Genomic DNA, 69393 nt, shown 5'->3' on the forward strand with positions numbered 1-69393 from the left:
CTCCTCCTACTCCTCCTCCTCCCACCGCCTCCAGCTGTTCTGTCCTGCTGCTTCTTATTCCTCCTCTTCCTCCTCTTCCTCCTCTTCATTCTTCTCTTCATCCTGGAGTTGTCTCCTGCTGCTTCCTCATAGTTCTCCTTCTTCTCCTCATCCTCCTTCACATCCTCATCCTCCTCCGTCTCATTATTCTCTCCCTCCTTGCTCTCTCTTCCTAGTCATCTTTCTCCTAATCCCTCTCGTCATGCACTTATCTCCTGATTCCTCCTCATCCTCCTCCACCTCCTCCATCTCGTCATGCTCTTGTTTCCTACTGCCTCCTCCTCATTATCGTCCCCTTCTATTCCTCCTCTTCCTCGACATGCTGGTCTCTCCTGTCCCCTCCACATCCTTCTCTTATCTACTACTGCCTTGTCCTCCTCTGCCTACTCCTACTCCTCCTTTTACTCCTCCTCCTCCTCTTCCTTCTCCTTGTCTTCCTCCTCCTGTTCCTCCTTCTCCCCCTCCTCTCTTCTCTATTCCTCATCGTCATGCTGTTGTCTCCTGCCTCCTCCTTTTCATCCTCCGCTTCGTCATGCTCTTGTCTCCTGATGCCTCCTCCTCCTCCTTCTCCTCCTCCTCCCCATACTGCTATCTCCTGCTGCCTCCTCCTCCTCTCTTCCTCTGCCTCATGCTGCTCTCTCCTGCTACCTTTTGTTCCTCCTCTCCTCATCCTTGTATTCCTCCTCCTCCTTGTCAGAATGTTGTCTACTGGTGCCTTGTCATCCTCCTACTTTTCCTCCTCCTCCTCCTCCTCCTCCTCCTCCTCCTCCTCCTCCTCCTCCTCCTCCTCCTCCTCCTCCTCCTCCTATCTCTTTTATATCCCCTCTTCCTCCTCCTTCAACTCCTTCCTCCTCCTTATCCAACTCATTATCCTCCTCCTCCTCTTCCTTCTCCTCCTCTTCCTTGTTCTCCTCATCCTCCTCATCATCAGGATTTTGTCTCCTGCTGCCTCATCCTCCTCCTCACCCTCAACATGCTATTGCCTCTTTCTGCCACCTGCTCCTCCTCTTTGTCATGCTCGTGACTCCTTCTACCCCCACTTCATCCTTCTACTCCCCCCTCCTTCGGAAAATCTTCATGCTTTTCTCTCCTTCTTCCTCCTCTGCCTCCTCCTCCTCTTCCTCTTCTTACTCCACCTCCTCCTCCTCATCATGCTATGGTCTCCTGCCGCCTCCTCCTCACCTTCATCATCATAACGTTTTCTCCTGCTGCGTTGTACTCTTCCTCCTCCTCCTCCTCCTCCTCCTCCTCCTCCCTCCTCCTCATGCTGTTGTCTCCTGCTGCCTCCTCCACATCATCATCATCATGCTGTTGTATCCTGCTGTCACTTCCTCCTCCTCCCCTTCTCCTCCTCCACATCCTCTTCCTCTCCTCAACATAAGGTTGTGTCCTGCCACCTCATCCTACATTGCCTCCTCCTCCTCCTCTCTACCTCCTCCAACACCTCCTCTTCCTTCTCGTCATTCTGTTGTCTCCTTCTGCCTCCTCCTCTTTCTTCTTACTCCTCCTCCTTCTCCTTGCCCTCCTTGGCATGCTGTTCTTTCCTGCCTCCTCCTCCCTCCTCCTCCTTTTCCTCCTCCTCCTCCTCCCCCTTATGCTGTTGTCTCCTGCTGCCTCCTCCTCCTCCCCATCCTGTTGTCTCTTCATGCCTCCTACTCCTCCTACTCCCTCCTACTCCACTTCCTTATCCTCCGTATCGTCCTCCTCTGAGTCCCATTCTTCCTCGCTGTGCTTTGGACACCTGCTGCATTATTCTACTCCTCTTCCTCCTCCTTTCCTCCTCCTTCTCCTCCTCCTATTCCTCTTCCTCCTTCTTGTCCTGGTGTTCTCTCCTGCTGCCTGCTGCTCCTTGTCGTACTCCTCAACTGTTTCTTGCTGTTGTCTCCTGACCCGTCCTCCTCTTCTTCCTCCTCCCCCTCTTCATCCTCTGGCTTTTCCTCCTCCTCCTCCTCAACCTGATCATGCTGTTGTCTCCTGATACATGCTCCTCCTCCTCCCTTCTCCACCTCCTAATCATAATTGTGTCTCCTGCCTCTTCCTCCTCTTCCTTATAATGTTCTTTTATCATGCTACCTCCTCCTTCTCTTTCTCCTCCTCTTCCTCCTCCTTCTACTGCTCCTCCTCATCATCCCTGTCTCCTATATCCCTCTTGTCCTCCTTCTCTGCCTTATCGCCTTTTAGATCCCCCTCTACCTCCTCCTTCAACCCGTCCTCCTCCTCCTTATCCTCCTCCTTCTCCTCCTCCTCCTTTGCCTTCTCCTCCTCCTCCTCCCCCTCATCACCATGCCGTTGTAGCCTACGCCCTCAATCTCCTCCTCCTCTTCCTCCTCCTCCACTTTGTGATGCTGTTGTCTCCTGCAGCTTCCTCGATGATGTTCTCCTCCTCTGCATCATGCTTTTCTCTCCTATGCCTTCCTCCTCCTTGTGCTCCTCCTCATCATTCTCTTGTCTCCTGCTGCCTCCTTCTCCTCCTGTTTCTCCTCCTATGCCTTCTCGTCCTTGTCATGTTACTGTCTCCTGATGCCTCTTTCTCCTCCTCCCCCTCCTCGGCCTCCTTCTCCTCCTCCTGGTCCTACGCTTCGTAGTCAAGCTCTAGTCTCCTGTTCCCTCCTTCTCCTCCTCTTCTCTTAAGCTCCACTTCCTCCTAGTCCTCCTCCTTGCCCTCATCCTCATCATGCTCTTGTCTCCTGTGGCTTCGTTGTCTGCCTTCTCCTCTCCCTCATGGTGTTGTCTCCTATGGCTTCTTCCTCCTCACCCGCATCATTCACATTGTGTTCTCTCCTGCGGCCTCCCCATCCTCCTACTGTTTCTCCCCCTCCTCTGCCTTCTCTTTCTCTTCACGCAACAGTCTCCTGCTGTCTTGTCCTCCTCCTCCTCCTTCTCCTCCTTGTCATGATGTTATCTCATACTACCTTCGCCTCCTCCTCCCCATCATGTCGTTTTCTACTGCTGCCTCCTCCTCCTCCTCTTCATTCCCCTCATCCTCCTAGTCATGCTCTTCTCTCCTGCTGTCTCCTCATCCTCCTTCTCCTCCTGCTCCTCCTCACCGTGCTTTTGGCTCCTGCATCCTCAACTGTGTCATGCTCCTCCACTTCCTTAACCTCCCCCTCCTCCCGCTCCTCCTCCTGGTCATGCTGTTGTCTCCTCCTCCTCCTCCTCCTCCTCCTCCTCCCCCCTATGCTGTTGTATCCTGCTGCCACCTGTTCCTTCTCCTCCTTGTCATGCTGTTGTATACTGCTGCCTCCCCCTCTTCCTCCTCCTCCTCCTCTTCATCCTCTGCCTTCTCCTTCACTTTCATGCTATTTTCTCCTGTCTCTTCCTCCTCCTCCTCCTCCTCCTCCGCCCCGTTATGTGCTTGTCTACTGCCTCCGCCACCTCCTCCTCTTTGTCCCCCGCATCCAAATAGTCATGCTGTTGTCTCCTGCTGCCTCCTCCGCCTACCTCTCTTCCTGCTCCTCCTCGCCGTGCTTTTGCCTCCTTTAGCCTCCTCCTCCTCGTCCTTCTCCTCCTCCACTTCCTTATCCTCCTCCTCCTCCTCTGGTCACGCTATTCTCTCCAGCTGCCTCCACCTCCTTATCTTCCTCCCTCTCCTCCTCCTCTTCCTCCACATGCTGGTGTCTCCTCTCTCCTCCACATCCTTCTCTTATCTCCTGCTTCCTCCTCGTCCTCCTCCCCCCTATGCTGTTCTCTCATGCTGCCTCCTCCATCTCATGCTCTTCCTTCCTCCACCTCCAGCTCCTCATCCTTGCCATGCTATTGTCTCCTGCTGTCACCTCTTCCGTCTCTTCCTCCTCTCTCTCATGCTGTTGTATCCTGCTACCTCCTCCTTCCCTTCTTCCTCCTCCTACGCCTTCTACTCCATATCATGCTGTTGTCTCATACTGCTTCCTCCTCATTCCATTCTTCCTCCTCCTCCTCATTCTCTTCCTCCTCCCCATGCTGTTGCCTCCTGCTGCCTCCTTCTCCTCATCCTCCGCCTCCTTACCCTCCTCCTCCTCCTCCTTACAGTCCTTCTCTCCTCGTCAAGCAAGAGTCTCCTGTTGCCTCCTTCTCCACATCGTCTTTTACCACCCATTTACTCCTCCTTCTCCTCCCCCTCTTCCTCTTCCTCATCCTCCTATTGCTCATGATGCTGTCTCTTCCTGCCTGTTCCTACTTTTACTCCTCCTGCTCCTCCTCATGCTGTTCTACCCTGCTCCCACCTCTTCCTCTTTCCCCTCCTCCTTCTCCTCCTCCTGCTCATCATCCTGTTGTCTCCTGCTGCTTCCCCATCCTACTTCTCCTCCTGCTCCTCCTCCCCCACGCTTTTGCCTCCTGCATCCTCCTCCCCCTCCTCCACTTCCTCAACATCCTGGTGCCTCCTCTCTCCTCCATAACCTTCTCTGACCTCCTGCTGCCTCCTCCTCCTCCTCTGTCATGCTATTGTCTCTTAATGCTTCCTTCTCCACCTCCTCCTCCTCATACTCCTCCTCCTCTTTCTCCTTCTCGTCTTCCCCTTCCTCTGCCGCCTTCTCCTCCTCCTCTGTTTTCTAGACCTGTCACCATGGTGGTGTCTCCTGCCTCCTGCTTTTCATCCTCCTCCTCCTCATGCTGTTGATTCCTGCTGCCTCCTCCTCCTCCTCTTCCCTTATCTCCTCTTCCTCCTCGTCCTCTTCCTCCTTCTCTTCCTGATCATGATGTTGTCTCCTTCCTCCTCATCATCCTTCTCTTGTCTACTGTAGCTTCCTACTCCTCCTCCTCCCCCTCCTCCACCTCCACTTGTCATCCTGTTTTCTCCTGCGGCTCCCTCGTCCTCCTTCCCCTTCTCCTCTGCCTCATGCTGTTGTCTCTTTTGCCTTCCTCCTCCTCCTCCTCATCATCATCATCATTATCAACATCATGCTGTGGTCTCCTTCCTTTTCAACCTCTGCCTCGTTATGCTGTTGTCTCCTTCTGCCTCCTCCTCCTCCTTCTCCTCCTGTTGTCTCCTCTTTCCTCATGTTGTCTCTTCCTCCTCAACATCTTTTTGCCTCCTGTTTTCTCAGGGTTCCTGGCCTGCCGGCCAATTACTCCCTCCCTTAGCAGACTTAAGGTCCCAGGCACCCGGCCAAGCAGGTGGTGTTGATGACCCCATCACGGAACAGGGAAGCGCAACAGCACACAGAGCAGTGTCTCTAAAATCAAGCAGTCACAAGTCCTAAGTGGGGAACTTGGACCCCAACTGCTGCAGCGGGAAAGTGAGGAGGAAGCAGCAGCAGACAAAAGCACAACAAGGAGGATGAGGAAAAGGAGGAGGAGGAGGGCAGCAGGCAGAAGGACACTACACCATGATGATGAGGAGGAGACAGGAGGAAACAATAGCATGGCGAGGAGGAGGAGAAGGAGGAGGAGGTTTGGGATAGAGGGGAAGAAAGCATCATGATGAGGAAGAGGAGAAAATTGAGGAGGCAGCAGGAGACAACCGCATGAGGAGGAGGAGGAGGAGGGGGCAGAAGAAGAAAAGAGCATGGCGAGGAGGAGTTGGAGGAGGTGGCGGAAACAGCAGATGAACAGGAGGAGGAGGAGAAGTAAAAAGAGGAGGACGTAGAGTAGAGAAAATCGTGAAGAGGAAGAGGTGGAGAAGGACAGCAGGAGTAAACAGGATGATGTGGAGGAGGAGGAGGTAGAGGAGGAGGCGGCAGAGGAGGATGAGGACAATTAAGTGAGATGGCAGCAGGAGCAAAGAGCAGGGCTAGGAGAAGGAGGAGGAGGAGGCAACAAGAGAGAACGGCATGAGGAGGAGGACGAGGAGGAGAACAAGGCAGGGGAAGAAAACAGTATGAGGAGAAGGAGGAGGAGGAGCTAGAGGAGGAGGAGAAATCAGGAAACAAGAGTATGAGGAGAAGGAATAGAAAGATGAGGAATAGGAGGAAGAGGTATAAGAAGAGAACAGCACGTCGCTTAGGAGGAGGAGGAGGCAGCAGGAGATAACAACATGAAGAGGAGGAGGTAGAGGGGAGGAGGAGGAAGAGGAGGCAGGAAGAGACAAGAGCATGACGAGGAGGAAGAGGAGGAGAGGCAGGAGGAAGAGGAAGTAGGGCAGAACAGCATGAGAAGGAGGAGAAGGAGGAGAAGGAGGAGGATTAGGAGGAGCTGCAACAGATAATATAACCAGGTAGAAGGAGAAGGAGGAGGAGGAGGAAGAGGAGGAGGAAGCAGAATGCAACAGCATGACAAGGAGTTGGAGGCAGAGGAGAGGGAGGCATCAGGAGACCAAATAGGACAAGAAGAAGGAGGCAGCAAGACATGAGAGCATGAGGAGGAGGAGGAGGAGGAGGCGGGAGTAGAGAGGAGCATGACATGGAGGAGGTGGAGGCTGTACGAAAGAACAGGAGGAGGAGGAGGAGGAGGAAGGAGAAGACAGCAGGAGACAAGATCATGACAAGGAAGAGGAGGAAGATGATGATGAGGCCGAAATAGAAAACTGCATGACGAGGAGTAGGAGGAAGAAGAGGAGGAGGAGGCAGCAAGAGAGAACATCATGAGGAGGAGGAGGAAGAGAAGGAGGAGGAGGAGGAGGAGGAGAAGGGAGCAGGGGACAACAACGTTATGAGGAGGGGGTGGTGGAAGAGAAGGAGGAGGCTGGCAGCAGGAAACATCAGCATGACAAGGAGGATGTGGAGGTAGAGGAGGAGGAGGAGGAGGTGAAGGCAGCAGGGGACAACACCATGGCAAGGAGGAGGAGGAAGAGGAGGAGCAGTCATTAAGAGACAAGAGCATGATGATGAGGAGAAGGAGGAAGAGGAAGAGGAAGAGGAGGCAGCAGGAGAGAACATCATGGCGAGGAAGAGGAGGAGGAAGAGGCGGAGGCAAGAGGGGGCAAAAGCATGATGAGGTGTAGGAAGAAAAGGAGGAGGAATAGAACGAGGACAATGAGGAGGAGGAGGAGGAGGAGTATGGAGCAGGACAAAACAGCAAGATGGGGAGCAGTTTGTGGAAGAGGTGGAGGAGGAGGAAGAGAAGGCAGCAGGAGACAACAGCACGACAAGGAGGATTTCTGTTGTTCCTCCTCCTCCTTGTCCTCTACCTCCTCCTGCTCTTCCTCCTCCTTTCCTTTCTCCTCATCCTTCTGTTCCTCAGCTTCCTTCTTTTCTTCCTCTTCCTTCTGTTCCTCCTCCTCCATCTCTCCCTGCTCTTAGTCTTATTCCTTTTCTTCTGCCTGCCCTTTCTGTTCTTCCTGCTCCTCCTTTTCCTCCCGTTCTTCCTGTTCCTTCTTTTCTTCATCCTCCCCCTCTCCCTCCTCTGTTGCCTGCTCCTCCTCTTCCTCCTTACTTCCTTTCTCCTCCTCTTCCTGTCATTCCTCCTCTTCCTTCTCCTCCTCCTTTCCCGCTTTCTCCAATGGTTCCTCAAGTTCCTGCTCCTTTTAATTTCTTCATCCTCTTCTTGTTCTGCCTCTTCCTTAATCCTCCCGTTCCTCCTAGTCCTCCTTTCTTCTGCTCTTCCTCCTCATCCTCCTCGTCATGCTTTTCTTCCTTTTCTTATTTTCCTCATTATGTTCGTCCTTCTCCTCCTCCTTTTCTGGTTAATCCTCCTTCTTCGATTTCATATCATCCCCCTTGCCTTGCTCCTCCTCCTGTTCACCTAGCGCTGCCTCCTTTTCCTCCAGTTCCTCCTCCTCCTCCCCATCCTCCTCCTCCCCTTTTTCCTCCTCTTCCTCCTCCTTCTTGTCTTTCCTCCTCCTCCTCTTCTGCCTCCGGTTTTTCCCCTCCCCCTTCTCCTGTTCTTCTTCCTCATGGTCTTCTTCCTCCTTCTCCTATTCTTCCTCTAGCTCTTCATCCTCCGTCATTTATTCTTCTTCCTCCTCTTCTTCCCCCTAATCTTCTTCTTCTTCCTCCTGCTCCTCCTTCTTTTTTTGCTCCTGTTTGGTCTCCCTGTCCTCCTCCTCCTGCTTTTACTCCTCCTCTTTTTACTCCTCCTGCTCTTCCTCTTCATCCTGCTCCTCTTCCTGTGCTTAGTCCTCCTGCTCCTTCTCTTCTTCATCCTCTTCCCTCTTCCCTCTTCTTCCTCACCTTTCTCTTCCTTATTCTTATACTCCCCCTCCTTTTACCTTCTTCTTCTTCTTTTCTTCTTCTTCTTCTTCTTCTTCTTCTTCTTTCTTCTTCTTCTTCTTCTTCTTCTTCTTCTTCTTCTTCCTCCTGTTCTCCCCGCTTCCTCCTTTTCTTCCTAATGTTAGTACTCGTTCTCCTGCTCTTCCTGTCATCTCCTCCTCCTCCCCATTGTCATGCTGCTGTGTCCTGTGGCTTCCTTGTCCTCCTGCCACTTCTCCTCTTACTCATGCTCTTGCCTCCTGTGGTTTCCTTCTCCCCATCATCATCATGCTCTCGTCTCCTGCTGCCTGCTCCTCTTCCTCTTTCTCCTCCTACGCCTTCTCCTCCTCATGCTGTTGTGTCCTGATGCCTCCTTCTTCTCCTCCTCCTCCTCCTCCACCTCCTTATCCTCCTCCTTCTAGTCCTTCTCCTCCTTGTCATGCTGTTGTATACTGCTGCCTCCCCCTCTTCCTCCTCCTCCTCCTCTTCATCCTCTGCCTTCTCCTTCACTTCATGCTATTTTCTCCTGTCTCTTCCTCCTCCTCCTCCTCCTCCTCCGCCCCGTTATGTGCTTGTCTACTGCCTCCGCCACCTCCTCCTCTTTGTCCCCCGCATCCAAATAGTCATGCTGTTGTCTCCTGCTGCCTCCTCCGCCTACCTCTCTTCCTGCTCCTCCTCGCCGTGCTTTTGCCTCCTTTAGCCTCCTCCTCCTCGTCCTTCTCCTCCTCCACTTCCTTATCCTCCTCCTCCTCCTCTGGGTCACGCTATTCTCTCCAGCTGCCTCCACCTCCTTATCTTCCTCCCTCTCCTCCTCCTCTTCCTCCACATGCTGGTGTCTCCTCTCTCCTCCACATCCTTCTCTTATCTCCTGCTTCCTCCTCGTCCTCCTCCCCCCCTATGCTGTTCTCTCATGCTGCCTCCTCCATCTCATGCTCTTCCTCCTCCACCTCCAGCTCCTCATCCTTGCCATGCTATTGTCTCCTGCTGTCACCTCTTCCGTCTCTTCCTCCTCTCTCTCATGCTGTTGTATCCTGCTACCTCCTCCTTCCCTTCTTCCTCCTCCTACGCCTTCTACTCCATATCATGCTGTTGTCTCATACTGCTTCCTCCTCATTCCATTCTTCCTCCTCATTCTCTTCCTCCTCCCCATGCTGTTGCCTCCTGCTGCCTCCTTCTCCTCATCCTCCGCCTCCTTACCCTCCTCCTCCTCCTCCTCCTTACAGTCCTTCTCTTCCTCGTCAAGCAAGAGTCTCCTGTTGCCTCCTTCTCCACATCGTCTTTTACACCCATTTACTCCTCCTTCTCCTCCCCCTCTTCCTCTTCCTCATCCTCCTATTGCTCATGATGCTGTCTCTTCCTGCCTGTTCCTACTTTTACTCCTCCTGCTCCTCCTCATGCTGTTCTACCCTGCTCCCACCTCTTCCTCTTTCCCCTCCTCCTTCTCCTCCTCCTGCTCATCATCCTGTTGTCTCCTGCTGCTTCCCCATCCTACTTCTCCTCCTGCTCCTCCTCCCCACGCTTTTGCCTCCTGCATCCTCCTCCCCCTCCTCCACTTCCTCAACATCCTGGTGCCTCCTCTCTCCTCCATAACTTTCTCTGACCTCCTGCTGCCTCCTCCTCCTCCTCTGTCATGCTATTGTCTCTTAATGCTTCCTTCTCCACCTCCTCCTCCTCATACTCCTCCTCCTCTTTCTCCTTCTCGTCTTCCCCTTCCTCTGCCGCCTTCTCCTCCTCCTCTGTTTTCTAGACCTGTCACCATGGTGGTGTCTCCTGCCTCCTGCTTTTCATCCTCCTCCTCCTCATGCTGTTGATTCCTGCTGCCTCCTCCTCCTCCTCTTCCCTTATCTCCTCTTCCTCCTCGTCCTCTTCCTCCTTCTGTTCCTGATCATGATGTTGTCTCCTTCCTCCTCATCATCCTTCTCTTGTCTACTGTAGCTTCCTACTCCTCCTCCTCCCCCTCCTCCACCTCCACTTGTCATCCTGTTTTCTCCTGCGGCTCCCTCGTCCTCCTTCCCCTTCTCCTCTGCCTCATGCTGTTGTCTCTTTTGCCTTCCTCCTCCTCCTCCTCATCATCATCATCATTATCAACATCATGCTGTGGTCTCCTTCCTTTTCAACCTCTGCCTCGTTATGCTGTTGTCTCCTTCTGCCTCCTCCTCCTCCTTCTCCTCCTGTTGTCTCCTCTTTCCTCATGTTGTCTCTTCCTCCTCAACATCTTTTTGCCTCCTGTTTTCTCAGGGTTCCTGGCCTGCCGGCCAATTACTCCCTCCCTTAGCAGACTTAAGGTCCCAGGCACCCGGCCAAGCAGGTGGTGTTGATGACCCCATCACGGAACAGGAAGCGCAACAGCACACAGAGCAGTGTCTCTAAAATCAAGCAGTCACAAGTCCTAAGTGGGGAACTTGGACCCCAACTGCTGCAGCGGGAAAGTGAGGAGGAAGCAGCAGCAGACAAAAGCACAACAAGGAGGATGAGGAAAAGGAGGAGGAGGGCAGCAGCAGAAGGACACTACACCATGATGATGAGGAGGAGACAGGAGGAAACAATAGCATGGCGAGGAGGAGGAGAAGGAGGAGGAGGTTTGGGATAGAGGGGAAGAAAGCATCATGATGAGGAAGAGGAGAAAATTGAGGAGGCAGCAGGAGACAACCGCATGAGGAGGAGGAGGAGGAGGGGGCAGAAGAAGAAAAGAGCATGGCGAGGAGGAGTTGGAGGAGGTGGCGGAAACAGCAGATGAACAGGAGGAGGAGGAGAAGTAAAAAGAGGAGGACGTAGAGTAGAGAAAATCGTGAAGAGGAAGAGGTGGAGAAGGACAGCAGGAGTAAACAGGATGATGTGGAGGAGGAGGAGGTAGAGGAGGAGGCGGCAGAGGAGGATGAGGACAATTAAGTGAGATGGCAGCAGGAGCAAAGAGCAGGGCTAGGAGAAGGAGGAGGAGGAGGCAACAAGAGAGAACGGCATGAGGAGGAGGACGAGGAGGAGAACAAGGCAGGGGAAGAAAACAGTATGAGGAGAAGGAGGAGGAGGAGCTAGAGGAGGAGGAGAAATCAGGAAACAAGAGTATGAGGAGAAGGAATAGAAAGATGAGGAATAGGAGGAAGAGGTATAAGAAGAGAACAGCACGTCGCTTAGGAGGAGGAGGAGGCAGCAGGAGATAACAACATGAAGAGGAGGAGGTAGAGGGGAGGAGGAGGAAGAGGAGGCAGGAAGAGACAAGAGCATGACGAGGAGGAAGAGGAGGAGAGGCAGGAGGAAGAGGAAGTAGGGCAGAACAGCATGAGAAGGAGGAGAAGGAGGAGAAGGAGGAGGATTAGGAGGAGCTGCAACAGATAATATAACCAGGTAGAAGGAGAAGGAGGAGGAGGAGGAAGAGGAGGAGGAAGCAGAATGCAACAGCATGACAAGGAGTTGGAGGCAGAGGAGAGGGAGGCATCAGGAGACCAAATAGGACAAGAAGAAGGAGGCAGCAAGACATGAGAGCATGAGGAGGAGGAGGAGGAGGAGGCGGGAGTAGAGAGGAGCATGACATGGAGGAGGTGGAGGCTGTACGAAAGAACAGGAGGAGGAGGAGGAGGAGGAAGGAGAAGACAGCAGGAGACAAGATCATGACAAGGAAGAGGAGGAAGATGATGATGAGGCCGAAATAGAAAACTGCATGACGAGGAGTAGGAGGAAGAAGAGGAGGAGGAGGCAGCAAGAGAGAACATCATGAGGAGGAGGAGGAAGAGAAGGAGGAGGAGGAGGAGGAGGAGAAGGGAGCAGGGGACAACAACGTTATGAGGAGGGGGTGGTGGAAGAGAAGGAGGAGGCTGGCAGCAGGAAACATCAGCATGACAAGGAGGATGTGGAGGTAGAGGAGGAGGAGGAGGAGGTGAAGGCAGCAGGGGACAACACCATGGCAAGGAGGAGGAGGAAGAGGAGGAGCAGTCATTAAGAGACAAGAGCATGATGATGAGGAGAAGGAGGAAGAGGAAGAGGAAGAGGAGGCAGCAGGAGAGAACATCATGGCGAGGAAGAGGAGGAGGAAGAGGCGGAGGCAAGAGGGGGCAAAAGCATGATGAGGTGTAGGAAGAAAAGGAGGAGGAATAGAACGAGGACAATGAGGAGGAGGAGGAGGAGGAGTATGGAGCAGGACAAAACAGCAAGATGGGGAGCAGTTTGTGGAAGAGGTGGAGGAGGAGGAAGAGAAGGCAGCAGGAGACAACAGCACGACAAGGAGGATTTCTGTTGTTCCTCCTCCTCCTTGTCCTCTACCTCCTCCTGCTCTTCCTCCTCCTTTCCTTTCTCCTCATCCTTCTGTTCCTCAGCTTCCTTCTTTTCTTCCTCTTCCTTCTGTTCCTCCTCCTCCATCTCTCCCTGATCTTAGTCTTATTCCTTTTCTTCTGCCTGCCCTTTCTGTTCTTCCTGCTCCTCCTTTTCCTCCCGTTCTTCCTGTTCCTTCTTTTCTTCATCCTCCCCCTCTCCCTCCTCTGTTGCCTCCTCCTCCTCTTCCTCCTTACTTCCTTTCTCCTCCTCTTCCTGTCATTCCTCCTCTTCCTTCTCCTCCTCCTTTCCCGCTTTCTCCAATGGTTCCTCAAGTTCCTGCTCCTTTTAATTTCTTCATCCTCTTCTTGTTCTGCCTCTTCCTTAATCCTCCCGTTCCTCCTAGTCCTCCTTTCTTCTGCTCTTCCTCCTCATCCTCCTCGTCATGCTTTTCTTCCTTTTCTTATTTTCCTCATTATGTTCGTCCTTCTCCTCCTCCTTTTCTGGTTAATCCTCCTTCTTCGATTTCATATCATCCCCCTTGCCTTGCTCCTCCTCCTGTTCACCTAGCGCTGCCTCCTTTTCCTCCAGTTCCTCCTCCTCCTCCCCATCCTCCTCCTCCCCTTTTTCCTCCTCTTCCTCCTCCTTCTTGTCTTTCCTCCTCCTCCTCTTCTGCCTCCGGTTTTTCCCCTCCCCCTTCTCCTGTTCTTCTTCCTCATGGTCTTCTTCCTCCTTCTCCTATTCTTCCTCTAGCTCTTCATCCTCCGTCATTTATTCTTCTTCCTCCTCTTCTTCCCCCTAATCTTCTTCTTCTTCCTCCTGCTCCTCCTTCTTTTTTTGCTCCTGTTTGGTCTCCCTGTCCTCCTCCTCCTGCTTTTACTCCTCCTCTTTTTACTCCTCCTGCTCTTCCTCTTCATCCTGCTCCTCTTCCTGTGCTTAGTCCTCCTGCTCCTTCTCTTCTTCATCCTCTTCCCTCTTCCCTCTTCTTCCTCACCTTTCTCTTCCTTATTCTTATACTCCCCCTCCTTTTACCTACCTTCTTCTTCTTCTTCTTCTTCTTCTTCTTCTTCTTCTTCTTCTTCTTCTTCTTCTTCTTCTTCTTCTTCTTCTTCTTCTTCTTCTTCTTCTTCTTCTTCCTCCTGTTCTCCCCGCTTCCTCCTTTTCTTCCTAATGTTAGTACTCGTTCTCCTGCTCTTCCTGTCATCTCCTCCTCCTCCCCATTGTCATGCTGCTGTGTCCTGTGGCTTCCTTGTCCTCCTGCCACTTCTCCTCTTACTCATGCTCTTGCCTCCTGTGGTTTCCTTCTCCCCATCATCATCATGCTCTCGTCTCCTGCTGCCTGCTCCTCTTCCTCTTTCTCCTCCTACGCCTTCTCCTCCTCATGCTGTTGTGTCCTGATGCCTCCTTCTTCTCCTCCTCCTCCTCCTCCACCTCCTTATCCTCCTCCTTCTAGTCCTTCTCCTCCTTGTCATGCTGTTGTATACTGCTGCCTCCCCCTCTTCCTCCTCCTCCTCCTCTTCATCCTCTGCCTTCTCCTTCACTTCATGCTATTTTCTCCTGTCTCTTCCTCCTCCTCCTCCTCCTCCTCCGCCCCGTTATGTGCTTGTCTACTGCCTCCGCCACCTCCTCCTCTTTGTCCCCCGCATCCAAATAGTCATGCTGTTGTCTCCTGCTGCCTCCTCCGCCTACCTCTCTTCCTGCTCCTCCTCGCCGTGCTTTTGCCTCCTTTAGCCTCCTCCTCCTCGTCCTTCTCCTCCTCCACTTCCTTATCCTCCTCCTCCTCCTCTGGGTCACGCTATTCTCTCCAGCTGCCTCCACCTCCTTATCTTCCTCCCTCTCCTCCTCCTCTTCCTCCACATGCTGGTGTCTCCTCTCTCCTCCACATCCTTCTCTTATCTCCTGCTTCCTCCTCGTCCTCCTCCCCCCCTATGCTGTTCTCTCATGCTGCCTCCTCCATCTCATGCTCTTCCTCCTCCACCTCCAGCTCCTCATCCTTGCCATGCTATTGTCTCCTGCTGTCACCTCTTCCGTCTCTTCCTCCTCTCTCTCATGCTGTTGTATCCTGCTACCTCCTCCTTCCCTTCTTCCTCCTCCTACGCCTTCTACTCCATATCATGCTGTTGTCTCATACTGCTTCCTCCTCATTCCATTCTTCCTCCTCCTCCTCATTCTCTTCCTCCTCCCCATGCTGTTGCCTCCTGCTGCCTCCTTCTCCTCATCCTCCGCCTCCTTACCCTCCTCCTCCTCCTCCTTACAGTCCTTCTCTTCCTCGTCAAGCAAGAGTCTCCTGTTGCCTCCTTCTCCACATCGTCTTTTACACCCATTTACTCCTCCTTCTCCTCCCCCTCTTCCTCTTCCTCATCCTCCTATTGCTCATGATGCTGTCTCTTCCTGCCTGTTCCTACTTTTACTCCTCCTGCTCCTCCTCATGCTGTTCTACCCTGCTCCCACCTCTTCCTCTTTCCCCTCCTCCTTCTCCTCCTCCTGCTCATCATCCTGTTGTCTCCTGCTGCTTCCCCATCCTACTTCTCCTCCTGCTCCTCCTCCCCACGCTTTTGCCTCCTGCATCCTCCTCCCCCTCCTCCACTTCCTCAACATCCTGGTGCCTCCTCTCTCCTCCATAACCTTCTCTGACCTCCTGCTGCCTCCTCCTCCTCCTCTGTCATGCTATTGTCTCTTAATGCTTCCTTCTCCACCTCCTCCTCCTCATACTCCTCCTCCTCTTTCTCCTTCTCGTCTTCCCCTTCCTCTGCCGCCTTCTCCTCCTCCTCTGTTTTCTAGACCTGTCACCATGGTGGTGTCTCCTGCCTCCTGCTTTTCATCCTCCTCCTCCTCATGCTGTTGATTCCTGCTGCCTCCTCCTCCTCCTCTTCCCTTATCTCCTCTTCCTCCTCGTCCTCTTCCTCCTTCTGTTCCTGATCATGATGTTGTCTCCTTCCTCCTCATCATCCTTCTCTTGTCTACTGTAGCTTCCTACTCCTCCTCCTCCCCCTCCTCCACCTCCACTTGTCATCCTGTTTTCTCCTGCGGCTCCCTCGTCCTCCTTCCCCTTCTCCTCTGCCTCATGCTGTTGTCTCTTTTGCCTTCCTCCTCCTCCTCCTCATCATCATCATCATTATCAACATCATGCTGTGGTCTCCTTCCTTTTCAACCTCTGCCTCGTTATGCTGTTGTCTCCTTCTGCCTCCTCCTCCTCCTTCTCCTCCTGTTGTCTCCTCTTTCCTCATGTTGTCTCTTCCTCCTCAACATCTTTTTGCCTCCTGTTTTCTCAGGGTTCCTGGCCTGCCGGCCAATTACTCCCTCCCTTAGCAGACTTAAGGTCCCAGGCACCCGGCCAAGCAGGTGGTGTTGATGACCCCATCACGGAACAGGGAAGCGCAACAGCACACAGAGCAGTGTCTCTAAAATCAAGCAGTCACAAGTCCTAAGTGGGGAACTTGGACCCCAACTGCTGCAGCGGGAAAGTGAGGAGGAAGCAGCAGCAGACAAAAGCACAACAAGGAGGATGAGGAAAAGGAGGAGGAGGAGGGCAGCAGGCAGAAGGACACTACACCATGATGATGAGGAGGAGACAGGAGGAAACAATAGCATGGCGAGGAGGAGGAGAAGGAGGAGGAGGTTTGGGATAGAGGGGAAGAAAGCATCATGATGAGGAAGAGGAGAAAATTGAGGAGGCAGCAGGAGACAACCGCATGAGGAGGAGGAGGAGGAGGGGGCAGAAGAAGAAAAGAGCATGGCGAGGAGGAGTTGGAGGAGGTGGCGGAAACAGCAGATGAACAGGAGGAGGAGGAGAAGTAAAAAGAGGAGGACGTAGAGTAGAGAAAATCGTGAAGAGGAAGAGGTGGAGAAGGACAGCAGGAGTAAACAGGATGATGTGGAGGAGGAGGAGGTAGAGGAGGAGGCGGCAGAGGAGGATGAGGACAATTAAGTGAGATGGCAGCAGGAGCAAAGAGCAGGGCTAGGAGAAGGAGGAGGAGGAGGCAACAAGAGAGAACGGCATGAGGAGGAGGACGAGGAGGAGAACAAGGCAGGGGAAGAAAACAGTATGAGGAGAAGGAGGAGGAGGAGCTAGAGGAGGAGGAGAAATCAGGAAACAAGAGTATGAGGAGAAGGAATAGAAAGATGAGGAATAGGAGGAAGAGGTATAAGAAGAGAACAGCACGTCGCTTAGGAGGAGGAGGAGGCAGCAGGAGATAACAACATGAAGAGGAGGAGGTAGAGGGGAGGAGGAGGAAGAGGAGGCAGGAAGAGACAAGAGCATGACGAGGAGGAAGAGGAGGAGAGGCAGGAGGAAGAGGAAGTAGGGCAGAACAGCATGAGAAGGAGGAGAAGGAGGAGAAGGAGGAGGATTAGGAGGAGCTGCAACAGATAATATAACCAGGTAGAAGGAGAAGGAGGAGGAGGAGGAAGAGGAGGAGGAAGCAGAATGCAACAGCATGACAAGGAGTTGGAGGCAGAGGAGAGGGAGGCATCAGGAGACCAAATAGGACAAGAAGAAGGAGGCAGCAAGACATGAGAGCATGAGGAGGAGGAGGAGGAGGAGGCGGGAGTAGAGAGGAGCATGACATGGAGGAGGTGGAGGCTGTACGAAAGAACAGGAGGAGGAGGAGGAGGAGGAAGGAGAAGACAGCAGGAGACAAGATCATGCATCCTCCTAGGAGGAAGATGATGATGAGGCCGAAATAGAAAACTGCATGACGAGGAGTAGGAGGAAGAAGAGGAGGAGGAGGCAGCAAGAGAGAACATCATGAGGAGGAGGAGGAAGAGAAGGAGGAGGAGGAGGAGGAGGAGAAGGGAGCAGGGGACAACAACGTTATGAGGAGGGGGTGGTGGAAGAGAAGGAGGAGGCTGGCAGCAGGAAACATCAGCATGACAAGGAGGATGTGGAGGTAGAGGAGGAGGAGGAGGAGGTGAAGGCAGCAGGGGACAACACCATGGCAAGGAGGAGGAGGAAGAGGAGGAGCAGTCATTAAGAGACAAGAGCATGATGATGAGGAGAAGGAGGAAGAGGAAGAGGAAGAGGAGGCAGCAGGAGAGAACATCATGGCGAGGAAGAGGAGGAGGAAGAGGCGGAGGCAAGAGGGGGCAAAAGCATGATGAGGTGTAGGAAGAAAAGGAGGAGGAATAGAACGAGGACAATGAGGAGGAGGAGGAGGAGGAGTATGGAGCAGGACAAAACAGCAAGATGGGGAGCAGTTTGTGGAAGAGGTGGAGGAGGAGGAAGAGAAGGCAGCAGGAGACAACAGCACGACAAGGAGGATTTCTGTTGTTCCTCCTCCTCCTTGTCCTCTACCTCCTCCTGCTCTTCCTCCTCCTTTCCTTTCTCCTCATCCTTCTGTTCCTCAGCTTCCTTCTTTTCTTCCTCTTCCTTCTGTTCCTCCTCCTCCATCTCTCCCTGATCTTAGTCTTATTCCTTTTCTTCTGCCTGCCCTTTCTGTTCTTCCTGCTCCTCCTTTTCCTCCCGTTCTTCCTGTTCCTTCTTTTCTTCATCCTCCCCCTCTCCCTCCTCTGTTGCCTCCTCCTCCTCTTCCTCCTTACTTCCTTTCTCCTCCTCTTCCTGTCATTCCTCCTCTTCCTTCTCCTCCTCCTTTCCCGCTTTCTCCAATGGTTCCTCAAGTTCCTGCTCCTTTTAATTTCTTCATCCTCTTCTTGTTCTGCCTCTTCCTTAATCCTCCCGTTCCTCCTAGTCCTCCTTTCTTCTGCTCTTCCTCCTCATCCTCCTCGTCATGCTTTTCTTCCTTTTCTTATTTTCCTCATTATGTTCGTCCTTCTCCTCCTCCTTTTCTGGTTAATCCTCCTTCTTCGATTTCATATCATCCCCCTTGCCTTGCTCCTCCTCCTGTTCACCTAGCGCTGCCTCCTTTTCCTCCAGTTCCTCCTCCTCCTCCCCATCCTCCTCCTCCCCTTTTTCCTCCTCTTCCTCCTCCTTCTCGTCTTTCTCCTCCCTCCTCTTCTGCCTCCGGTTTTTCCCCTCCCCCTTCTCCTGTTCTTCTTCCTCATGGTCTTCTTCCTCCTTCTCCTATTCTTCCTCTAGCTCTTCATCCTCCGTCATTTATTCTTCTTCCTCCTCTTCTTCCCCCTAATCTTCTTCTTCTTCCTCCTGCTCCTCCTTCTTTTTTTGCTCCTGTTTGTCTCCCTGTCCTCCTCCTCCTGCTTTTACTCCTCCTCTTTTTACTCCTCCTGCTCTTCCTCTTCATCCTGCTCCTCTTCCTGTGCTTAGTCCTCCTGCTCCTTCTCTTCTTCATCCTCTTCCTCTTCCCTCTTCTTCCTCACCTTTCTCTTCCTTATTCTTATACTCCCCCTCCTTTTACCTTCTTCTTCTTCTTCTTCTTCTTCTTCTTCTTCTTCTTCTTCTTCTTCTTCTTCTTCTTCTTCTTCTTCTTTCTTCTTCTTCTTCTTCTTCTTCTTCTTCTTCTTCTTCTTCTTCTTCTTCTTCTTCTTCTTCTTCTTCTTCTTCTTCTTCTTCTTCTTCTTCTTCTTCTTCTTCTTCTTCTTCTTCCTCCTGTTCTCCCCGCTTCCTCCTTTTCTTCCTAATGTTAGTACTCGTTCTCCTGCTCTTCCTGTCATCTCCTCCTCCTCCCCATTGTCATGCTGCTGTGTCCTGTGGCTTCCTTGTCCTCCTGCCACTTCTCCTCTTACTCATGCTCTTGCCTCCTGTGGTTTCCTTCTCCCCATCATCATCATGCTCTCGTCTCCTGCTGCCTGCTCCTCTTCCTCTTTCTCCTCCTACGCCTTCTCCTCCTCATGCTGTTGTGTCCTGATGCCTCCTTCTTCTCCTCCTCCTCCTCCTCCACCTCCTTATCCTCCTCCTTCTAGTCCTTCTCTTCCTTGTCAAGCAAGAGTCTCCTGTTCCCTCCATCACCTCATCTTCCCTTACCCCAATTTACTCCTCCTTCTCCTCTCCCTCTTCCTCTTACTCATCCTCCAACTGCTCATGCTGTTGTTTCTTCCTGCCCGTTCCTACATTTACTCCTCCTGCTCCTCCTCATGCTGTTGTATCCCGCTCCCACCTCTTCCTTTTCTCCTCCTCCTCCTCCTCCTCCTCCTGCTCATCATGCTGTTGCCTTCTGCTGCATCCCCCTCCTCCTACTCTTCCTCCTCCTCCTCTGCCTTCGCCTTCTCTTCACGCTATTGTCTCTGACTGTCTCTTCCTCCTCCTCCTCCTCCTGGTCATCGTCGTCATCCTCCTCCTCCATGTTCTTCTCCTCTTCCTCCTCATCTTCCTCTTCCTCCTCCTCCTCCTGCTTCTCCTCCTCATGCTCATGTCTCCTGCCGCCACCTCATCCTCTTTCTCCTCTTTCTCCTCATACTTCCTTTTCCTTCTCTTCTTTCTCCTCCTTATACTCCTTCATTTCCTCCTCCTCCTCTTCCTTCTGCTCCTCCTCCTCTTTCTCTGCATTTACATACGGTTACCTCCTACCTCTTCTTCATCCTTCTGTTTTCTACTACTGCCTCCTCTTCATCCTCCTTCTCCTCCTTGTTCTGCTCCCCTGATATTGTCCGCTGCTGCCTCCTCCTCGTCCTCCTCCTCTTCCTCTTCCTCCTCTGCCTCCTAATCCTTTCCATGCGATTGCCTCCTGCTGCCAACTCCTCCACCTCCTCCTCCTCCTCGACATGCTGTGGTATCTTTCGTCCTCCTCCTCCGCCGACAAATCCTCCTCCTCCTCCTCCGCCTCATGCTGTTCTCTCCTGCTGCTTCTTGTTCCTCCTCTTCCTCCTCCCCCTCCTCTTACTCCTCCTCTTCATCATGGCATTGTCTCCTGCTTCTTCCTCAACGTTCTCCTCCTTCTCCTCATCCTCGTTCTCCTCCTCCTCCTCCTCTTACTCCTCCTCTTCCTAGCCATCATTCCCCTCACCCCTCTCGTCATCCTTTTATCTCCTGCCTCCTCCTCATCCTCCTCCGCCTCCTCCATCTTGTCATGCTGTTGTTCCCTGCTGCCTCCTCCTCCTTATCTTCCTCTTCTCCTCCTCCTCTTCTTCCACATGCTGGTGTCTCCTGTCTCCTCCACATACTTCTATTATCTCCTGCTGCCTCCTCCACCTCCTGCTCCCTAAGCTGTTGTTTCATGCTGCCTCCTCTTCCTTGTTTTTCGCATCCTACGCCGCCTTCTCCTTGTCATCCTGTTGTTTCCTGAAGCCAACTCCCCCTCCTCCTCCTCCTGCTCTTCCACTTTGTCATCCTGTTGTCTCCTGCGGCTTCCTTGTCCTCCTTCCCCTTCTCCTCTGCCTCATGCTATTGTCTCTTTTGGCTTTCTCCTCCTCCTCCTCCTCCTCCTCCTCCAGTTCTCTCCTTCTGCCTCCTTCTCCCCCTTTTTCTCCTCATATGCCTACTCCTCCTTGTCATGCTCGTCTCCTACTGCCTCCTCCTCCTCCTCCTCCTCTGCCGCCTCCTCCTTAAAATCCTCCTCTTCTTCCTCCTCCTCCCTATACTCCTCCTCCACCTATTCCTTCTCCTCATCTTTCTCCTCCTCTTCCTCCTTCTCCCCCTCCTCTGTTCTCTATTCCTCATCGTCATGCTATTATCACCTGCCTCCTCTTCATCCTCCGCCTAGTCATGATCTTGTTTCCTACTGCCTCCTCCTTCTCCTCCTCCTCTGTTTTCTATTCCTCATCTTCATACTGTTGCCTCTTGCTGCCTCCTCCTTCTCCTCCTCCTCGTCTCTCCTCTTGCCTCATGTTGTCTCTTCCTCCTCATAATTTCTTGCCTCCTGTTCCTGGTTTTGGTCCTGTTACCTGCTGTTGCCTCCTATTGTTTCTGCCATTTTTGCCTTCTGTTGCCAGTACCCCCTGCTTTCATCCCCGGTAATGCACTTAGCACCACTAATGCCATTTCATGATGCAAGCAGCCATTCTCTCTGATCGAGCAGGTCACGTATTTGTTCCCTTTCCCTCATTATCAGACCCTGACGGTCCTGTGCACTGAGTAGACAAACCAAACACATTCCTTCTTGCTGCCCCTACCAGCCTCAGGGTTCCTGGCCTGCAGGCCAATTACTCCCTCCCTTAGCAGACTTAAGGTCCCAGGCACCCGGCCAAGCAGGTGGTGTTGATGACCCCGTCACAGAACAGGGAAGCGCAACAGCACACAGAGCAGTGTCTCTAAAATCAAGCCGTTACAAGTCCTAAGTGGGGAACTTGGACCCCAACTGCTGCAGCGGGAAAGTGAGGAGGAAGCAGCAGCAGACAAAAGCACAACAAGGAGGATGAGGAAAAGGAGGAGGAGGAGGGCAGTAGGCAGAAGGAGACTACATGATGAGGAGACAGGAGGAAACAATAGCATGGCGAGGAGGAGGATGAGGAGGAGGAGAAGGAAGTGGAGAAGGCGGATGATGAAGAGGACAAGGCAGTAGGAGGAAAGAGCAGGGCAAGTAGGACGAGGAGGAGACAGCAAGAGAGAACAGCATGATGAGGAGGAGGGTGAGGAGGAGGTAGCAGGAGACAAGAGTGTGATGATGATGAGGATGAGGAGAATAAGTTCGAAAGAGAAACCTGCATGGTGAATAGGAGGCGGAGGAGGCAGCCGGAGACCATCAGTATGACGATGATGAGGAGCAGGAGGAGCAGGAGGAGGAGGAGGAGGTATCAAGATGAGACAGGAGGAGGAGGAGGAGGAGGAGGAAGAGGAAAGAGAGGAGGAGGAGGAGGAGGAGGACAAGGATGAGGAGGTAGCAGAAGAAATCTGCATGACGAGGAAGAAGAGGAGGAGGAGGAGGAGACAGCAGGAGACAAGTATGTGATGATGAGGAGAAAGAGGACCAGGGGAAGGATGAGGAGAAAGAGAAGACAAGAGCATGGGGAGGAGGAGGAGGAGGAGGATGGGGATAGAGGGGAAGAAAGCATCATGATGAGGAAGAGGAGAAAGATGAGGAGGCAGCAGGAGACAACCGCATGAGGAGGAGGAGGAGGAGGCTGCAGGAGAGAACAGCATGGTGGGAGGAAAATGAGGACAAGGAAGAGGAGAAGGAGGCAGAGAAGAGAGCAGTATGATGATGAGGAGGAGGCGGTGGAGGCAGGAGGAGAGAGGAGCGTAATGAGGAGGAGGAGAAGGCAGCAGGCGACCGCAGCATGATGAAGAGGAGGAGGAGGAGAATGCAGCAAGAGACAACAGCTTGTGAGGAGGAGGAGGAAGATGAGGAGGAAGAGCAGAAGGAGGAGGAGGAGGATGACGAATTGGAGGAGGCGGATAAAGAGAAGGAGAAGGCAGCAGAGGACAACACCATGACAATGACGAGAAAGAGGAGGAGGAGGAGGCTGCAGGAGAGAACAGATAATGAGGAGGACTAGGCAGCAGGGTCAAGAGCATGACGAGGAGGAGCGGGAGGAGACAGAAGGAGGAGGAGAAAAATGAGGAGTTGAAGGCTGCAGGGAACAACAGCATGGCAGGGAGGAGGAGGAAGAGGGGGAGGAGGCATGAAGAGACAACAGCTTGATGAGTAGGATTAGGAAAAGGAGGAGGAGTGAGAGGAGAAGTAGGCAGCAGGAGAATCCCGAGGAGGAGGAGGAGGAAGAGACAGAGGAGGAGAAGGCGGCTGCAGGAGTCAAGAGCGTGATGATGAGCAGAAAAGGAGGAGGGAGCAGGAGGAGGAGAAGGAGGAGGAGGTGGCGAAAGAGGAGGAGGAGGAGGAGAAGGGAGCAGGGGACAACAACATTGCGAGGAGGGGGTGGTGGAGGAGAAGAAGGAGTCTGGCAGCAGGACATAATGTCATGAGGAGGAGGAAGATGAGGAGGAGGTGAAGGCAGCAGGGAAAAACAGCATGGCAAGGAGGCGGAGGAAGAGGAGGAGTAGTCATTAAGAGATAACAGCATGATGATGATGAGAAGGAGGAAGAGGAAGAGGAGGCATCAGGAGAGAAAATCATAGCGAGGAAGAGGAGGAGGAGGAGGAGGCAGAAGAAGGGGACAAAATTATAATGAGGCATAGGAAGAAAAGGAGGAGAAACAGAAGCAGAATGAGAGGAAGAGGAGTAGGGAGCAGGAGAAAAGAGCATGATGAGGAGCAGTAGGTGGAAGAGGAGGAAGAGGAGGAGGAGACATCAGTAGACAGCAGTGCGATGAGGAGGAGGATGAAAATGAGGAGGAAGAGGCAGAATAGAGAACAGAGTGATGAAGAGGAGGAGGAGGAAGAAGAGGAGCAGGAGCAGGAGAATGAGGGCGAATAGAAGGAGGAGGAGGAGGAGGAGGAGGAGGAGGAGGAGGAGGAGGAGGAGGAGGAGGAGGAGGAGTGGAGGAGAGAGCAGGAGACAACCATCATGATGAGGAAGAGGAGGAAGATGAGGAGGGTGAAGAGGCCAAAGTAGAGAACTGCATGATGATGATGATGATGAGGAGTAGGAGGAGGCAGCAGGAGATAACAGCATGACAAGGAGGTGAAGGAAGAGAAGGAGGAAGATTAGGAGGAGGAGGAGGAGGAGGAGGAGGAGATAGCATAACCACATAGAAGGAGAAGGAGGAGTAGCAGGAAGAGAAGGAGGAAGCAGGCTGCAACAGCATGACCAGGAGGTGGAGGCAGAGGAGAGGGAGGCATCAGGAGACCACACAAGACAAGGAGAAGGAGGCAGCAAGACACAAGAGCATGATGAGGAGGAAGAGGAGAACGAGGATGAGGAGGAGAGGAGTAGGAAGAGGAGGCAGCAGGAGAAAGCAGCTGGAGACAACAGGATGGTGAAAAGGAGGCAGCAGGTGAGAAAAGTATGACGATGAGGAGGAGGACAAGGAGGAGGGGGCAGCAGGAGACAACAACAGGAGGAGGAGGAAGTGGAGAAGGAGGATGATGAAGAGGACAAGGCAGCAGGAGGAAAGAGCAGGGGAAGTAGGACGAGGAAGAGGCAGCAAGAGAGAACAGCTTGACGAGGAGGAGGATGAGGAGGAGGCAGCAGGTGACAAGAGCGTGATGTTGATGAGGATGAGGAGAATAAGTTCAAAAGAGAAACCTGCATGATGAAGAGGAGGCGGAGGAGGCAGCTGGAGACCATCAGTATGATGATGAGGAGGAGCAGGAGGAGCAGGAGAAGGAGGAGGTATCTGTATAAGAGAGGATGAGGAGAAGCAGGAAGAGGAAAAGAGGAGGAGGAGGAGGAGGAGGAGGAGGAGGTAGCAAAAGAAATCTGTGTGATGAGGAAGAAGAGGAGGAGGAGGAGACAGCAGGAGAGAACTGCATGATGATGAGGAGAAAGAGGACCAGGAGGAGGATGAGGAGAAAGAGAAGACAAGAGCATGGGGAGGCGGAGGAGGAGGAGGAGGAGGAGGGTGTGGATAGATCAGGAGAAAGCGTCATGATGAGGAAGAGGAGAAAGATGAGGATGAGGAGGCAGCAGGAGACAACGACATGACGAGGAGGAGGAGGAGGCTGCAGCAGAGAACAGCATGGTTAGGAGGAAAATGAGGACAAAGAGGAGGAGAAGGAGGCAGAGGAGAGAGCAGTATGATGAGGAGGAGAAGGAGGAGGTGGAGGCAGGAGGAGAGAGCAGTATGATGAGGAGGAGAAGGTAGCAGGCGATCGCAGCATGATGAAGAGGAGGAGGAGGAGGAGAAAGCAGCAACAGACAACATCTTGGGAGGAGTTTGAGGAAGATGAGGAGGAAGAGCAGGAGAAGGAAGAGGAGGAGGAGGAGGAGGACGAATTGGAGGAGGGGGATAAAGAGAAGGAGAAGGCAGCAGAGGACAACACCATGACGACGTTGAGAAAGAGGAGGAGGATGATGCTGCAGGAGAGAACAGATAATGCGGAGGACTAGGCAGTAGGGTCAAGACCATGATGAAGAAGAGAAGGAGGAGGCAGAAGGAGGAGGAGAAATATTAGGAGGATTTGAAGGCAGCAGGGAACAACAGGATGGCAGGGAGGAGGAGGAATAGGAGGAGCAGTCCTTAAGAGACAACAGCATGATGATGAGGAGAAGGAGGAAGAGGAAGAGGAGGCATCAGGAGAGAACATCATGGCAAGGAAGAGGAGGAGTAGGAAGCAGGAGGGGGCAAAATCATTATGAGGTGTAGGAAGAAAAGGAGGACGAACAGAAGGAGATTGAGGAGGAATAGGAGTAGGGAGCAGGAGAAAAGAGCATGATGAGGAGCAGTAGGTGGAAGAGGAGGAAGAGGAGGAGGAGACATCAGTAGACAGCAGTACGGTGATGAGGAGGAATATGAGGAGGAAGAGGCAGAATAAGAGAACAGAGTGATGAAGAGGAGGAGGAGGAAGAAGAGGAGCAGGAGCAGGAGAATGAGGAGGAGTAGAAGGAGGAGGAGGGGGAGGAGGAGTGGAGGAGAGAGCAGGAGTCAATATCATAATGAGGAAGAGGAGGAAGATGAGGAGGATGAAGAGGCCCAAGTAGTGAACTGCATGATGATGAGGAGGAGGAGGAGGTGGAAGAAGAGAAGGAGGAGGCAGCAGGAGACAACCGCATGATGATGATGATGAGGAGTAGGAGGAGGCAGCAGGATGTAACAGCATGAGGAGGAGGTAGAGGGGAGGAGGAGGAACAGGCGGCAGGAAGAGACAAGAGCAAGACGAGAAGGAAGAGAAGGAGGGGCAGGAGGAGGAGGAAGCAGGAGAGAACAGCATGACAAGGAGGACAAGGAGGAGGAGGAGGCGGATTAGGAGGAGGACGAGGGAGCAGTAGCAGACAACATAACGACATAGAAGGAGGAGGGGGAGGAGGAGGAGGAAGAGGAGGAGGAAGCAGAATGCAAGAGCATGACAAGGAGGTGGAAGCAGAGGAGAGGGAGTCATCAGGAGACCACATAGGACAAGGAGAAGGAGGCAGCAAGACACAAGAACATGAGGAGGAGGAGGAGGAAGAGGAGGACGATGAGGAGGACAAGGAGGAGGAGGCAGCAGGAGACAACAACATGAGGAGGAATTTGAGGAGGAAGAAGAGGAGTAGGACAAGGAGGTAGAAGTATCGGAGGAAAACTGTGTGACGAGGAAGAGGAGGAGGAGGAGGAGGAGGCAGCAGGAGACCAGAGCACGAGAAGGAGGAGGAGGAGGAGAAAGAGGAGAGGGAGGACAGCAGATGACAACAGCATGACAAGGAGGATGAGGAAAAGGTGAAAGAGGAGGAGGCAGCTGGAGCAAGGAGCATGAGGATGAAGAGGAGATAAAAGAGCAGGAGGAGGATTAGGACGAGGAGGACAATGAGGAACCGGAGGAGGTAGGAGGAAACAACAGCATGATGAGAAGGATATGGAGGAGGGGGAGGCAGCAGGAGAGAAGAGCAGGAGGAGGAGGAGGAGGAGGAGGAGGAGGAGGAGGAGGAGGAGGAGGAGGAGGCAGTAGGAGAGAACAGCATGACAAAGTTTTCTCTTCCTCTTCCTCCTGTTTTGCCCTATGCCTTCTCCTCCACTTCTTCATATTATTTCTGTTCCTACTCCTCCTCCTTGTCCTCTGCCTCCTCCTGCTCTTCCTCCTCCTTTCCTTCCTCCTCATCCTTCTGTTCCTCAGCTTCCTTCTTTTCTTCCTCTTCCTTCTGTTCCTCCTCCTCCATCTCTCCCTGATCTTAGTCTTATTCCTTTTCTTCTGCCTGTCCTTTCTGTTCTTCCTGCTCCTCCTTTTCCTCCCGTTCTTCCTGTTCCTTCTTTTCTTCATCCTCCCCCTCTCCCTCCTCTGTTGCCTGCTCCTCCTCTTCCTCCTTACTTCCTTTCTCCTCCTCTTCCTGTCATTCTTCCTCTTCCTTCTCCTCCTCCTTTCCCGCTTTCTCCTATGGTTCCTCAAGTTCCTGCTCCATTTAATTTATTCATCCTGTTCTTGTTCTGCCTCTTCCTTAATCCTCCCGTTCCTCCTAGTCCTCCTTTCTTCTGCTCTTCCTCCTCATCCTCCTCGTCATGCTTTTCTTCCTTTTCTTATTTTCCTCATTATGTTCGTCCTTCTCCTCCTCCTTTTCTGGTTAATCCTCCTTCTTCGATTTCATATCATCCCCCTTGCCTTGCTCCTCCTCCTGTTCACCTAGCGCTGCCTCCTTTTCCTCCAGTTCCTCCTCCTCCTCCCCATCCTCCTCCTCCCCTTTTCCCTCCTCTTCCTCCTCCTTCTCGTCTTTCTCCCCCTCCTCCTCTGCTTCCTCCTCGTCTTTCCTCCTCCTCCTCTTCTGCTTCCGGTTTTTCCCCTCCCCCTTCTCCTCTTCTTCTCCTCATGGTCTTCTTCCTCCTTCTCCTATTCTTCCTCTAGCTCTTCATCCTCCTTCATTTCTTTTTCCTACTGTTCTTCTTCCCCTTAATCTTTTTGTTCTTCCTCCTCCTGCTTCTTCTTCTTTTTTTGCTCCTGTTTGGTCTCCCTGTCCTCCTCCTCTTGCTTTTACTCCTCCTCTTTTTACTCCCCCTCCTCCTGCTCTTCCTCTTCATCCTGCTCCTCTTCCTGTGCTTAGTCCTCCTGCTCCTTCTCTTCTTCATCCTCCTCCCTCTTCTTCCTCACCGTTCTCTTCCTTATGATTCTCCCCCCACTCCTTCTACGCCTCCCTCTTCTCCTCTGACAATCCCTCCTCCTCTCTTCCTTCTTCCTGTTCCTCCTCCTCCTCTTCTTCCTCTTTCTCCAGCTCCTGTTCCTCCTCCGTCTCTTTCTTTTTGCTTCTCCTCTTCCTCCTCGTCCTCTTTCTCCTTCCCTTCTTCAGTCCCCTCCAGCTCCTCCTCCTCATGTTAAGCTAGTTCCTCCTCCTGTTTCTTCCTGATCCTACTCTTCCTCCTCCTCCTCGTCTTCCTCCTCTCCTTCCTCCTATTCTTCCTCCTCCTTGTCTTCCTCCCCCAATATTCCTCCTCTTCCTCTATCCTATCCTCCTCCTCCTCTTCTTCTTCTTGAAGAACTCCCCCTGTTCTTTGTGTTCTCCCCCCTTCCTCCTTTTTGTCCTCATGTTAGTACTCGTTCTCCTGCTCTTCCTGTCCCTCCTCTTGTTCTTTCTGTCTTCTGTCTCTTACTACTCCTATGTATTTTGTTCCTTCTCCAGTTCTTCTTCTGTCTTCTTCCTCCTCCTCCTCCTCCTCTTCATTCTCCTTTGTCCTCTTCATTTTTCTCCTCCTTCTCTTTCTCTTCCTCCTCCTGCTTTTCCTTCAACTACTCTTCCGCCTGTTCTTCTGTTCCTCCTCCTCCTCCTCCTCCTCCAGCTCGCCGTCTTTATCTTCCTCCTTCTCCACCTCCTATTCCGCCTCTGATCTCCTTTTTCCTTCTTCTCCTCCTCTTCTTTTCTCCTCCTCCTCCTCCTTTTCCTCCGACTCCTCCTCTGCCTCTTCTTCTTGTCCTCCTGTCCCTCCTTTTCCTTCTCCTCCTCTTCCCCCTCCTCCTCATATTCCTCTTCTTCTGCTTTTTCCTCCTCCTCTTTTACTGCTAATCCTTCTCTGCATCCTCCTTCTCCTGCTTTTCCTCCTCCTCCTCCTCCTCCTGGTCCTCCCCAATCTGCTCTATTTTCTTCTTTCTCCTCTTCTTCCTCCTCTTCTTCCACTGCTACCAACTCTTTGTCTTCCTTCTGGTCTTCCTCCTCTGGTCCTTCTTCCTCTTGTTCTTACTCCTCATCCTCCTATTATGCCTCCTCCTCCCGATGTTCTTCCTGTTCCTCTTCCTCCTCCTCCTGTTCTTCCTCACCCTGTTGCTTTTCCTCCTCATTTTCCAACTCTTCCTCCTCCTCCTCCTCTTCTTCCAATGCTTTTTTCTCAACCTTCTTCTCCTTTTTTCCTCTTCTTCCTCTTCCCCCTCATCCTCTTCCTCTTCTTCCTCTTCCTCTTCCTTCCTGCCTCTTCCTCTTTCTTCTCACCCTCCTCATCCTGTTTTCTTCTTCTTCCTCCTGTGCCTCCTGCTCTTCTTCATGATCTGCCTGCTCCTCCTCTTCCTCCTATGCCTTCTCTTCCTCCTCCACCTTTCCCTCCGGTTTCTCCTTAATCTCCTCGTCCTTTTCCTCCCATTCCTCCTCTCCATCTTCTTCCTCTTCCTGCTGTTCATTCTCCTCCTCCTATTCCTCTTTCTCTTCCGGGTCCTCAAAATATTCCTCCTTCCTCTTCTATTCCTCCTCCTCCTCCTGTTCCTCCTCCTCTTTCTCCTCCTTTTCTTTCCTCCCCCTCCTCCTCACTTTCTTCCTCTTCTTCCTCCTCCTCAGGTTCTTTCTCCTTTTACACCTCCTTTCCCTCCTCCTGCTCTTCCTTTTCCTTCTTCGTCTCCCCTTCCTACTGCCTCCTGCTGCCTCCTGCTCCTGTTTCCCCCTATTACTGCCTCCTCCTCCTCCTCCTCCTCCTCCTCCCCTTCTTGTTGCCTCCTATTCTTCCTGTGGTATCCTGTTGCCTCCTCCTCCTTTACCTCCTGCTCCTGCTGCCACCTGTTGCCTAATCCTCCTCCTCCTGTTGCCTCCATTTACCTCCTCGTCCTCTTCTTCCTTTCCCTTCCTCCTGTTGCATCCTGTTTCCTCCTGGTCCTCCTGTTGCCTTCTCCTCCTCCTCTTGCCTCATTTGGCCTCCACCTTCTCTTGCCTCCTCTGTCCTTCTGCTCCTCTTGCCTCTTGTTGCCTCCTATTGTCTCCTGTTGCCTCGTCTTGCCTCTTCCTCCTGTTCCCTAATCTCTCCTTCTCCTCCTTGTTTTGCTTCCTTCTTATTCTCCACCTTGCACTCCTTGTCTTACCTCCTGTTTCCTTCTGTCAACTGCTCCTCCTCCTCCTCCTCCTCCTGAATTCCAGTGGCCTCCTGTTCCCTTCTCCTCCTCTTCCTCCACATCCTCCTGTATACTCGATTCCCTCCTGTTGCCGCCTCCTCCTCCTCCTCCTCCTCCTCCTCCTCCTCCTCCTCCTGTGGCCTCTTGTTGCATCCATTTGCACCTTCCTCCACTTCCGGTTGCCTCCGATTACCTCCTACTGCCTCCAGTTGCCTCCTCCTTCATCCTGTAGACTCCTGTTGCTTCCCCCTCCTCCTCCTCCTCTTCCTTCTCCTTGTCATGCTGTTGTCCCTGGCTACCTTGTCCTCCTCCGTCTCCCCCTCTACTCCCTCTTCCACGTCCTCCTCCTCCTCCTCCTCCTCATGCTGTTCTCTCCTGCCTCCTCCTCCTCCGCCGCCTTCTCCTACTCCTCATCTTCCTCTTCATACTGTTGTCTCCTGCCTCTTCCTCCTCCTCCTCTGTCTCAGTCTCCTCCTCCTCCTCCTGCTCCCCCTCCTCCTCCTCCTCCTCCTCCTCCTCCTCTTCCTACCATTGTTTTCACCTGCCTCCTCCTCCTCATCTTCATGCTATTGTCTCCTGCTGATTACTCCTCCTCATCATCATCATACTGCTGTGTCCTGCTTCCTCCTCCTACTCCTTTCTTCTCCTTGTCAACATTGTCATGCTGTTCTCTCCTGATGCTCTCTCCTCCTCTTCCTCCTCCTCCTCCTCCCTATACTGTTCTTTCCTGCTGCCTCCTCCATCTCATGCTCTTCCTCCTCCACCTCCAGCTCCTCCTCCTTCCCATGCTATTGTCTCCTGCTGCCACCTCTTCCTTCTCCTCCTCCTCCTCCTCTCTCATGCTATTGTCTCCTACTGCCTCCACCTTATACTCCTCCTCCTCTTCCTCCTCATCTTCCCCTTTCCTCTTCCTTCTTCTCCTCCTCCTGTTTTCTATTCCTTGTCACCCAGTTGTTGTCTTCTGCTTCCTCCTTTTCATCCCTCTCCTCATCATGCTGTTGACTCCTGCTGCCTACTCCTCCTCCTCTTTCTCCACCTACTCCACCTCCTTCTCCTCCTCCTTGTCTTCCTTCTAGTCCTACTCTTCATAGTCAAGCTGTAGTCTCCTGTTGCCGCCTCCTCCTCCTCCTCTTCCCTTAACTCCTATTCCTCCTCATCCTCTTCCTCCTTCTCATTCTCCTCGTCCCTGTTTTCTCCTGCAGCTTCCTCCTCCTCTCCCTCCTCCCACTTCACTTTCTCATCCTCTTGTCTCCCGCAGCTTCCTCGTCCTCCTTCCCCTTCTTCTCTTCCTCATGCTGTTGTCTCTTTTGGCTTTCTCCTCCTCCTCCTCCTCCTCCTCCTCCTCCTCCTTCTCCTCCTCCTCATGCAGCTGACTCCTTCTGCCTCCTTCTCTTCCTTTTTCTCCTCCTGTGCCTTCTCCTCCTTGTCATGCTCTTGTTTCCTACTGCCTCCTAGTCCTCCTCCTCCTCCTCCTCTTCCTCCTCCTCCTCCTGTTTTCTATTCCTCATCTTTATACTGTTGTCTCCTGTCTTCTCCTTTTCCTCCTCCCCCTCATCATGCTGATGTCTCTTTCTGCCTCTTCCTCCTCCTCATTATGCTTATCTACTGCTGCCTCCCCTTGCTCATCATTATGCTCTTGTCTCTTTCTGCCTCCTCCTTCTCCTCCTCCTCGTCTCTCCTCTTGCCTCATGTTGTCTCTTCCTCCTCCTCATCTACTTGCCTCCTCTTCCTGTTTTTTCATCCCGTTTCCTGCTGTTGCCTCCTATTGGTTCTTATCACTTTTGCCTTCTCTGGCCAGTACCCCCTGCTTTCATCCCCTGGTAACGCACTTAGCATCACTAGCGCCATTTTATGATGCAGGCAGCCATTCTCTCTGATCGAGCAGGTCACATATTGGTTCCCTTCCCCTCATTATCAGACCCTGACGGTCCTGTGCACTGAGTAGACAAACCAAACACATTCCTTCTTGCTGCCCCTACCAGCCTCAGGGTTCCTGGCCTGCAGGCCAATTACTCCCTCCCTTAGCAGACTTAAGGTCCCAGGCACCCGGCCAAGCAGGTGGTGTTAATGACCTCGTCACAGAACAGGGAAGCGCAACAGCACACAGAGCAGTGTCTCTAAAATCAAGCCGTTACAAGTCCTAAGTGGGGAACTTGGACCCCAACTGCTGCAGCGGGAAAGTGAGCGCCGTGACCCTCTGGGGACCAGGGACGCCTCCACCATCATCTGCTTCCTCTGAGGATTGAGTGAGTGACTCCTATTCTTTTATGTGATTTCTGAGTCTAGATTATGATTGTTATATTGATACAGGAAACCATGTCTTAAGATTTGACCTGATCTGCCGAGGGTCTAGGTGATTAGAAATCCTAAGTTAAATTAGCATCCAGGTCATTAGAAATTAGAAGTCACCTTATAAATTCTTATCAATTGCACTACATTCATTCTGCTTGTAGAAATCCCGTGCTGTTCTAATCATCAATTCGGTGCTCTACTAACCATAGTATCCTGTTAAGAAATAAAGCTTAATTGTAACTACAATTTAGTGTCGTTATCATTCTACCAAGGGTCCCTAAAAGAACCTGTCTGTCCCCTTAGTGTCGGGTGACACGCTTGCACACAGTTCTCCACCACGTGCCACAGAAGAAGGTGGCTCTCGATAGCTGCTTGTGCTTCAGCACCTCGATCTTGACATCGTCTGTAAGGAGGAGGAACATCGTCACTGCCACAGCAGGCCAAATTTCCATGCAAGATACATAACAAAATTCTGGAGAAAAGGTCATTTATAGAAACAGCTCTTGGGAAGTCGCTTGTTCTGGGGGAGCTCAAGCTGTCCCCAAAACCTTTGGTGGCAATTGTCTACTTCTCCCAGCCCTTTCCAAGAAGCAGGGAGCACGCGACCCCCTGGACGTGGAGAGGGAAAGCAGAGGGTGGCCGCTGCCTTCTCACTGGGGATAATCACTGTGGGGAACGCAAGCTCCCGCAGCCATAACTCATCAATGTCCAGCTGGAAGATGGGTGTGTGAACCACAAGCACCTCTCATTTGCCATGGAATAGCTCCTGGACCGTAGCGAAGGTCCCGAGTCCTGCAACCAGGACACCCTGCCCAGGGAAAAGACAAAAAGGCATCCTTGGCACAGACCCAGCATCATCCCCTGTCTCTCTGCTTGGTCTCTCCACTCTGACCACAGGGAAGAGTGAAGCCCTCGGGGGTGCCGAATGCTTTCTCAGATGGGATCTGGACTTGGTTTCTCTCCTGGTTGGCCAAGAAGCTGCTCTGGGCACACAGGGTGGTCTCAGCGTGCTGCTGCAGTGCTCAGGGAGGGAGCTCTCAGGAGGACTGAATCCCTGCAGGGCGACGGCGACCAGGACACCAGCCCACCTTGTCCAGCTTCAGCTGTCCCAGGGTGTAATCAGACACAGCTCCCCACATAGCCACGATCTTTGGAAAGCAAGGCAAAGAGGTCTCAGGCTCCGAGCCAGCCAGCTCACAGACTCTCGACAAGCTCCTTGCGCTGGGCATGACAGATGCTGGTGGACACCAACAGCCCAGAAGAACATTGCCATGGCTGGGGAGCTGGGCTGTGCCCCCATTTCACACTGCCAGCTCCCAGAGAAAGCTGGCCCTGAATGGTGCCCCCTTTTGAGGAGACCGAGCCATGCCCACAGGAGACTAGGTGCTCAGGGCAGCCCCAGCACCAGGACCTGGCAGTCCTGGCAGCCACGTTGTCCCCCGAGCCCAGTGGGACCCTCAGGCAGAGCTCTTGTGGCAGCCCCAGCCATGTCCAGCCACCCCCACAGCTCAGCAATTACAGCTTTTGACAGCTGACAGCCCCAGTGAGACCCCTCAGGAAGAAGCTCCTGAAACCTTCACCCTTGGTGGAGAGCTGCAGGAGCGTGGGGTACAAGCAGCTCAGCTCCAAGTTGATGGCCACGGTGCAGCAGCCCTCCATCGTGCTTGCAGCTTGCCCTCACCTCAGCGAAAGGGATGCTCTTCACAGCTCCTCGCCCAAAACTCCTCTCCGACGTGCCGCTGCTGTCAGCAAGGGTCCTGCCTATCAGCGCGGGTCCCCCAGGGCAGCCCCGCTGCCTCCCGACCCTGCTCCTGGCTGTGCAGCAGCTTCAAAGGGCAGCAGTGGGGAGCCCCTGAGCAGTGGCCAGCAGCGCCCAGGCCTCGCCAGGAAGTGCCGGCACTGCTGCAGTGCTGGGGAGACCTCCCTGTGATGCAGTGCATCCCCTGTGACATCAGCCCACATCATTTGGAGGTCCATTATGACACCAGCAGGGAAATGGCACAGCTGGGGAGAGAGGCGAGAGATTTCCCCTCTTCTCCTGGGAAACAGTCACCCCCCTTTCTCCCCAGTCCTTTTCCAAAAATCCCGTCTGCCCCCTGCACCAACATGTCTCTGCTACTGGGAGCCCGTCCAGGCAGGTGGGCTTTGGCAGTTGCCTGCGGTCGGGCTGTTTTCAAGAGATGGGATCGAAAGCCTGGGGGGTAGAACAGCCCCTCCCATGTTACCAAACACTCTCTGCTTTGGCTTGCTCTCATGGTAGGGGTAGGACGTGCTTCACTGTCCTCGTTTTGGCTGGGATGGAGTGAATTTTCTTCATAGCAGCCCATATGGTGCTGTGTTTTGGATTTGTGACCAAAACAGTCCTGATAAAGCACGGATGTTTCAGCTATTGCTGAACAGTGCTTGCACAGCGTCAAGGGCTTCTCTGCTCCTCACTCTGACCCACCAGCGAGTAGGCTGGGGGTGGGCAAGAAGTTGCGAGGGGACACAGCTGGGACAGCTGACCCCAACAGACCAAAGGGATATTCCATACCATAGGACGTCGTGCTCAGCACTGAAAGCTGGGGGGAGAAGGAGCAAGGTGGGGGGCCACAGTGAAGAGGACAGACCTGGCAACACCCCTCCAGCCTGCTGCTGGCCTAGCAGCAGCTCCGGCTGAAGGGACCTTACCAACACCTGCCCAGCCTCCAGCCTGCTGCTGGCCTATCAGGGTCTGAGGAAGAAATGACCTCACAAGGAACTTCCAAGCCATTTGCATGCTGCTGGCCTATCACCTGCAGGGACAGAAGTGACCTCACAAGGAATAGCCAAGCCACGTGCCTGCTCTTACCCTATCAGCATCTCCGGCAGAAGAGACCTCACCAGCCCCCACCCCAGCCGTCACCTCGTTGCTGGCCCCTTGCCATCCCCCCAACCTGCCTCCCCTCTGCCCCTCCAGCTCTCGCCTCTCTGCGCTGTCGCTGGCAGGCACTGAGCACCTCAGTGCCAGCTGCTGCTCCTGACCAATCAGCTTCTTGCCACACCAGTGAGCTCACCACACACCAGCGATGCCACCTTCCACCCCAGCGCCCCCTTGCCTGACTCTGCCTGCCCCAGGGTCTAGCAAATGCAGCAGCCCCAGCATACGGGTGTACCTGATGGAAAAAAGGAAAAGTAAAAAGAAAAAAATCTTGGGGAACCTGGAGTTCTAGTTAAAATGACACCTCCTGCCCTAATCCACAAAGACCCTGACTGTGTTTGCTTTGTTCATATGGGGCGGAATAAAAAGGAAAAAGAAAAAGAAGCCAAGTCTATTATGCAGAACAGCTTCTGTTCCAAGTTTTTGTAACCTGTAGAAAGATGCAGAGGCAGATACTGTTGCAACTACCATTGTAGATGTAGCTACCATTTCAGATGTCATTTCTCCAGCGGTGTCTCTAATGCTATCTGCATCTGCAATGGTATCGGCAATGGCACGTGCATCTTCACAAGCATCTCCATCGGCAGCTGCATCGGAAATTGTGTTTGCATCTGCAATGGCATCTGCAACGGCAACTGCATCGGAAACGGCATGTGCCTGCCATTCCTGACAATGTTGAAGATGCAGACACCAAACCAATACAAGTGCAGATACAGACGCCATTTCAGACACTGCAGATGCAGATTCTGCTGCAGCTGCAGATACCGTTGCAGGAACCACTGCAGAGACCATTGCTGAGGCAAAGTCAGGTGCAGAGACCTTTGCAGACGCAGATGCCATTGCCGATGCAGTATCACTGAAGATGCAGAGGCCGTGGGAGACACTCACAGCATTACCAATGCCACTGCAGATGCAGACACCTTTGCAGCCGCAGACAGCATTGCAGATGCAGAGGCCATTGCAGATTTCATTGACAATGCCATGGCAGATAACACCCACAGATAGAATACCATTAGAAAAATACCCATTCAATTGCAGATGCAATGGCAGATGCAATGGCAGATGCAGACACAATACACCCACCGTTAGCGATACAAGTACAGTCACAGACAGAATTACACAGACAATTAAGAGACACAAGACGAGCCACAGACACGAGTACACATTCCGTTACACCTATAAATACAGACGCTGATCTCATTCCTGATAGGGGTACCGTTGCAGAGAGAGGAGCCGTTACACATCCAGGTAGCGATGCACATGCTGTTGAAGATACAGGGAGTATTGGCATCAGCACTGGTATCTGCAAGGGCATCAGCATCTTCAAGGGCATCTCCATTGGCAGTTCCATCTCAAACTGTACTTGCATCTGCAACGCCACCATCTGCTGCTGCGGTAGCTGCAGCCAGAGAGAGCAGTGAGAATATGTGAGAGAAACAGCTATGCAGACACCAAGGTCAGAGAAGAAGGAGGGGGAGGAGGTGCTCCAGGTGCCGCAGCAGAGATTCCCCTGCAGCCCATGGTGAAGGGGAATCATGGTCTTCACCATGGTGAAGACCCTGGTGAGGCAGGTTGTCCCCCTGCAGCCCATGGAGGTTAACGGTGGAGCAGATATCCACCTGCAGCCGGAGGAGGAGGACCCCACGCCGGAGCAGCTGGATTCCCGGAGGAGGCTGTGACCCCGTGGGAAGCCCACACTGGAGCAGGCTCCTGGTAGGACCTGTGGGCCTGTGGAGAGAGGAGCCCACGCTGGAGCAGTCTGTTCCTGAAGGACTGCACCCCATGGAAAGGACCCATGCTGGAGCAGTTTGTGAAGAACTGCAGCCCGTGGGAAGGACTCATATTGGAGAAGTCTGTGGAGAACTATCTCCCGTGGGAGGGACCCCACGCTGGAGCAGGGGAAGAGTGTGAGGCGTCCTCCCCCTGAGGAGGAAGGAGCAGCAGAAACAACGTGTGACCAACAGACCACAACCCCCATTCCCCGTCCCCCTGCGCCGCTGAGAGGGGAGGAGGTAGAGAAAAACGGGACTGAAGTTAAGCCCGGGAAGAAGGGAGGGGTGAGGGGAAGGTGTTTTAAGAGTTAGTTTTTATTTCTCATTACCCTACTCTGATTTGATTGGCAATAAATTAAACTAATTTCCCCAAGTCAAGCCTGTTTTGCCCGTGACGGTAATTGGTGAGTGATCTCTCCCTGTCCTTATCTCAACCCAGGAGCCTTCCGTTATATTTTCTCTCCCCTGTCCAGCTGAGGAGGGGAGGGATAGAGCGGCTTTGGTGGGCACCTGGCATCCAGCCAGGGTCAACCCACCACAGGCCCTTATCAATTACACATTATTTTATACTACTTGAAAACAGCCCAACCAATTTGTTAGGGAGAGATTTACTCCGCAAATTGCAGGCAAATTTAAACTCTTCCCCCAGGGCACCCAGCTCTGGATACCTTTCAAGAATTTATCTAAATTAGTTGCCGCATTACAGGAAGGCCCTAGAGACTTTGCCCTACCAAAAGAGCTGCAAAAACTCCCACCCCATATTCCTGGGTGGGATCCCACTGAAGTGGGACTCCTAAAATCCACAAAACCCGTTATCCTATGAACTAAAGAGGGTCCCCCACCTTCACTCAAACAATAGCCGTTATCTCATGAAGCCATTGAAGGGGTATCACCCCTATCCCAAAGCGTTTTATATCAAGGGATATTAAAAGAATGCCAACCACCATGTAAGACCCCTATTCTACCCATTAACAAAAACCTAAACCAGGCCTAGGCCTGGCTACCGATTTGTACAGGATCTAAGAAACATCAGCGACTGGGTAGAAATACCCCAGCCAATAGTGCCTCATCCATCAAGTATTATTACCTTAATCCCCCAAACTCGAAATTTTGGACTCTGATTTATGCGCAGCTTTTTTTAGCATCCCCATTCACCTGGATTCCCAATATATTTTTGCTTTACTTGGATGTCAGGGCAAGTTCCTGGGACCCGATCACCTCAAGGATTTGCAGGGTCACCCACTATTTTTCTCAGATATGGCTCAAAGATTTACAAGAGAGAAAACTTGCAGGGCAATCTGTACTAGTATAATATGTTGATGATTTCCTAATACCTAGTCCTGACTCCCATACGTGCAAAGTCAATACTCCAGCATTATTGACTGCGTTGGCTGATAAAGGTCATAAAGTTTCTCCTAATAAACTCCAATTTTGTAAATCACCAGTGGAATATTGAAGATATATCTTAGAAAAAGGAACTCGACTTTTAACCCCAAATCATGTCCAAGCAACCCAAACTCAACCCATGAGTTTTCTCACTTTTACCCTTCCAATTCTCTCCCCCATCCCACCAGGGGGGAGTGAGCGGCTGTATGGTGCTTAGTTGCCGGCTGAGGTTAAACCACAACACTGAGCAAGGCCCTGGGTGCGGGGCTTAGCACAGGCGGTGTGACCGAGGGCAGAGCCCAGGTGCCTGGCTGACGCCAGCGGCTCCCGTCACACAGCTCCCCCCTGCCCAGGGCTGTGGCTGGAGCACAGACAGACCCGCATTTTCAGAAAGACCTGCTGATCCAGAGCAAATCCAGGGCAGCTCCTCTCCTGTCCCTTCCCCTCCTGTCATATCTCCTCCTCTTCCCCCCGCTCCTCTCCCCTCCTTCCCTGAGCAGGCCCAGACCCCATGAGCGGACCGAGGGACGGCAGAGCTGTGCACACAGCTTGTGCTGCTGAGAGAACAGCTCCAGGCGCAATGGCCCTTCTTGAAGGCCGTCTCCCCACAGGCCCAGTGTCCCGGCTGGCTGCGGAGCGAGCTGCGGTGGCAGAGGGCAGGATGGGCACAGGGCGGCTCTGCGAGGAGAGGCCCAGGCTGCCCCTGCCCGCCTGGCAACAGCTGCGCCATTGGCCACGGCTGAGCCAATCAGCGGAGCCGGAGGTGGCCTGTCAGTCACAGCTGGCCTGGGGTGAGGCCGGAGGGGGCAGAGGCCAAGGGGCCTGAGGAGAAACAGGTGAGAGGTGGGCTGGGGGCAGCTGGGGCGAGGCAGGGAGCAGGGCCAGGGCCAGGCCGGGCCAGGACCAGGGGTGCTGCACGCACAGGAGCAGGTATCTCATTTTAGAGAGCAGCGTCATTTTTAGGATCCAGCCAGTCGCTTTTAGAGTCCAAGCCACATCTTGAGTGTCCAAACCCTCATTTTTGTGGTCCAAACCCCCAAAGAGTCCAAAGCTTTGGTTCTAGGGTTTGAAAGCCTCCTGTTGAGGGTCCAAACCCCCACTTTTAGGGCCCCTAGCTGGATTTTTATGGTCCAGTGACTCACTGGTAGGGTTTTAATGCCTCTTTTAGGGTAGAAAGCCTCATTTTTAGGTTCTAAACCTGTACCTTTAGGGTACAACTCGTACATTCTAGGGTCCAAAGTCTCAGCTTTAAGGTCCAAAACTGACTACAGAGCCCAAATTCTCTTTTTCGGGGCCCAAAGCCTCATTTTTAGGGTCCAACACCTCATTTTATGGTCCAAATGCTCCTTTTAAGGCCCAAAGCCTCGTTTTTAAGGTCCAAACCTTCATCTTAGGAGCCAAACCCTCATTTTTAGGACCCAAACCCACATTGTTCTGGCCCAAAGCCTCAACTTGAGGGATCAAAGCCTCATTTTTGGATCCAAAGTCTCCTTTTAGATTCAAAAGTCTCATTTTTATGGTCCAAAGCCTCAGTTTTACTTTCCAAAGCCTCATTTTCAGGCTCCAAAGCAGCATTTTTAGGATCCAGCCAGTTGTTTTTATTGTCCAAGCTGCATCTTGAGTGTCCAAACCCTCATTTTTAGGGTCCAAACCCCTCCTTTAGGTCCCAAAGCCTCCTTTCTAGGTCCCCAAAGCCTCATTTTTAGGGTCTAACCTTCATTTATAAGTTCCAAGCCTTGCTTTTAAGGTCCAAAGACTCATTGTAAGGGCCCATAGCATTGTTTTTAAGGCCCAAAGTCTGATTTTGAAGGTCCAAAGCCTCCATTTGAGAGGCCAAAGCCTTATTTATAGGGTCCAAAGGCTCATTTTTGGGCCCCATCCCTCATTTTCAGCTTCCAAAGCCTCCTTTTTTGAGGGCCCAAAGCCTCCTTTTGAGCCTCCAAAGACCCATTTTTAGGCCGCTGTCGTGGTTTAACCTCAGTCGGCAACTGAGCACCACGCAGCCGCTCGCTCACTTCCCCGCCCCACCCCCACCCCGGTGGGATGGGGGAGAGAATTGGAAGAGCACAAGTGAGAAAAACTCATGGGTTGAGATAAAAACAGTTTAATAATTGAAATAAAATGATAATAATAATAATGATGTGATAATAATAATACTACACAAAGCAAGTGATGCACAGTACAATCACTCACCACCCGCCGACCGATGCCCAGCCAGTCCCTGAGCAGCGGCCCCCCCCTGCCAGGTTTCCCCAGTTTATGTACTGAGCATGACGTCACATGGTATGGAATGTCCCTTTGGCCAGTTTGGCTGTGCCCCCTCCCAGCTTCTTGTGCACCTGCAGCCTTCTCAGTCGGTAGAGCATGGGAAACTAAAAAGTCCTTGGCTAGTGTAAGCTTTACCTAGCAACAGCTAAAACGTGGGTGCGTCATCAACTTTGTTCTCATCCTAAATCCAAAACACTGTACCAGCTACGAGGAAGGAAATTAACTCTATCTATCCCTGCCGAAACCAGGACAGGTGCAAAGCCTTAGTTTTTGGCACCAAAGCATCATTTTAAGGCACAAAACCTACTTTCAGGGTTCAAAGCCTCACTTTCATTTCCAAAGCCCCATTTTTAGGGCCCAAAGCCCCATTCTTAAGGCCCAAACCCTCCTTTTGAGGGTACAAAGCCCTGTTTTACAGCTCGAAGCCTCCATTGGAGTGCCCAAAGCCCTACATTCAGGACCAAAGCTTCATTTCTGGGGGCCAGAGAGGAACCAATAGGTTCCCCCCTGTTGCAGGGTCCAAAGTGTCCTTTGTACCATCTGGCCCATCCTTTTTTGTGCCCAAAGCGCCATTTTTAGGGCCAAAAGCCTCATTTTTTAGGGTCCAAACCTGTCTTATTGCCCATAGCCTTTTTTTAGGGCCCACAGTTTCATTTTGAGGGTCCAAACCCTCATTTTTTCAGGCAGAAGGCCTCTTTTTAGGCTCCAAAGCTACATTTAGAGTGTCCAAATCCTCATGTTTGCTTTCCAAAGTCTTAGCTTTGCCTTCCAAAGCAATATTTTAGGCTCCAAAGCTTCATTTCTACGGTCCAAAGGCTCAGTTTTAGTTTGCAAAGTCTCCTTTTAGAGTCCAAAGCCGCTTTCTGTGTTTCTAAAGCCTCATTTTCAGGCTCCAAGGGCTCGGTTTTAGGATCCAGCCAGTCATTTTCAGGGTCCAAGCCACATCTGGAGTGTCCAAACCCTCATTTTTAGGGTCCAAACCCCTGTTTTAGGGCCCAATGCCACATTGTTATAGTCAAAAGCTTTGATTCCACAGTGAAATCCTCGTTTTTATCGTCCAAACCCTAATTTTAAAGGGTCCAAACTCTCATTGATAAGTTCCAAGCCCCATGCTTCAGGTTCAAAGGCTCATGTTGAGTGCCCACAGTGTAATTTTTAAGGCCCCAAGTCTGATTTTGAAGGTCCAAAGCCTCATTTTGAGAGTCCAAAGCCTTATTAATAGGGTCCAAGGGCTATTTTCAGCCCCAAACCCTCATTTTTAGCTTCCAAAGCCGCCTTTTTAGAGACCAAAGCCCTGTTTATCGGGTCCAAAGGCTCATTTTCGGGCCCAAAGCCTCATCTGTAGCTTCCAAAGCTGCCTTTTCTGGGACTAAAGCCTCATATTTAGGATCCAACACCTCATTTTATGGTCCAAATGCTCATTTTAAGACCCAAAGCCTCATTTTTATGGCCCAAAGCCTCACTTTTAGGGATCAAAGCCTCGTTTTAGGGTCCAAAGTCTCTTTTTAGGCTCCAAAACTTCATTTCTATGGTCCAAAGGCTCAGTTTCAGTTTGCAAAGTCTCCTTTTAGAGTCCAAAGCCGCTTTCTGTGTTTCCAAAGCCTCATTTTCAGGCTCCAAAGGCTCGGTTTTAGGATCCAGCCAGTCGTTTTCAGGGTCCAAGCCTGTCCTGGTTTCAGCAGGGATAGAGTTAATTTCCTTCCTAGTAGCTGGTACAGTGCTGTGTTTTGGATTTAGGGTGAGAACAATGTTGATAACTCACCGATGTTTTAGTTGTTGCTAGGTAGTGTTTACACTAGTGTCCTGGTTTCGGCAGGGATAGAGTTAATTTCTTTTCTAGTAGCTGGTACAGTGTTTTGGACTTAGGATGAGAACAAAGTTGATAACGCACCGATGTTTTAGTTGTTGCTAGGTAATGCTTACACTAGCCAAGGACTTTTCAGCTTCCCATGTTCTACCGACTGAGAAGGCTGAAGGTGCACAAGAAGCTGGGAGGGGGCACAGCCAAACTGGCCAAAGGGACATTCCATACCATGTGACGTCATGCTCAGTACATAAACTGGGGAAAGCTGGCCGGGGGGGCCGCTGCTCGGGGACTGGCTGGGCATCGGTCGGCGGGTGGTGAGCAATTGTACTGTGCATCACTTGCTTTGTGTATTATTATTATTATTATCATATTATTATTATTATAATCATTTTATTTCAATTATTAAACTGTTTTTATCTCAACCCACGAGTTTTTCTAACTTGTGCTCTTCCAATTCTCTCCCCCATCCCACCGGGTGGGGGGGGAGTGAGCGAGCGGCTGCGTGGTGCTTAGTTGCCGACTGAAGTTAAACCACGACAAGGACTTTTCAGCTTCCCATGCTCTACTGACTGAACAGGCTGGAGGTGCACAAGAAGCTGGGAGGGGGCACAGCCAGGACAGCTGACCGAAACTGGCCAAAGGGCTATTCCATACCATGTGACGTCATGCTCAGTATATAAAGCTGGGGGAAGAAGAAGGAAGGGGGGGACGTTCGGAGTGATGGCATTTGTCTTCCCAAGTAACCGTTACGCATGATGGAGCCCTGCTTTCCTGGAGATGGCTGAACACCTGCCTGCCGTTGGGAAGTAGTGAATGAATTCCTTGTTTTGCTTTGCTTGTGTGCGCAGCTTTTGCTTTACCTATTAAACTGTCTTTATCTCAACCCACGAGTTTTTCTCACTTTTACCCTTCTGATTCTCTCCTCCATCCCACTGGGTGGGGGGGAGTGAGCGAGCGGCTGTGTGGTGCTCAGTTGCCGACTGAGATTAAACCACGACAAAGCCACATCTGGAGTGTCCAAACCCTCATTTTTATGCTCCAAACCCTTCTGTTGGGCCCAATGCCATATTTTCAGGGTCCAAAGCTTTGATTCTAGAGTTGAAAGCTTCATTTTACATCCCACAGCCTCACTTTTAGTGTACAAACCCCCATTTACAAGTTCCAAACCCCACTTATAAGGTCCAGAGACTCATTTCCAGTGCCCAGAGCATCATTTTGAAGCACTGAAGTCTGATTTTGAAGGTCCAAAGCCTCAGTTTTAGAGTCCAAAGCCTTACTTCTAGGGCCCAAACCTGTCTTTAAGGAACAATAGCCTTTTTTTAGGACACACACTTTCATTTTTAGTGTCTAAGCCCTCACTTCTATGGCAGAAAACCTCATTTTAGGCTCCAAAGCCTCATTTCTATGGTCCAAAGGCTCCATTTCAGTTTACAAAGTCTCACTTTTAGAGTCCAAAGCTGCATTTTTCATCTCTGAAGCCTCATTTTCAGTCTCCAAAGCGGCATTTTTAGGATCCAGCCAGTCGTTTTCAGGGTCCAAGCCGCATCCTGAGTTTCCAAGCCCTCATTTTTATGGTCCAAATCCCTCTTTTAGGGCTCAAAGCTTCATTTTTAGGGTGCAAAGCTTTGATTCTAAAGTTCAAAATTTCCTTTTTATGGTCCAAAGCCTCATTTTTATGGTCGGTAGTTCCCACGTGTGCCCCAATACGAAGTTCAGCCCAGAATTTGTGACTTCCTGGGTTTGCTGCTGTAACAACCTGGACAATTGTGCTATTGCTCTGTATTTAGCACCCACACCCCGAGTGGATGGAGTCAGGCCCTCTCAGGAGACAGCTGAACCTTGCTCTCCCCCTTCGCCTTTTCTCCAGTATGGGCACCACTTGCATGCCTCCAGATTTCAGGACTTGTCTCCCACTTATGGCCCCCTGCAAGACTGCTCAGTACCTGGATTGCTTTGAAAAAAATTCATATATGCCAGTGTGGTGGGCTTCCCCGAGGTTGGACAGCACTGCCAAGAATCAGAGAAAGGTGAAGCCTCAGCATGGCTCAGGCACAGAGGATGCAGAAGGACCGTGCAGGTTCCCTCTGAGCCCGTGCCTGATCCGTCAGTGAATCCCTTTGGACCTCAGTTCACAGGAGGGTTCCCCCTCTGTTGTGCCTAGGGCCCCTAGGGACTCACGGCAAGCTCTGGGATGCAGGTACTGAGGGAGGCACATTCGATCAAGAGTCACATTTCCCATCATCTGCTGAGCGCGGTTCAGATGGCCTCGTTCCCAAAATGGCAAAGTGCTGAAGTTCCTGTGAACTGGGTGTGGTGGGAGGTGAGCAATATCTCGCTGCATGCACAGAGGGTTACGAGTGTCTCTCTGACACACTGCTGGCAATAACCTCCACACACCAGAGACAAGAGTCGCCCTCAGAGAGCTGTTCCTGGCATCTTCTAGAACACTTTCTCTGTACTGAGAGCTTCAGGTTTGGCTGCTGACACCATGTGCAATAGCGGGCACTGGGAGAAGAGCCTGCAGGCACACACACATACTGCGTATGGGAGTGCACAGGCACTCAGGTCAGCAGCCGGGCCGATTGGGTGACACGGGGTGCTCCGCACAGGAGGAGGAGCGCTGGGACGAGGTACTTGTAAAGCCCAGCAAGGCAGCCTAGAACAATGTATAAAGTCTTTTCTGCATGGCTCCTGTACCCTCCAGTCGCAACTGCAGAGCAGAGTTGTGATAAGACTGGCTTTGTGGTCTGCCCTTTGTGTCATCTGACATGCTCCGAGAAGACCCTCACAAGTCAGACTTCACGGCAGCCTTAACGGGATCTGCTGTATTTGGCCACCGTGACTTTAGATGTATTCCAAAGGTGTTCCTCCCCTTTGTTGACAGTCTGCAAAGCTTAACCTCCTTCTTTTTACATCATCATCATCATCACCATCATCATCATCATCATCATTATTATTATTGTTATTGTTATTATTATTTCATTGTATTCTGTTCCATTTTTAATGCCTCCCTTGTTACTAATATCACATTCCTTCCACTCCCTCTCCCACCTAGCCCTGCTCCAGCTTCCTGCTCATTTACCATCTCCGATGTCTGGGGTGGGAGGCACTGCTCCAGCCCCACAGCCTCTGCCACCACGTCAGCCCTCCTTGATGTGCTCAGCGCTGGACGGCCATCCTTCCCAGCACCTCCTTCCCTCTCTGCCCAGTCCATCCTGACTGAGGGCAGCATCCCAAGCAAGCTCAAGGACAACCCTTCACACCTCAAGGCGCACCAGCACGTCCCCATTCTGGTGGATGAAAGCCTTGTTGACAGCCCCAGCTGGGAAACCAGGCTGATGCTGGGACGAAGGGGACCCTCACTGGAGTGCAGGTCTCTGACAGCTTCTCTCACAGATCCAGCACTGCTCCCAGCTCTGCGCATTGTAACTCGACGGAGGCAGACAAAACAGCCAAGGGCTCACTGCTTTTGGCCAAAGTATATTTATTATTTATTCTAAAAATCATCATCTTCTGATGTACAGTATCCCTGTTGGTACTGGTAACAGGGACACCAGAAGGGGTTAGGCTGAGGTGAGTCCAGTGAAATGCAGGTGTCCAGTGAAGAGGCACCATCAGTGAGAGAGCAGCTGGGACAAGTGGGCAGAGGTGAGGGGTCTGCGTTCATGCTCCTGTACAGCTGGGCGAGCTCTGCTGCAAAGATCCACGGTGACGGGCTGGAGCTGTTGTTGAAAATCTCATTTGCTTGGGCTACCTCACCCTTTTTTGTTCCTTCTCCCAACTCTGCTTTGCCTGTATCTCTAGTCTGATCTTCCCTTTTCCAGGCAGAGTCAGTATCGGCTTGTCCCGCTGCTTCTTCGTCTCTCTGGGTCCTTCTGTACAAATGGGTTTCAGAAAAGACTACTCGTTGATACGCATTAAGAGGCCAGTTAAAAAGATCTTACAGCAGAAATCTCAGCAGAGTACTGCCAGCAGCTGCCTTGGCACTCCAGGATACTCTAACTGCAAATACCCCATTGACAACTGCAGCAATATACAACTCTGGGGAAAAGCCAACTCACGGGTCTCTCTTCCTCCGCCGTGAAATGACTATGCAAGATACCACTATCCCAGACAGCAGCACACCCAAGGCTGCCACCGTCACTGGGATATAGTACTTGCGCAGCTCTTCACGATCAGCAGCCTCAGCCTTTTTCCCAGCGTCTGCCCCTGGAGGAGAAGAGACAATGCCACACGTTACTGTGCTACGGATAATCTCAGAGTGTGCTTCACATGCCCAAGAGATTCTCCTTTTCAGTGGTTGGTGCCTCTGGCTCTGGTGTCTTAGCACCAGAGGACAAGAAGGGTCGTTTAAACTTCTCATGGAGAAGAGCCTGCGTGCCAGCGAGCAGCTGCACCAGCGCTACCCGTCTGTTCCTCCGGGCTGCAGGCCAGGGCTGTGTGCTGGGGACCTGCGGTTCATCCAAGGAGAGCACTGCAGGGATGCAACAGAAATGCTCCTGTTTTCCCAAGCGGACATCTCCCGAGCACTCCCCTCCAGGACGTCCCCGCGGCTGAAAGACAGGATCCAGCCCACGGGCTATTGCCTGGCTCCTGCGGTGCCACCTTCTCGTCACCCCCAGCCCCGATGCACACGCTGGGGGAAGGCTGGCCCCGGGACAGCGTCGTGCAGGGCTGGGTTGTAGCTCTCAGGTGGCCTCATTCCCAAAAGGGCAAAGTTCCTAAATTCCTGGGAAGTGGGTGTGGTGGGAGGTGAGCAATCCCTAACCACATCCAGAGAGGTCTATGAGTGTCTCTCTGGCACGCTGCTGGCAATAATCTCCACACACCAGAGACGACAGTCGTCCTCAGAGAGCCACTCCTGGCTTCTTTGACAACACCTTCTCTGCACTAACACCCAGGTTTGGCTGCCGGCATGACATGCAAGAGTGGGCTCCGGGGGAAAAGCCTGCAGGCACACAGTGATTCTGACTGGTGACAGCGGGTGACCACAGGACAGCAATTACCTGGCGTGCCGGCTTCTTGCATTGCCTCTCTCTCTTCATCTGAGACTGGCACTGTGTGACTGCTTCCCTTCTGAAAGGCCTGCTTCTGCAGAGTCTCACGGTCCGTCTCTTTAGAAAGAAAGCAGGACAGTTTAATGAGAAGTAAGCGTTCCTCATCAGGAGCACGATACCTTCAGGAGGCAATACTCTCCAAACACGTTAATAAAGCTTAGAAACAAAGCCTGGGCTTTTGGGGGTGCATCTAGTCCAAACACTGTGTCATTCATAGAGAAAAAATTAAGCACGTGACACTTCTCACTTTACCAACACAGACAGCAAAACCTGACCTGCTGGGAAACCAGGAAACTGCATGCGATCTTCTTGCTCCCATTACATGTAGTGCATTTTTGGCAAACTGCAAGATGATGCTAAATTACTTCCTTCAAAGAGGATGGGAAAAAGCTGCAGCCAGTTCAGCTGGGGAAAGAGCCCTTCTGAGAAGCACGTCCCACCATGCCAGCTCCATCACACGGGAAGGGTAACAGACACACACGGTGGACGGAACCCCAAGCTCTTGCAACCATGTTCTGGGCAATTTCACAAGCGGCAGTGAAGAGCCCACTGTCCCCCAAAACAAGAGGAAAACCACAGCCAAGTTTTCTGAAATGCAACTAGAAACAGAGAGCTAAACCACCCACGACTGAATTAACCGAATGAACCACTCAAGGCCGCCTTCAAGTTAGGTGTCCAGCATCAAGCTGGGTGTCCAGCTCCGACCCACCCCTGACCCCGAGGTGTCACCGAGAGTCTGCAGACATCAAGGACAGCAGTGCGGCTGGACCAGGCTGTGAAGCCTGGGCTGCTCCGATCCTGGCCAGGGGATCGATCCTGCCTGTAGGCCAGGCAAAGCCTGCCAGTCCCAGTGACACAAATCTGCCTGCGCATCCTCTCCGCCACCCAAGGGCCCTCTCCCCTCCAGCAACTGGCAGGGTGCTGGCCCTCTCATGGCTCACGAGCTATTAGCTCCTCCGCAAGTCCCTCACGCACTCTGGGAGCACCACCAACAGTCACACTCGTCCCACCACAGCTATCGGTCTGCAGGCTGAAAATCAATCACAGACAGAAATGCCTACGAAATCAGCATCTGCACCTGACTTCCAACATTAGGAAAGGGCAGCCAAGACTTCTTGGGACATCATTCCTGCCTGGAACTTGCCCATGGGCTGCGCATGAGCTGAACACAAATTCAGCACACGCCAGTTCCTGACATCTGGATACCAGCATCTGCACAAAGCAGCTCTGGCCAGCAGTGGTACAACTAGGGCAGCAGCTGTCCCTGGGGCTCAGCTTGAACCACAACTGGTAGCAGATGCCGTGCTGGACCATCTCTGTGGCTCACCAGCCCATGCAAGGCGTGAAATCGAGTGTCACTGCAGCGAGGCTCTGACTGATCCTTTCCTGCCGTGTAGGCTACAGCACGTCCATACATGAATCTAAAACCTCAGCTTCCCAAGTCGTACGGTTAACAGAGTGAAATATACTAACCAGGGGCTGCTTTCTCCAAGTCTTTCAGGATTTCCTTTGGAACTTCAGATACCTTTTGGGAATACTTCCCTATTTTAGCTTTAGACTTTCCCCTTGAGGACACTAACAGAAAGCATGAAGGTAAATGTCACATGAATAAAATATTGAAAATGAGTGCTTATTCTGTGAAGTCAATAAAGACTGACTACTCACCCTTGGGATGCCAGCTGGGATCCAGCACGGGATTCAGCCAAGAAAAAGCCCTCCCTCTGGCCACATCTGCAACCAAACACCCACGAGAAGTTACCATCACACGTTCTGATCTACATCGTCACAACTGAATAGCAGAACACATAAGGGGGTCACGTAATGACATGGCACACCCATGCAGGTCTGTAGTCTCACACCTGCAGAGGCACCTGCCTGACTTTGGACTTTGAGCTGGCAGCTCTCAAAGGAAGTAAAAAGCCTTGACATACCCACACGACTTCCCTGCGGGTCAGTCCTGGAACCCAGCCAAGAAGCTGGATAACCATCGTCTGCAACCACATCCGTAAACGAACACAGGACAGAGCAGGTCCCGTGCAATATTTCAATATACTTCTTCAGATCTGAACGACAGTGAACGCAGTTCAAACACGGGACTACTCCAGAGCATTCCACTCTCCCTTCCGCTCAGGAGCATCTTGCAAACATTTACCAGGTGCCTGCAGTGGCCACTAAGCAGGCATGGAGCTGTCCGGAGAAAGAACTCCCTGGAGCTCACACCAGCTCTAAACTCAACCCCAGCGTGCCTGCTGGCTTTGCAGCAGGCGCTGGAAGCAGTGCAGGGGTGGAGCAGCTGGCAAAGACAGCTTTGCAAGGCAGAGCCCCCCGGGGCACATCACTGAGCTGGACCCATTTCCAAAGCTGCGGAGGGGCCTGATGACCTCTTGGCTGGGACCTGGCAGCTTTCAAACTACTGTCTCCAGGCCACGTGCAACACCCCTCAAGCACCAGACGGACAAACATAGGGCCACTCAGGGCCTTCTTACCAGGAGACCTCTCACGCACACAAAAGGAAGCCCGCACTAAAGTGGGAGCATGTAGCACCAGAGGAAAAAATGATTATTCTTGTAGAGAAGAGCCTGCTGGCCACTGGAAGGCTGAACTATCTGGGATGCCCTCTGGGATGCCCCCCAGGCTCAGGAACAGGATTCCCCTGAGTGGCTTGATCAACATGGACTGCAGGAACCAAACAGGTAATCAAACACAGGTGAGAAGAGTTTCCACTGCACGTTGTGATCTACTTCTTCCTTAGTCACCTGCAGTGACTGGAAGCGGGTGAGGTAAATGACACGGGACACGTACAAAGGTGTAGGTTCCCACAGCTAAAAAGGAACATGGGTGACCTTTTTGCCAAGACCTAGCAGCTCTTCAGGTAAAGAAATATTCATGACTCATCTGTGCAACACCCCCAAGGCACAAAAAGCTCTTGGAAGGCCTTAAGAGGATCTTAGGTAAAATTGCACATGAATAACCTATTAAAACCTAAGTGCTTACTCCCTCAAGCAGACAGACATTGGCAACTTACCTCTGGGACGCCCCCAAGGCTCATAACCAGGATCCAGCTGAGAAGCTCGATAAGCACTGCCAATGCCATCATCTGGAATCAAGCACAGATCAGAGAAGTTTCCATGCACGCAGAGGAAGGAGGAAACTGGAGGAAAAAGTGATCGTCCATGCTTCTCGTGGAGAAGAGCCTGTGAAAGGCTGCACCAGCACTACCCCTGCACATTCCTGCGGGCTGGGGACCTGCGGTTCATCCAAGGGGAGCAGGGCTGCAGGACTAGAGCAGAAACACTCCTGTTTTCCTGAGCGGAAATCTCCTGAGCACGCCTCTCTGGGATGTGCAGCATGGCACGGGGTTGGGTGACAGGGAGGGCCCCATGGGGACTCAGCACCAGGTTTCTTACCCCACGCCGCCACTCCCGCCCCCCCTGCTCACTCTGAAAATGTCCCTGAAGCAGCCCCAGCCCCTCTACGCCTCTACACAGGGCGTCTGCCCCCCCCTGCCCACACCGTGGTGCCTGCCTGGCTCGCCCGGCCCGGCCCAGCCCAGCTGCTCTCCTGGGCCCAGCCCTAGCCCTGGCCCCACTGCCGCCCCGCTGAGGTGTGGTGGATGCCATGACGCACTGCTCGGGGCTGGGTGCTGGCCCCCTGCCTGCCTACCTGCTCCCTGCACTCGTCTTGGAGCAGCCTGGGCATCCCAGGCTTGCAGGGCCACCAGGAGGAGGAGGAGGAGGAGGTGGGTGAGAACCATGGCCCCCCACATTCGCACCATGCTGCTGCCGCTGCTGCTGCTGCCGCCACTGCTGGAGCATTGCCTGCAGCTGGCGTGGCACAGCACATCAAAGCGGGGCTCTGTGACCACATGGCCCCATCGGGCCACACCCTCTGCCAGGCCTCCCCGACGTACACCCGTTGCCAGTGAATTACTGAATCTGCACACTATTGCATTTCCTTGTTCTACACGAGTGTGGAAGGAGCAGAAGTGGAGAAGGGTGGACCTATTTTGGGAGGCAGCACTGCGTACGGCAGTGCACAGGCCCTCAGGTCTTGCTTCCCAGAAATCAATCAATATCAAAAGCTCTGAGGGAAGACTGCATAAAAAAGCCAATTTCAAGTGCCTTTACTTGCTACTATTTTTGTCAGGCAGCGTTCTATGAAGAAATTAGCTTTTCCCGCTAGTTTTGCTACAGCTTCATTACCTTTAAAGACATCAATTCTTACCTCTGCTACTCCAATACAGCCTCACAGCCCAGCAAAATCATACTTCAGGTAGGAAACCTTCACCATACAAAGACGGGCACGCTACAGGCATACGTTACTCTCAGAAAACAGACTCTTTCAACCACTCTTCCACTTGCTTACCGAAGTTGAGAGCGCCTTAGAAAACAACAAAAAAGCAGGGTTCTTATTCACATTTTATGGAGCCCATTCTATCAGCTGTTCAACATTAAGTCCAACTCCAGTCTGAACCCCAGAATAAGAAATGCCATCTTACAATTTCCAGGGAAAGGAAGGGCTTTGAAGTGGTAAGATCAGAAAACGTTCGTGAAAGCAGAGTCATGCAAGTACACATCCCTTATCACAGACCACCTACCCCGTTACCTAAGTCATGTCCTCAGCTAATTTGCAGCCACTGACATCTGGAAAATAGCACTCAGTCTCTTGTTCATTAGTGCTGAGCACGTAGGTTGGAATTGGAGCTGGGAAGAAAACCATATGCAGCCAGTCTGGCTTCATTTGAGTACATTAGGACAACTTCAGTTCACATTTACTAGGAAGCACAGCAGGTCCCATCCGTCCCTCCAGACCCCAACACCAGTCCTGTGCAGCGTCCCGAGGAGCAGTAAGAGCAGAACAAGAAACCTTCTTTCAAAATAAGGCCCACAGCCTGCTCTTTCAACAAGATGCATAGAGCAGCAGCTGAGAATAACCTCTGCTTTAACTACACCTAGCTCTGCCATCTACATAAGGAGACCAGCTCCTAAATGATCCCCAGCCGTAGAAACACAGATCTTCCCTAGGGCAATGCTAAAGGAAATACCAGAGCACGGGGACACCTGGTCATTCAATTTAAGCTGAGGGGGAGAAGGACAGAGGACTAGAAAGAAACAAATCAGACAAGAGAGAAGACAGAGGAGCCGAGAGAGAAAGAAACATACAGGGAAAAGGCTAGAGAGATGGAGAAATGAAGACAAATAGGGACGAGGAGCCCTGACAAGACACGGAGAAAGAAAAAGTAGGGTCGAGGAGCAGGACAGAGGGGCAGTGGCGGGGGGAGGACAAGAAGGAGGAAGAGGGGATAGAGAAAGACAGGGACAGGGAGCAGGATGTACAGATGGAGAGAGAAAAAGAAGGACAGGGAACAGAACAAAAGGACTGAGAAATAAAGAGAGGGTAAGATCTGGATGAAGAGACCAAGAAGGCGGGGGCGGAAATAGCAATGAGCTATTGCAAATAGCAATGAGCTCCCTTGAGCTAGGACAAAGGGAAAGACAGGCAAAAAATAAGAGACATGGAGCAGGACACAGATGGAGGTAAAGAAGCCTGGACTGGGCAGCAGGAGAGAGAGATGAAGACCAAAAAACCAGCACTGGGCTGCAGGACAAAGATGGAGTGAGGAATAGCAGCGACAGGGAGCAGGACAGAGTGAGAAAGAGAGTGGAAAACCTGAAGCGTGAGCAGGACAGAAAAATAGGGCGGGGGAGAGACAGGGAGAAGGACAGAGAAACGGAGAGGGAATGAGAGGGGCAGGGAGCAGGACAGAGAGATGGAGCAGAAAGGGGAAAAGCGATGGGCAGCAGGACAAAGGGGAGGAGAGACAAGGACAGGGAGCAGGACAAAGGGATGGCAGAGGAAAAAAATAGTGACGGGCTGCAGGACTGAGATGGAGGAATTAAAGACACAGGGAGCAAGAGAGAGTGACAGAGAGAGAGAAAAGGAACAGGGGGCAGGACAGCATTGGAGGACAAACCCAACTGTGATGGGCAGCGGGACAGAGAGATGGAGAAAGAAAAAACAGAGCAAGAGAGAGATGAAAGAAGGAGCAGCCAGCTGGACAAGGGGATATAGTGAGAAAGGATGGGACAGGGAAGGGGACAGAGAGAGAAAGACAGAAAAGAGAAAAAGGACAGAAGGACAGCAAGAGGGAAAAAGGGACGGGGATCTGGACAGAGCTGGAGAAAGAAGCAGCAGGGAAAGAGGAAAAGAGGCAGGGAGAGGGAGCCGGAAAGAGAAAGGAAAATAAGGGACAGGGACAGGATAGAGATTGCAAAAAAAGCCTGGGGCGGGCAGCAAGACAGAGAGGGAGTAAAAAAAGAACACAGGCAGGGATAGGGGCAGGGAGCAGGACAGAGGGATATAGCAAGAAACAATGGGGCAGGGAGCAGGACAGACCAACAGACAAGAATAACGACAAAGAGGAAGAGAAAACCAAGGCCGGTGAGCAGCCCAGAGAGCTGGAGAAAGGGAGAGGGGTATCAGGAGCCCTGCAGAGAGATGGAGGAGGGTGGGGGGAATGGTCAGGGAGCAGCAGAGAGGGACAGAGAGAGGGGAGGTGAACAGGAAGGAGGACAGGGACAGTGGGATACAGAATGAAAAAACAGCGGCAGTGAACAGGACAGAGCAGTGGAGAGAGAGAAAGAAAGAAGCAGAAGGAATGAGGGAGAGGGGAGGACAAGGACAGGGAGCAGGACATACAGGCAGAAAGAGACAAAAGACGGGGAACAGGCCAGAGAGACTATGGGGGGAAAGAGAGGGATGCAGATCAGGACAAAGAGATGGAGAAGGAAAAAACCACGATGGCCTGCAGGACAGAGAGAGACAGGAAAAAAGAGGCACAGGGGGCAGGAAAGAGGGGCGATGAGGAAGGGAAAGGGAAAGGTAGGATGAGAGAGGGAGGCACTTGGAGAAAAGAGAAAGGCGGGACAGGGAGCAGAGCACAATAATAGAGAGGAAGAGAGGCACAGAGGAGCAAGAAAAATTACACAGAGGGAAAGGGGAGGGGTCAGGGAGGTACTGAGATGCAGAAGAGGGGTGACATGGCCCCAAGGGCCCAGGACTCACTGGAGCTCTGACTCCCTGCTCCGCCAGGCAAATTTTACAGTTCAGGCACTTCTTTCCATGTCTGTCTTTTCTTCCCTTCCTCTTCTGTAGCTCCAGTTGCTTGCCTGTCCTCCACCTAAGAGAACGTATTGGTGTCTCACAGCTCAAACAACATGAGGCTTCCTGGATACACAGCCATGCACACGCACGCACACACACACCACATGGCCGTACTGTAATTTTCCTTCCTTATACCCCGCGGTGCACGTTGGCGATCTGGTCTGCTGAGGACTACTCAGAGGGACCCTTCCTCACCCAGAGAGGCCAGCTGCCTCTTGCCTGCAGCTGGAGGCAGCAGCTGGCGGGATCCCCTTCACTTCATTCTCCAGCTGCTTTACCTTTTTCTGGCTTCTTCAGCTTCAGCCGCGGCAGCTCCTCTGCAAAGCCAGTAGTTGTCCACGTGTCCCTTTTCGCCCGCGCCGCCAGGAGAGCAAGGCCAGAGACAGCCCACGCAAACCAGAGCCAGATGCAGCCTGAGAGGCCCTGGCCCTCACCTCAGCCGAGCCACAGCTGGAGCAGAGACTGCACCTCCCGAGAGCAACATGGCTGCCTGGCAGCCCTGTGCCCCAGGCCTACAGCTCCCAGCATGCTGCGGGGTGCTCCTTCCTGCCGTCTGATCCTGCGGGGACACCGTCCCCCCCGGCCCGGCCCCGCCCCCCCGAGGCCCCGGCCATCTGCCCCGGAGCTGCCCAGGCCCAGGCCCCGGAGCCCAGGTGGAGCAGGGAGGAGGGGGAGGAGAGGGGGAGAGAGCGGCAGAGAGGGGTGGGGCAGGGTGGTGGGGTGGCCAGGGAGGGATGGGAGACAGAGAGAGGGACGGGAGACGGAGAGAGGGACGAGGAGAACAGGGGGGAGCTGGGCAGGGAGTGGAGGAAGGAGAAATACTGGTGAGGAGCCGGCACAAGGCTAGAGAGGGAAAGAGATGGAGGGAGGGGGGACAGCGGGGAGCAGGAAGAAAAACAGCGATAAGCAGCCAGAGAGAGGGAGAGAGAGAGAAGGAGAAGGGCAGGAAGGAGGGCAGAGGGACGGTCAGACACAGGCAGGGTGAGGGAGCGGGACAGGGGGGCAGAGAGACAGAAGAGGCAGCAGGAGAGGGGAGTGACAGAGAAATGGGAGAGGGAGCAGGACAGAGGGACAGAGGGGAAAGGGTGAGAGGGAAAAGGAAAGGGAGAGAGGAAGAGAGAGGCCGGGAGAGAGAGCAGGACACAGAGCAAGAGAAGGACAGGAAAGTGATGGAAAACAAGGAATGTATTTGGTTAATTAAGGCTATATAATTTATGATACATATAGCTTCTTATATATACTCTGACATGTGTTTAATAAGGAACAGATGTTTGCGTAAATCATTAACTATGTCCTTCTGAAGACAAAAGAACACAGGAACCACAAAACAACCTTAAGATTAGATAATGAGACGATCCGACAAGTGGAGAGGAACATCCCAACAGTCAACAACATAGTTAAAGATAAGGACAAAAAATATTCAAGGATCAGCAGAAACCTGGTGCCAACTAGGTGAAAGGGGATGAGGAAGACTACCAGCCTTCATCGGAACGACCCCAGCCCCGAATTATTTAGAAGATCTGCGCAGGTGCAACTAATTAGCATAAGAAGCGGGGGTAGGCGTGGTCAGATAATAAATATGTATAGGCATTATTAGAATATTCATTATTCAATTGTATAAATATAATGTGACTTTTGTCGTAGGCATGCACGATAGGCGGAGAGATCCCCCGTGCATCCAGCGCGCTGCAAATAAAGAATATACTACTCGAACGAATTCGTGAAACAAAAGAATGCAGAGAGACTGAGAAACGGGGATGTGGATGAGGACCAGGAGGCGGAGAAGGACAGAACAGCGATGGCGGCCAGGATGGAGACGGAGGAAGAGCAAAAGGGGATGGGGAGCAGCACGGAGGCCCAGAGAGAAGAGAGAAGGCCCAGCCAGCTGAGCAGGGGAGACAGGCAGGAAAGAGGGGAGAGGCTGCAGGACAGAGAGGGAAAATAAGGCCAGGAAGGCGGACACTGTGATAGAAAAAAGAGAGGGGTGGGAGCGGGGGAGAGATATGTAGAGAAAGAGAAAAATAGCAACAGGCTATAGGGCAGACAGGGAGGAATTAGAAAAGACAGACAGGGAGCCGGACAGAGAAAGAAAAAAATAGCGATGGGCTAAAGACAGAGAGGGAGGAATTAAAAACTGGGGCAGGGAGCTGGACAGAGAGCGATGGGGGGAGACCAAAACTAGCAATTATGGGCAACTGCCCCCATTTCTTGAGCATTCCCCAGGAACTGCATTACCGGGAGCCTCAAGAAATGTGCTGCCTGCAAAAGCCCTGCCCTAGGCCCAATCCTGTGCCCCAATATTGGTGACGATTGTTGCCTTGCAGAGTGGCCAGGACTGGGGAAGAAAAGCCCAGCTGGGAGGAAAAAAATTTCCCAGCTGTTTTTTTTGTTTGGTTAGTTGTTGATTTTGCTTTTAAAAAAGTACTGTTTAGGCTCTAAATACAACCTGCAAGGAAAAAGGAACCAGGCGTACCAGGTTGGACACGTTTAAAGCCCGAAGCCGTTCAACAGCCGCACAAACCATCGCTTGCTCCCCCTGCATGCACTCCACCACCTGCCTGCAGGTACAGGCAGCTGCCCTGTTTCCTGAGCACTCCCCAGGAACGGCACCAGCAGGCAGCTCAAAAAAACATACGGCCTGCAAAACCTTGAGAACAGCCTAATTCTTCTGGGCAATTTTTCTTCTTTTTAGGCCTGCTGGTTAAAGACTCATCCATGAGAGATGGCTCCGGACCACGCCATGGCCAGCAGTGCTGCTTTCTGGATCCCATGGTGGCGATCGGCAGAGGAACAGGTTGTCCGATTGTGGGGCCAGGTACACGTGCAGGGTGTCAGGGTCACTCCTACCTGTTTTTTCCCAGCGAAGCCCCAGCTGGTGCCAGCCCTGTGCTGCAGCCCTGGGGCGGATGGTCAAGAAGCGGGGAATTTCTGCGGGTGCTGCACCCTGCCGCGCCCCACCGCCGGCTGCCAGCTGCCCTGGGCTTCCCCCCATTGTCTCCAGCTCTGCTTTCTGCCAGCGCTGAGGGCACCGCAGAATGGCTTGCCCGCTCCCCACAGCCGTCCTGACCCACGTGTGCAGCTCGTACGTGGTGTCCACGTCACACAGCTGATTTGGGGGTGGCAGGTCTCTCTTGTGGCGCCCTGGGAATGGGGGCAAAGCAAACCCCATCCCTCCCTTTCGATCTTTGTCCACAGGGTAGACAAATGGAGACGTACCATGCGCTGGAGAGCATCCTGCAGGGAGGTGACAGCCGATTGCAGAGCAGCACTGAGACCCGCCTGACAGCAAAGGCGCCCGGTGGCCGCAGAGCAGCCCAGGTGAGCTGTTTCTCTTGGAGGCCACCAAAGCAGCCTTCCTCCACCCCTGGTTTTGGTGAGATATGGAGCAGCGCAGAGATGTTGTTCAGACATCCAGGCCTGAAGAGGGTTTCCCCGTGCCCCCGTGAGAGATCCTGCTCCCAGGAAGTACCTCCCCATAGAGCAAAGGCTGTATCCAGCCACCCGGCACTAGGTGCGGCTGCCCCAAGGGGCGTCTCAAGGAGGACGGGGTCATCTGCCTGGTGGCTCTGACACAGAAATGATGAGCTGAAGCCCCGTGGTCATGGCTGGCCGGTTCAAAGTCTCTCGAGTGCCTCAGCCTTTCTCCCCCGGGAGTGTTTAACCCGGGCACTTTTTCAGGGTGTGACGGATGATGTGAAGATGGATGCTGGTGACATCCTGGTGGCTCTGTCCCACTCCCACTTCAGAGTTGTGATGTCTGAAATCCGGGCCACCTGAAGTCCCTGGCAGAGATTTCCGGGGAGTTTGTGTCCAATTTTTTGATATCTTAGGGCTACAATGTGCTAGGGTTACGGTTTGCTAGGGTTATGGGGTTTTCCTGGTTTCGGCAGGGATAGATAGAGTTAATTTCCTTCCTAGTAGCTGGTACAGTGTTTTGGATTTAGGATGAGAACAAAGTTGATAACGCACCCATGTTTTAGTTGTTGCTAGGTAATGCTTACACTAGCCAAGGACTTTTCAGCTTCCCATGCTCTACTGACTGAGAAGGCTGCAGGTGCCCAAGAAGCTGGGAGGGGGGCACAGCCAAACTGGCCAACGAAACATTCCATACCATGTGACGTCATGCTCAGTACATAAACTGGGGAAAGCTGGCGGGGGGGGCCGCTGCTTGAGGACTGGCTGGGCATCGGTCGGCGGGTGGTGAGTGATTGTACTGTGCATCACTTGTTTTGTGTAGTATTATTATTATCATATTATTACAATATTATTATTATTATTATTTTATTTCAATTATTAAACTGTTTTTATCTCAACCCACGAGTTTTTCTCACTTGTGCTCTTCCAATTCTCTCCCCCATCCCACCGGGTGGGAGGGAGTGAGCGAGCGGCTGCGTGGTGCTTAGTTGCCGACTGAGATTAAACCACGACAGGGGTGGCAGTGTTATGGTATGCCAGAGTTTAAGCGAGTTAGGATTAAAGCATGTCATTGTTGTGGACAGAATGTGGGTTTGTTGGCCATGGGTTCCTGGGGTTAGGTTATTTTTACCTTCTCTTGTGTTCTGCGTGGTCTGCTTTAGTGGAGAGTCCTTTTTTGGCTTGTTTGCCTTTTAAGGGTTTGGATAGGGACCTTTGTTTTGTGTACAGTGTTTCTTCTGGTTGATTTTTTGCTGTGCTGGTGGATTGTGTTGTGTTGTCTGTCTTGAAACCATCATTTCTGGTCTAATATGTCTGCAGCAGGTCGGGCAGTGTCACTTGTGGTGGGGTCCGACTCATTTCTGGAGAGTCAGTAGGTAGGTAGGTCTGTAGGTAGGTAGGTATGGAGGACTTGCGGTTCATGGAGAATGACTGCCAGATGACTGACGAGCACTTCTGGGGAGGGGTGAGAGGGCTTCTGGCCCATAGGTAATGACTGCCAGAAGACTAAGTGTACTTCTGAATTTATGTGGACTTCCAAAGTCATGGTCATTTCTCCTGCCTTGAGGAAGAGCCATGGGAAGACACCAGCCACACGGAAGGACAAGGGTTTCCCCAAGGGTACGTGGCTTTTTGGTTTTTGCTTTTGAGTAAGAAACCTGCCAAGAGGCTGCTATCGTTAAGTTTAGTGACATTTCATAAAGTGCTGGACTGAGTAATGCGTGACTTGAAACATTGCTGAAAAAATGGTGGAGGTTTGTCTGCGTGTTCTGGATGCTTTGGGTTTGAACGTCTGCTCGTGGTGGTGACTTCATGCAGTCCTTTGCTCGTATCTCAAGGCACAACGTGTGCTTAGGGTGAGGTTCATCATCCACGATAGTGGATGTGAATCCGTATTTCAAATAGATTTCTTGATTGTTTTGGGTTTTGGGGGGCAATTCTTGTCAGACCTGATTCAATCATCCTTGCATTTGCCTCTTCACATGGCTGGCAAAGAGCTTGTAGGAGGAGCAGAAGGGTCAGCGCTGCTGTTTGCACATTGGTCGCTTGTACTGGAGTTATCAGGGTTATCTTCCGTCCGCGGTTTCTTTGCAGGCATCTCTTTAAACCACTTGTCTGTTTTGTGAGGGGTAGTGGACTTAACGGGAGACCTTTTGTTCCTCCTTGGTGCCTCAGAGGTTTACCTGTTGTTTTTTGTTTGTTTGCTTGCTTTTTATTTGCTGTGCTTGATTTAAAAAGCTTATTGTAGCTCTTTGGGTTTCTGTCTTTAAAGGAAGTCTCTAGGATTTCTACCCCGGAGTGAGATGTGCAGAAAGGACTGTCCTTGCACGCTGCTGTCAGCCTTCAGTCTAGAGAAGTGTCTGGTAGTGGTGTATGTTTAACGGTAATGTAACTCAAACGCATCTCAAGTGGGGACCCTTTAGAGTAGAGAAGAGAATGTGAGGCCAGTCAGTCTCACCTCTGTGCCTGGCAAGATCATGGAGCAGATCCTCCTGGAAACTATACTAAGGCACATGGAAAATAAGGAGGTGATTGGTGACAGCCAACGTGGCTTCACTAAGGGCAAATCCTGCCTGACAAATTTGGTGGCCTTCTGCGACGGGGTTACAGTGTTGGTGCATAAGGGAAGAGCAACTGACGTCATCTACCTGGACTTGTGCAAAGCCTTTGACCCGCACGACATCCTTCTCTCTAAATTGGAGAGACATGGATTTGATGGGTGGCCCACTCGGTGCATAAGGAATTGGCTGGATGGTCACACTCAAAGAGTTGTGGTCAATGGCTCGATGCCCAAGTAGAGACCAGTGACGAGTGGTGTTCCTCAGGGGTCGGTATTGGGACCGGCGCTGTTTAACATCTTTGTCAGTGACATAGACAGTGGGACTGAGTGCACCCTCAGCAAGTTTGCCGACAACACCAAGCTGTGTGGTGCGGTCGACACGCTGGAGGGAAGGGATGCCATCCAGAGGGACCTTGAGAGGCTTGAGAGGTGGGCCCATGCGAACCTCATGAAGTTCAACGAGGCCAAGTGCAAGGTCCTTGCGCCTGGGTCAGGGCAATCCCAAGCACGAATACAGGCTGGGTGGAGAATGGATTGAGAGCAGCCCTGTGGAGAGGGACTTGGGGGTGTTGGCTGATGAGAAGCTCAACATGAGCTGGTAATGTGCGCTTGCAGCCCGGAAAGCCAACTCTGTCCTGGGCTGCATCAAAAGAAGCGTGGCCAGCAGGTTGAGGGAGGTGATTCTGCCCCTCTACTGCGCTCTGGTGAGACCCCAGCTGGGGTGCTGCGTTCAGCTCTGAGGCCCCCAGCATAAGAAGGGCATGGACCTGTTGGAGTGAGTCCAGAGGAGGGCCACAAAGATGATCAGAGGGCTGGAGCACCTCTCCTCTGAAGACAAGCTGAGAGAGTTGGAGTTGTTCAGCCTGGAGAAGAGAAGGCTCCGGGGAGACCTTATAGCAGCCTTCCAGTCCTACAAGAAAGCTGGAGAGGGACTTTTTACAAGGGCATGTAGTGATCGGACAGGGGTAATGGCTTTACACTGAAAGAGGGTAGATTTAGATTAGATGGAAGGAAGAAATTCTTCACTGTGAGGGTGGTGAGGCACTGGAACAGGTTGCCCAGAGAAGTTGTGGGTGCCCCATCCCTGGAAGTGTTCAAGGTCAGGTTGGACGGGGCTTTGAGCAACCTGTTCTAGCGGAAGGTGTCCCTGCCCATGGCAGGGGGGTTGGAACTAGGTGATCTTTAAGGTCCCTTCCGACCCAAACCATTCTATGATTCTGTGATTCTACGAAACACTTCAATGATATGCATCTAGTGAGGATGAGAGTACCTGCTGTAACTGGTTTTGGTTGTTTTTGCATTCTTTGGCAATATCTACTTAAAAGCCTACTTCAGCAAAAGAAGAAGAAATCACTTCCGATTTCTGTGTCTGACTAAAAGAACTAACCTGATCATCCAGAGCACTGATGTGAAGAGCCGTTTTTTGTTGTTACTGGGTGCCACGTCTGACTTGTCGTGCTTTCCCTGTGCGTAGGGTGGTGCTTTGTGTATGGCAGGGGTCTGTGCTGCTGGGTCCACATCCCTGTTGGTTGCCAGATGCAAGGCAAAGGGCTTATCCTCGTTAAAAACGACTCGTCTAGTTTCAGAAACTGTCTATGTAGACTTAAAAATGAACCTCTTCCTAACCTCTTTGTGCACTAGTAGAGCAGCAGTGGGGGGTTGTCAGGGCAGTGCCTGTGAAAGAGCCTTTAGGAGATCCTGTCCCTTGACTCTCAGATGGGGCAATGAAGAGTTTGAGAAAGGGTGTTTTGGTGTTCACCAAAGCAGGTTTTTTTTTTTCTTTTGTAGCTTATGTAGCTTATGTTTCTTATGTAGGAGAGCTGTGTGGCTGGGAGGAAAGACTGTGGGTAGGAGGGAATGTGATTAGTTACGTATCAAAGGAAGATAAAATAAATATCTAAGTAAGGGTCAGCGTAACTATTCAGAATTTTGGCTGTTTAAATGTTGACCTGAACTTCTACCGAAATGGATTTGCTTGCACTTCTAGTTCATGCGTGGGTACGGGAAAGAAGGCAGCAGATGTACACACTAACTAAAACCCCTTTTTATTGCTGGTCATAAAGGTGCCTCTCGGCTGGGAGCCCAAGAAGGACCCCCGCGTTACAGTTCTTGATTCCTTATATGCAATCTTAAGGCAACTCACATATTCATTTTTACAGTCTAAAAAACCTATTGGCTTTGGCCATGACATCGCCTGTTACCATTCACTTTTGAGTATTTGTACACACAACCCCCACCCTCCCTGCTGCCCCCCCCCCGTGGAAGCACACTTAATGCATATTCATTAGCTGGTTAGAAAATTCATTAGAAACCGTCTGGTTTCTTCGAACAATAGACTCACTTGTATAGGCGAGGTCACTGTCGGTCAAGTTCGCTTGCGCAAGTCTTTGAAGGCATCTTTACAGAGCAGCTTTTTCTTATGTAGCACAATCTGCTGGTCAGCTTTTTCCCAGGGCTAGTTCAAGGCCTACGCAACAGGATGCAGCTGCTGCCTGAGAGGTTTTCTTTATATCCCACAGGAGCTCGATGGTGATAATGCCATTTCTAGCTTTCCTTGGGAGACAGGGAGGACCAAAGCTCTTGTATCACAGCTTGGCTTGGTCTGGGAAGGCAAACTGAAAAGCACGTGGTGTTCACAGACACTTCTGTCCTGGGCTGTGAGCTGTGCAAATGCCAGCAGAAAGCTCTGGGAACACTTTGCATATACGCCAAAGTGTTCCTGCTGCTACCCCAAGTGTCGCCAGCCCGAGCCCTGACATCTGGAGACCGATGTTTTAGGCTAGCAGGGCAGGGGGAGGTAGAGTTGCCTCCTCTCTGAAAGGAGGCTGCCACGCTTTGGAGCAGGCATACTCTGGTGGAGTCAGACCAGGTGCCTTTGCTGTCTTCTGGCCTTCATGTGGTTCTCATGCTCACAGACAGCCCCATCTCTGTTGACAGTCTTTCATAAATGGGGGTTTGCAGAAGTGGAAGTGGAAGTTGTTTCTTCCTCCTGGTGGGAGCACGCACCAGGGCTTTGTTGTCAGAGAAGCCAGTGGGGAGTGCTCCTGGCTGGATGCAGCTCCCTTGGCAGATGCTTGTGCTCGTCTCTCAGCCCCGAGGTCTGATTCGTGCCTCCCTCCCACCCAAGCTGTGCTGCCAGCTCTTGGGAAATGGGGGTACCGAGAGCGGATGGTTTTACCGCAGCTGGGAAGTTCATCAGGGAGGTTTTCTTCCTGATTCTTGCAGTTACAGGTTTTCAAGCAACCCAGCAAATAAGTTGTCCAAGGAAACATGACCAAGGAAAGTGCAGGGTTGAGCTCTCCTTGCTCTCTGAGTGGACTGTGTCTGTCCTCAGCCAGGCACGCAGTAGCTTTCAGATGAGAGACGGGACTAATCCAGGCTGAAATGAGCAATCAGGATCCAAACTCTGTTTTTCTTTAAGGCAACCAGGTGAAAATGTGTGGTTGGAGCCTTCTTGGTCGCTTACCCTTTGATTTTCAGTGCTGTCCTCTCGTCCGAAACTTGCAGTGGTTTTGCTGAGGCATAAAAATTAAAGGGATAAAGCAGATTGTCCTCACCCACGTACACACCTTCCCCCAGCTCAAGGTGAACAGACAAAATCTCTGGGGCTGCATTGTTTTATTAAACGTGTGTCAGATAGCCAGCGTCAGGGGAGTTGTGTACAGCGAGCGGCTGCAGGTGCCTGGGGCTTGACCAGTGTCACCTGGAAGGGGAAAAGGAGAAAAAGGTGACTGTGGGGACTCGTTCCCAAGTATGTTTATTTGTGATTTCTCATTGTACATTGCTGTATGTGTGCCTTGGAACATTTAGCTCGCAATGCTTCCTCCTCTCCTCCCCCTCTTCCTCCACCTGATCGCCTTCCTCCACCTCCTGTTCCTACTCCTCTTCACTGTCATTCTTCTCCCCTTCTTCTCCCCCTTCTGTCTGTCTTCCTGTTTGTCGTTGCTGTAGTTGTCCTCATCCTCCTCTTCTTCCTCCCCCTTCCTCCCATCCTCCCCTACAACTTCATCCTAATCCTCCTTCTCCTGTTAATCGTCCTTATTCTCCTGTTCATCCTCTTGCTCATCCTCTTCTTGTTTCTTTCCTCCTTCTTCTCCTCTTTCTCCCCTGCCTCCTCCACCGCCTCCTCTTTGTTCTGTTACTCTTCATCCTGTATGGCATCCTCCTCTTCCTTCTCTTCGTCTTCCTCCTCCTCATATTCCCAGTCCTCTTCATTCTCCTTTTCCTTCCTCCTTCTCCTCCTCCTGCCCCTCTAGCTCCTCCTCCTCCTTCTCATAGAATCATAGAATCATTGAGGTTGGAAAAGACCTCTAAGATCATCGAGTCCAACCGTCGACCCAACACCACCACCCACTAAACCATGTCCCTAAGTGCCTCATCTACTCGTCTTTTAAATACCTCCAGGGATGGGGACTCAACCACTTCCCTGGGCAGCCTATTCCAATGTTTAACCACTCTTTCACTAACGAAATTTTTCCTTACATCCAATCTAAACCTCCCCTGCCGCAACTTGAGGCCATTTCCTCTTGTCCTATCGCTAGTTACTTGGGAGAAGAGACCAACACCCACCTCGCTACAACCTCCTTTCAGGTAGTTGTAGAGCACGATAAGGTCTCCCCTGAGCCTCCTTTTCTCCAGACTAAACAACCCCAGTTCCCTCAGCCGCTCCTCATAAGACTTCTCATCCTACTCCTCTTCCTCCTCTTTTTTTCTCTTCTTTCTCATGTTCGTCCTCCTCCTCCTCCTGTTCTGTATCTCGTTCCTCTGTCTTCTGTTCCTCTTCCTGCTCATCCTTCTTCTCTTCCTTCTTCCCCTCCTGCTTCTAGTGCTGTGCCACCTGTTGCTCTTTTGACTGTTCCTTGTCTTCCTCCTCCATCTCTTCTTTCTCCTCCTCTTCCTCCTTTTCTTTCTCTTCCTCCTTCCTCTCGTTCTCTTTCTATGTTCCTCGTCCTCTTCATCCCCTTCCTCCTCCTCCTGCCATCCACCAGTTCATCCTGTTTGTCTTCTTTTTCTCCTCCTCCTGTTTGTCCTCCTGTTAATTCTCTGTGAGGGGGTCATCACAGCCTGGTTGGTTGGGTGCCTGGGACTCAGTGGTAGATAAAGGGATTTGATTTCCCATTTAGAAATGGGTTTCCGTATGCCCTTTTCTCGTGTCAGTGTGAGAAAAACGACACGCTGAGAGTGGGAGTTTTAAAGGGTTTGTGGGTTGGAGAGAGCAGGAAAATGTGCTCATTCCACTGGGCACCTGGTGAGTACCTGCCCATTATTAAAGCATCGTTATTTAAGTGCTGTTATTTGTGGGGCTATAGGGCGGGTGTAGAACCCAGGTGACTCCGTGAGGTTCACGCCATTCCCATCCAATTTTATGTGTTATATCAAGGCAGAAAACGTCTGCCCCGCAGGAGGGGAAGGTGTCATTTGTCGTTGCCTCCACAAATTAGGCCTCAGAGGAGAAGAGGGAAAACATACTGTTTCATTTTATAGACAGTGCTCTGCGTGCTGCTGTGCTTCCGTGTTCTGTGACAGGGTCATCACAACCTGGTTGGCCGAGTGCCTGGGACCTTCAAGGCCCGTAAGAAGGGAAGAAGCCAGCCTGGCGCCCAGGAACCTTGAGGCTGATAGGGAGGGGTAGAAGAAGTCTGCCTGGTGCCCAGGACCTTCAGGGCCTGATGAGGAGGGGAAAGGGGACTGATACGTGACCAGCTCGGTCACAGATCCTGTCCGTTTGCCTTATAAATGGCATTCGTTATGCTAACCATATTACCAGGGGTCAGGAGCAGGTGGTACCGGTCACAGGTGCAATTGTTAATTGCTTTTCTTAAGTGCTGGGATGGCAGCAATGCAGGGCCCAAATACTGGACTAGGCTGGAGGCCACTGCTGTTATCCTGGTTCTCCCAGGCAAAACACAAGCGGAGATGAATGCCTGCCTGCAGCTTCTCTGAAGGGAGTGCAGCAGCTCTTGCCAATTCCCAAGGCACTGGGTGACTCCAGCCCATACGGCACCGGAGTTGGTATAAACTGTTCTGGTTCCAGCTTCAAAGGTTCAGGTGATGGCCAGGGACTCAGGTCACTGGTCGGAACCTTTTATTTCCTCAGTTAACTCTGCTTTTCCGTCTGCAGAAATGGCTGTGGATTTTCCAAACCAAACACCATTTTTCAAGTGGGCACTTCCATCTGTAAACCATACTCGGGAAGTACTACTGGGGTCGAAAGGGGGAGCATCTTGCATAGGAGAGGATGGCGCATCGCTCTCATATTCTTGCGGCAGTCCTGTTGGAGTTATGGTTTCAGTGGAAGTCCTTCCTGAACGATCATTTCCTGGGAGGACAGCGCGATGATGGAGGTAAAAGTGTCCACCGCTGAATGGTAGGCTTCTGGGCCACCCCTAGGGGCAATTCTCGGCCTTTGAGAATGATTTTCAGAGTGGGGAGAGGGGTGTTGTCATGAAAATTCTGCAACTGGCCCATGCTGTCTGAGGAGAGGGGCTAGGATGCAAAGTATAGAATTGCAAGAGTTGTTCTCTATTCATGGGCATGAGGTGTCCCAGTCAAGCTGGGGCACCCCGAATGTGGTTTTACACATGGTTCTTATGCCTTTCAAGCGTTCAGGTACAACATGATTTGACCAATTGCTACTTAACCCACACATATACTGCTGTTCTGCAAAGCAACTCTAATTCTATGGCATCATCATCCATCTGCTTCTTTCTGGATCCAGACGTCCCTGGAGTCAGGCTTGCTGCTGGTTCCTTATCTCTGGTGCCAGATCATGGGAGGGTTTCACAGAGGAGTTGGAGGGGCTGGGATGCTGGCGTGGTCTGGGTAGTCCAGGGGTATCCTTTCTTCTCCAGGGTGGGGGCTGTCCTTCTCCTGCCTGCAATGAGTTGGGGCCCTTTAGTCATGCTGACTGAACCATGGCTATGCAGTATACAGTGTAAACTATATATCTCTCTCTTAAGCAAGTTCATACCATTTCATACTCTAAGGACTAATTGGTACAATAGTTAGGGAATGAGATTTCCCTAACAGTCCCTCCTTTTCTTTTGACCATCAGGGTCACTCTGTACTATTCATTAGTTTAGTCCTAAGTCGAGCACCTAAGGTAATACAACACTGTAAAGACACATATATATAGTTACAAAGAGAAACAAGGTAGTGAATACAACCACCCAAATCCTTTTAGTTCACAGTCCTCTACCTAGGTCTGGGAGCCAAGAGGTTAAGCACCCAAACAGATTTAGGGGAGATCCCTGCCTTACTTCATGTAATATTTCCAAATGAGTCGTCTTCTTGTTTCTGTTGGCTTCATTTTTGTGGTCTTGATTTACATAGAAACCCCGTAACAGCTGTTATTCAGTAATGCACATACTCTGTCCTGTGCTTCTAAAAGGTGGTGTAGGGCTAATTGATTCCATATTACCATTTCTGATAATAATTTGATTTCTTCCTGTAGGGCTGTAATACTATCTGCGCTTTCATTAATGGCTTTTTCTAATTCTCCTGACACATTTGCAATAGCTCGTTCTAGTTTTGCAACCCCTAACCGTGGGATGAAAGCTCTTAGAGCCAGGTGGAACTTAGTGCCGCGTTCTATCAGAGGGCTGTAACACTTTTTCCCGTAGCTATCAGTAGCTAGGAGCTACAGAGGCAGAAGCGATACTGGCTCTAAACTGTGTGGATGTTATTAGTGCACTTAGAATACACTTTTCAGCTCAGATTGAGGGTAAATATCAGGAAAGGAAGGCAAGAGACCAGCATGGATGAATCGAGAGTTGCTGGTCAAATGAAAGGTCGAGAAGGAAATGCACAGGCAGTGGAAGCAGGGACAGGTATCCTGGGAAGAGTATAGGGATGTTGCCTGGTTGTGTAGGGATGGGGTCGGGGAGGCCAAGGCACAGCTGGAGCTGAACTTGGCAAGGGACGCAAAGAATATTAAGAAGGGCTTCTGCAGGTATGTCAGCCAGAAAAGGAAGGTCAAAGAAAGCATACCCCCCCCCGGTAACAACAAATGAGGAGAAGGCTGAGGTACTCAGCACCATTTTGCCTCGGTCTTCACTGGCAACCTCTCTTCCCGCACCTCTCGAGTTGATGGACTGCAAGACGGGGATGGGGGGAGCAAAGTCTCTCCCACTGTTAAGAGAAGATCAGGTTCGTGGCCACCTGAGGAACCTGAATATGCATAAGTCTATGGGACCTGACAAGATGCATCTGAGAGTCCTGAGGGAATTGGCTGATGAAGTTGCCAGGCCACTCTCCGTGATATTTGAAAAGTCATGGCAGTCAGGTGAAGTCCCTGGTGACTGGAAAAAGGGAAGCATTGCACGCGTTTTTCAAAAGGGTAGAAAGGAGGACCCTGGGAACTAGCGACCTGTCAGCCTCACCTCTGTGCCTGGGAAGATCATGGAACAGATCCTCCTAGAAGCTATGCTAAGGCACTTGGAGGACAGGGAGGTGATTTGAGACGGCCAGCATGGCTTCACCAAGGGCAAGTCCTGCCTCACCAACCTGGTAGCCTTCTGTGAGGGAGCGACTACATCAGTGGACAAGGGAAGAGCTACGGATGACGTCTGTCTGGACTTCTGTAAGGCTTTTGACCTGGTCCCCCACAACATCCTTCTCTCTAAACTGGAGACTGTTTGGTGGATGAGGAATTGGTTGGATGGTCGCATCCAGAGAGTAGTGGTCAACGGCTCGATGTCCAGATGGAGATTGGTGACGAGTGGTGTCCCTCAGGGGTCCGTATTGGGACCAGTACTGTTTAATATCTTCATCAACGACATAGACAGTGGGATCGAGTGCACCCTCAGCAAGTTTGCAGATAACACCCAGTTGAGTGGTGT

At 51.9% G+C, this 69393-nt stretch overlaps 1 protein-coding gene across 1 annotated transcript; it reads right to left on the reverse strand.

Annotated features, from left to right (window-relative positions):
* Positions 1-44797: 44797 nt before the first annotated feature.
* On the reverse strand, positions 44798-55063 carry LOC143173753 (uncharacterized). The gene is made up of 8 exons (XM_076363905.1): positions 55014-55063; positions 54858-54925; positions 50441-50512; positions 49081-49146; positions 47365-47472; positions 46420-46567; positions 46036-46233; positions 44798-44876 (listed from the first exon to the last, which is right to left on the reverse strand). The coding sequence occupies exons 1-8, from the start codon at positions 55061-55063 to the stop codon at positions 44798-44800; spliced, it is 789 nt and encodes a 262-aa protein (XP_076220020.1).
* Positions 55064-69393: the final 14330 nt, after the last annotated feature.

The sequence above is a fragment of the Aptenodytes patagonicus genome, unplaced genomic scaffold (genome assembly GCF_965638725.1).
Source record: "Aptenodytes patagonicus unplaced genomic scaffold, bAptPat1.pri.cur scaffold_218, whole genome shotgun sequence".
Classification (NCBI taxonomy): Eukaryota; Metazoa; Chordata; class Aves; order Sphenisciformes; family Spheniscidae; genus Aptenodytes; species Aptenodytes patagonicus.

Bases quoted from the DNA above. Each gene is read 5' to 3' on its own strand.
- LOC143173753 (XM_076363905.1), bottom strand. From the start codon at position 55,063: ATGTTGCTCTCGGGAGGTGCAGTCTCTGCTCCAGCTGTGGCTCGGCTG. The intron at 50,513-54,857 runs GTAAAGCAGCTG...GCTTGATTCCAG, and splicing joins GCTGAAGAAGCCAGAAAAAG to ATGATGGCATTGGCAGTGCT. The intron at 46,234-46,419 runs GTGAGTTGGCTT...CCATTTGTACAG, and splicing joins CGGCGGAGGAAGAGAGACCC to AAGGACCCAGAGAGACGAAG.